Source organism: Chelonoidis abingdonii, chromosome 3, assembly GCF_003597395.2.
Source record: "Chelonoidis abingdonii isolate Lonesome George chromosome 3, CheloAbing_2.0, whole genome shotgun sequence".
NCBI lineage: Eukaryota > Metazoa > Chordata > Testudines > Testudinidae > Chelonoidis > Chelonoidis abingdonii.
Genome location: NC_133771.1, coordinates 30,612,706 through 30,684,794, shown reverse-complemented (window position 1 = coordinate 30,684,794; position 72,089 = coordinate 30,612,706).

Here is a 72,089-nt window from a genome sequence, read left to right as displayed (position 1 = left end):
TTTGCACAGCTGCTTGTTATTCCAAGGTATTTAAGGAGTTGCTGTGGTATCAGTACACAGCATTTTGTTCTAGAAGATCCAAGTCTTAATAAAAAAATAAAATAAAAATTCTGCAGTCCCTGGAAATTCTAATTAAGGTTATTTGCTAACACTACTTCTGACTGAAAATTTGAATGGTGCAAATAAACCTTTTGCAACTATAACTTTGGGGCTCCATCTGTCCTGTTGGATCTGAGCAACACTGCAACTAAAGATAAGCCAAACTGGGAGTGGTTTTAATTTTGTAAAACCTCATCTGATGGTTATTGGTTTTGTACTACTCCTGCCAGGGGTGGTTTGGAATTGGGTCACATTTTATCCCAACTTGCAAAGACTGGGGTTAGTTTTCAGAAAATTCATTCCTTATTTTGGCTCATCTTTAAAGCTCAGATGTTTGATAAATACAGTATGAAAACCTCGATAGATAGTGCATGGGAGCCAAAGATAAAGTGTTCTTAGTCAAGGAGACTTGGCTGTGGAATAAACTTCCAGACGAGATAGACTAAACCAGAATCTGACCACCTTTAGGGCTCCCTTCTTGGCTATCCTCTTTGATAAATAATTTCTGTTATACCTGGAGAATTTGAGGTGTTCAGATACTAGGATATCATATAAGCACTTAGGGACACATAAAATAAAAAAACAAATGAAAGTACTCTCCCTCCTCTCAGACTTCCTAATATCCTAGGCAGAATCTCCTCTAATCAAGAAAAGGAGAACAAAAGAAAATTACAGAAGTCCACTATGGGCTCTCTATTGAAATCTAATTTATCTGGTAAATTCTTGCACACTATGCTGGTAGGCACTATAGAAAATCCTAAATAGATATGCCCCCAAGAGTTATTCACAAAACACAAGGAATTTATTTCCTCCCTTGCTTACAAAGTTGTTAAACTGTCAGTGGGTAACACAATTAAATCACCTGTCTGCCTCTCCTTGTGCCCTGGCTAGGGTATTACCCTGATTAGACAGAGTTGCTACACCACTTTTCCAACTTGTTCTAAGACAACTGGATGCAACCTAGTTAGAGGTGCCATGCCTTCGCAGCCAGACAGGAAGTCAGGACCATCGCCTTCATGGGCTTTAGCTGTAATTACAACCAACTCTGAACAACTGAATTACCCTAACCATCACAGACTGAAAAGGCACTCTTCTGTTTGCTCCACAGACACAGAAAAGCTGGAGACACATTCTCCTTCACCTAGATTCAGACACACAACTTGGGATTTCATTTCCCTTGTCCCAGCATACAGGGCTGTTTACAGACAACTGCTTGGAAGACGAGGTAGCTTCCCATAATAGGCAAGTCAATACCCTAACAGACACACACATTCCTTCACTGTAAATTTTCACATAGGAAACAGTCAAGGAAGGACACTCCATCTCCACTATTTTGTTTCCCAAACTGCTGACTGAGACACCAGCCATAAGCTCACCAGGCTGCCTAGGGCATTCAGACTTTGCCTACCAGGCACATTGCCCACTCTCCAACAGATAAGCTGCTGCTTTTTTCACTACCCTGAGCTACTTCCAGCAAATCACAAGTTACCATTCAGGTTTTTTTCACTTTTACAAGCTGTACTAGTCAACGATTCATTACCCATTACAAATTTACCTTTTTTCTCAGTTAGGGCTTCCACCTGACATTTACTTGAATTTTCTTCTGAGAAACATCTCAGATTTTATATTTATTGGGTCGCAATTTTATGTTGTTCTTAATTAAATTTAATTTTTTTATCATTTGGATAATAATTTGCGTGCCGGATTAGCAGTATTCCCGAGGTGGGGAATCAATTTGGAAACGGTACGCTCCGGATTTTTTAACAGTGCGGCTACATTCTCTCCAAAGCTGAGAGGGATCTGCAGCACCGGGTTCTCCACAGCCTCCGGTGCACTGAGGCTGCAGGAACAATCGCTGGCTGACACCTAAAGCTCGGGTGGCACCGAAGGAGGCAACCTGTATCTGCCAGGGTTAATGGTACAGTATAGCCTTTTTGAGTTTTTCCCGAGTCAAGGGAACAGATCCATTCCATTACTGGATCAGTGAATTTTGCTAGTAAAAAGGTGAAACTGCAAATGTGTGGAACTGTTCAGTTTCATGTCTGCACGGTCGCAGCGTACCACGGGCATGGCCCAACTTCCTGCATCCTGTTCGTGACGCCATGTAGATTGCCACGTATTTGCAGGGCAAAAAAAATGCAGGCCTGTTATTTACCAGGCTGCACGTGGCAACAGACTATATAGGTAAGAGATGCAGGAGAGTATGGTCACGAGGCAGACTGCAGACACACACACAACACAAACTAATCAATCAATTTAAATTTTATTGGGGATAGTTACAAGGGGTAAGAGAGCAGCTTATGATTAGCTAATAAGAGTTAACAAACCTAAAACACACAATGCCTAAATATCTACTAACAATATTTACAAACAAAATGCAGCATTTAGTAATAACTGATACTTACAAATACAAACCAGCACATCACGACCGGGCAAACGTAGAAGCTCTATTTGAAACACGTGAGCTGAGAGAGAGGCTTCGAGGGATCAGGCTCGGTTTACGGCATACACGGGATACCAGGATACAGGGACACGTTTTCTCCTCTCTCTGCCTGCACATGGCAGGGCAACCCCTAAAATACCACTATGAATCACAGAAGTGTCATAGTGGACAGACCCAAAACCTGTGTGTGTTCGCCTCTGATTGGCACAAGCAATGTTTACACCAAATAGGGGAGCAGTGCCAAAAGGTCTGGCTTCGCCCCAAAAGGTGAGGTAATGCATATTGTTGTAGAATGGGTCGAACACTGAATGACAAAGGAAGAGGCCAGGGCAAATCCGGTATGGCAAGTGATACAGGATGCAGACAGGAACCCATTCCTAACAATGCCCCGTGCCCTGGCCGAAATAGTTTGGCCGAAAACCTAAACTTCCGAGTCCGACTCTTCATTCCCACCTACGAGGGAATGCGCTTCGGGGTGGAAGCGATGTAGGCCGAGGCAACAAACTTGTGAATGCAGGCTTTTATGAAGGCACATCCGAGACAGAGAAGAGCGAGCCCAACCAGAAGGGACACAAACAGGGATTGGAAATAGGATTTGTAGGGCGCAAGGCCAAGCCAATTGAGCCATGACCAAAACTGGAAGGTCTCTCGTGACTCTCTGACAGTAGAGCTCAACGTTTGCAGGTCTTTAACAATTGAGGACAAATTAGGAGAAATAGATGGCAAAGCATCAACATTTATCAGCAAATTCTGGATATACTTTCAGCAAATTTAAGTACACAAGTGAGGAAGGATTGCAAAGAAATATTGGGGGGAATCATTAAGTCTATGTTTGGAATACGTAGTATTGAGTGAGCAAGGGAATTTAACTGGCTGATTAACTAAGGGAAGAGGCCCCTTGCGCGTAGCATTAGCAAGCGTTCAATAGCAGGGGATTGAAACAGCACTTGATACTGTAACATCATATAACCAAAGGGTTTAAAACTAACAATAGAGGATGCGAGAGAGGAGGAGCACATGCAAGATGCAACATCACTGCACAATCAAAAAATGGCCGGTTTTAAGTTATGAACGTGGTATGCGCTTCCGCCCATATTATTGGTTGCAGAATAAAAGTAGATGTGCGATTGGATACATGCAGCCTTAAGCATGGAATCAGATGGCAGGGGCAAATGGAAATAGATAATCATATGTGTTAGGGTAGGTATAGAAAGGTTCCAAAAAGAATATATCATGATCAAAACGATAGAAACAATTAATGGGGAGGGGGGGGTAGGTAAAGATTAAAGTGGGGTTTAGTTAATGTGAGGTATAGCATAAGGAAACTTCACAGTAGACAATTATGAGAATATCACCAACCAAGTAGGAGGGCTGGGGTTAAACTATTACCATAGCAAAAACCCAACAATGAGGTGTCTGGAACTGGTATATACCCTTGAATTAAGGAAAGGCACTATGATACTGTCGGACTTGAAGCATTATAGAACTTGGAAAACACATAAGAATTAAAATTGTGAGACACAGAGATATTCCAACAAGCTAGAGAGCAGCCCACTGGCACTAGGGGGAAGAATCGAGATGACATTAGATATATTAAATGAAGAGTTATAACTATGGTACAAATTGAAAGGCTGTGAATGGATATTTAGGTGAAGAACTGAGTGGAAAACACCACAGCAAATCTTCTGGACTTAGGCGCTGACGAGGGACTGGTTTTACTGACTCGCTGGCACCCAGTAGGTGGCGAACCCAAGTTTGTATAGTCCACCTTGCTCCTAAGGGCCTCCGGGGCAAAGATGTTGTGAAGGGAGGAGCAGCATAAAACCTGTAAACCAGAATAAACGAGCCGCTGCTGAGGGCATTAGATTTTTTATTAACAATTAGAACATTGCTGAGGGGCCGTTATGATGAACATGCTTGTCACTAGGGGGCACTTGTAGCACTAGTAGGTGTTTAGGCTGGAGCACTGTGGAGTAAGTTCTCGATGGCCAGAGGCATTGGGTTAGAGCCAATACCAGTGTAGTAACCAGAAGAGATGTTATCAAGTCAATGTTCAATAACATGATTGAAATCTCTTACAGACCAAGGTAAACTTAGTATAGAAAGCAACAATAGGTGGATTGGACTGCTTGTTACAAGACAGGACTCCTGTCTGTTACATTCTTACAATTCTGGTAAAAACAGCAACACATGCACTAGTTGCAAAAAATCACCAATTAGCAATAAACAAATTCCAATTCAAGTGTCCAGTTACATCCGTTTGTCAGCCGACCCTTGGATCAACACCATGGAGTTTGGGCATTTCAGGGTTAACCTGTGGCTTCCCTTTGCAAAAGTAGTCTTTCTCTTTTCTCCTTGTTCTGCCGGACAAACCCTATTTCTCTCGCTTAAACCAAATGTCACTGGCTGACGGGGGTGGCTTCTTTGTACTCACAGCTAATTAGCAAGTCTTTCTTCTCCTGCTAGTCGGTAAATTTGCAATTAACACACGACAACTAGCAATGGAAGACGATTTCCTGTTTCAAGAGCAACATGGTTTTTCCAACGAAGCTGGCCACACACACAGCACAGCCACTTTGATTACAGGGCTGCTTAACTTTTGTAACAGCTTCTTCTCTATTTGAGACCTGTACTCAAACTCTGACGGCGCACTGGAGTTTTTCAACGGAAAGAAGTCAGTGGATCCATTAACAACAGAAAACTTTGTGGATGTTAGGAACTAAAACTTCCTTGATTAATCACTTTCGAGCACCCTTTGTAGCGCTCAAGTAAATTGCTTGCACAGATTACAAGGATGCTTTCCTTATCAGCTTTTCTAAAGCAACAATTACCCCCATCCTCAGAACTTCTGCCTTACCTTTTCACCTAGGGTTAGCTCTAGAAGGAACACTTCGGGTGAGCCAACAACAGATTCTTTCTGGTGCTACTTAGATTCAGAATTACTTGTTTTGGCCCATTAGGCAGATCTAACAATTTCTTTTCAGGCAACGTCAAATAGACTCCCTAGATATAAACGTAGAGGTAGCTTCTCCTTCCTTGGCAACATTTCCGTATGAGTCACATGCAACCTGCCAAGTTAGGGCGTCAAACAACAGACAAGTTTAGAGGAATTATTTCCTCCTGTTACAAGTTGTTAAACTGTCAGTGGGTAACACAAATTAAATCACCTGTCTGCTCTCGTTGTGCCCTGGCTAGGGTTTACCCTGATTAAGACAGAGTTGCTACACCACTTTTCCAACTTGTTCTAAAGAACAACAACTGGATGCAACCTAGTTAGCAGGTGCCATGCCTTCGCAGCAGACAGGAACTCAGGACCATGCCCTTCATGGGCTTTAGCTGTAATTACAACCAACTCTGAACAACTGAAATTACCCTAACCATCACAGACTGAAAAGGCATCTCTTCTGTTTGCTCCAACAGGACACAGAAAAGCTGGAGACACATTCTCCTTCAACCAGACCAGCACAACTTGGGATTTCATTTCCCTTGTCCCAGCATACAGGCTGTTTACAGACAACTGCTTGGAAGACCGAGGTAGACTTCCTCCATAATAGGCAAGTCAATACCCCCTAACAGACAACAGGCACATTTCTTCACGTTACAATTTTCCACATAGGAAACAGTAAGGGATAGGGACACTCTCTCCCTATTCTTGTTTCCCAAACTGCTGACGAGACACAGCCATAAGCTCACCAGGCTGCCTAGGGTCATTCAGACTTCCTACCCAGGCACATTGCCCACTTCCAAACAGATAAGCTGCTGCTTTTTCACTACCCTGAGCTACTTCCCAGCAAATCACAGTTACGCATTTCAGGTTGTCACTTTACAAGCTGTACTAGTCAACGATTCATTACCCATTACAAATTTACCCTTTTCTTCTCAGTTAGGGCTTCCACCTGACATTTACTTGAATTTTCTTCTGAGAAACATTCTCAGATTATATTATTTGGGTCGCAATTTTATGGTTTCTTAATTAAATTTAATTTTTTTATCATTTGCATAAATAATTTGCGTGCCGGATTAGCATATTACCTGCGAGGTGGGGGAATCAATTTGGAAACGTACGCTCCGGAATTTTTTAACAGTGCGGCTACATTCTCTCCAAAGCTGAGAGGGATCTGCAGCACCGAGGTTCTCCACAGCTCCGTGCACTGAGGCTGCAGGAACAATCGGCTGGCTGACACCTAAAGCTCGGTGGCACCGAAAGGAGCAACCTGTATCTGCCAGGGTTAATGGTACAGTAAGCCTTTTTGAGTTTTTCCCGAGTCAAGGAACAGATCCATTCCATTACGGATCAGTCGAATTTTGCTAGTAAAAAGGTGAAACTGCAAGAGGTTGGAACTGTTCAGTTTCATGTCTGCACGGTCGCAGCGTACCACGGGCATGGCCCAACTTCCTGCATCCTGTTCGTGACGCCATGTAGATTGCACGTATTTGCAGGGCAAAAAAAAATGCAGGCCTGTTATTTAACCAGGCTGCACGTGGCAACAGACTATATAGGTAAGAGATGCAGAGAGAGTATGGTCACGAGGCAGACTGCAGACACACACACAACACACAACTAAAATCAATCAATTTTAAATTTTATTGGGGATAGTTACAAGGGGTAAGAGAGCAGCTTATGATTAGCTAATAGAGTTAACAAACCTAAACACACAATGCCTAAAATACTACTAACAATATTTACAAACAAAATGCAGCATTTAGTAATAACTGATACTTACAAATACAAACCAGCACATCACGACGCGGCAAACGTAGAAGCTCTATTGAAACACGTGAGCTGAGAGAGAGGCTTCGAGGTGATCAGGCTCGGTTTACGGCATACACACGGGATACGCGAGAAACGCGACACGTTTTCTCCTCTCTCTGCCTGCACATGGCAGGGCAACCCCTAAAATACCCACTATGAATCACAGAAGTGTCATAGTGGACAGACCAAACCTGTGTGTGTTCGCCTCTGATTGGCACAAGCAATGTTTACACCAAATAGGGGAGCAGGTGCCAAAAGGTCTGGCTTCGCCCCCAAGGGTGAGGTAATGCATATTGTTGTAGAATGGGTCGAACACTGAATGACAAAGGAAGAGGCCAGGGCAAACCGGTATGGGCAATGATACAGGATGCAGAACAGGAACCCATTCTAACAATACCTGGAGAATTTTGAGGTGTTCAGATACTAGGATATCATATAAGCACTTAGGGACACATAAAATAAAAAAACAAATGAAAGTACTCTCCCTCCTCTCAGACTTCCTAATATCCTAGGCAGAATCTCCTCTAATTCAAGAAAAGGAGAAAAAAGAAATTACAGAAGTCCATATGGGCTCTCTATATGCAATGTCATCTAATTTATTTTTTTTTTTTACTGGTAAATCATTGTACATAGCTGGTAGGACAATAGAAAATCCTAAATAGATATGCCCCCAAGAGTTTATCACAAACACAATTACCACAGTCTTTCTTTAAGATTTAGGGTAGGAATTAGTGAAAATGTAGCATTCATACCATAGTAGGCTGATGAAGTACTTTCCAGTCCATTAGTAACCAGGGGCTGTTAGGACAATCTACAAGGGATAAATATTTTTTAACAACAGGCTGGAAACTTGTACCAAGAGTCCTAAAAGAGTTGGTTGAGATATCTGGTTCATTAATACTAATTTTAAAAATCTTGGAAGACGGGGAAACTCCAGAAGATTGAAAGAGTGCTAATGTGTGCTATATTCAAAAGGACAAGTAGAATGACCCAGATAATTATATGCTAGTTAACTGACTATCAGTCCCAGGCATATATATGGAAAGTTGAGGCAAGAGTAAATTAATAAAGAATAAAAGACTGGAATATAACTAGTGCAGTCAACATAGTTTATGGAAAATAGGTCTTATCAGACAACACCTGATTTCATTCTTTGAGAAGATTGTAAATTTGGACTGATAAGAGTAACGTGCATGGATGCAAATAATTTCGATTTTGTAAGGCATTTTACTTTGTACCACCAACATTCTAATAAAAAAATTAGCACTGTACGTTATCAATAAAGCACACGTTAAGTGGAAAGAACTGTGACAATCTCCAAAAAGTAGTTATCAATGGGAATGATCGTTGAATGGGAATGTTTCAAGAGAGGTTTCCATAGAGGAGTGGTATTAGGGGTGAGACTATTCAACATTTCATCAGTGATATGGAGCTACAATATAAAGTCACTGCTGATAAAATCTGCAGATAACATAAAGACTGGTGGAAGGAAGAAAATAATGAGGACAGGGCAGTCCACATCTGAGTGATTAAGCAGGGCTCTTTCAAACAAATATTGTTTTATTAAAGCCAAATGCAAGGTCACACATCTAGGAACAGAAGATGGAAGACATTCCTACAGAGTGGGGACTCTATCCAGGAAGCAATGAGTCTGAAAACATATACCTGGAGAATTTGAGGTGTTCAGATACTAGGATATCATATAAGCACTTAGGGACACATAAAATAAAAAAACAAATGAAAGTACTCTCCCTCCTCTCAGACTTCCTAATATCCTAGGCAGAATCTCCTCTAATCAAGAAAAGGAGAACAAAAGAAAATTACAGAAGTCCACTATGGGCTCTCTATTGAAATCTAATTTATCTGGTAAATTCTTGCACACTATGCTGGTAGGCACTATAGAAAATCCTAAATAGATATGCCCCCAAGAGTTATTCACAAAACACAATTACCACAGTCTTTCTTTAAGATTTAGGGTAGGAATTAGTGAACAGAATGATGCATTCATACCATATGAGGCTGATGAAGTACTTTCCAGTCCATTAGTAACCATGGCTGTTAGGCAACATCTACAAGGGATAAATATTTTTAAACAAACAGGCCTGGATAACTTGTACCCAAGAGTCCTAAAAGAGTTGGTTGAGATATCTGGTTCATTAATACTAATTTTTAAAAAATCTTGGAAGACAGGGGAAACTCCAGAAGATTGAAAGAGTGCTAATGTTGTGCTAATATTCAAAAAGGACAAGTAGAATGACCCAGATAATTATATGCTAGTTAACCTGACATCAGTCCCAGGCAATATAATGGAAAGGTTGATGCAAGAGTAAATTAATAAAGAATTAAAAGACTGGAATATAACTAGTGCAGTCAACATAGTTTATGGAAAATAGGTCTTATCAGACAAACCTGATTTCATTCTTTGAGAAGATTGTAAATTTGGACTGATAAAGGTAACTGCATCGATGCAATATATTTCGATTTTTGTAAGGCATTTTACTTTGTACCACCAACATTCTAATAAAAAAATTAGCACTGTACGTTATCAATAAAGCACACGTTAAGTGGATTAAGAACTGGCTGACAGATCTCAAAAAGTAGTTATCAATGGGAATGATCGTTGAATGGGAATGTTTCAAGAGAGGTTCCATAAGGAGTGGTATTAGGGTAGAAGCTATTCAACATTTTCATCAGTGATATGGAGCTACATATAAAGTCACTGCTGATAAAATCTGCAGATAACATAAAGACTGGTGGAAGGAAAAATAATGAGGACAGGGCAGTCACACTGAGTGATTAAGCAGGGCTCTTTCAAACAAAATATGTTTTATTAAAGCCAAATGCAAGGTCACACATCTAGGAACAAAGAATGGAAGACATTCCTACAGAGTGGGGGACTCTATCCAGGAAAGCAATGAGTCTGAAAAACATTTAGGAATCACAGTGGACAAACAACTCAACATGAGCTGTCAGTGTGATGCTGTGGTAAAAAAGAACAATGTAATCCTTGGATGTATAAAGAGGGGTGTAATGAGCAGGAACAGAGAGTTAATTTTACCTCTGCATAAGGCATTGCTGTGACTGATACTAGAATATTGTATAAAGTTCTGGTGAGCACATTTTTAAAAGGATGTTGAAAAACTGGAGAAGGTGCAGAAAAGAGCCCCCCAAATGATTCAAGGACTGGAGAAAATACCTTATAGTGAAAGACTTAAAGAGCTCAATCTGTTTAGCTCATAAACGAGAAGACTGAGAAATGACTTGATTATTGTGTACAAGTACCTTCAGTGGAAGAAAATACAGGGTACTAGCAACCTCTTTAATATAGCAGAGAAAGGCATAACAAGAATCAATAGCTGGAAGCTGAAGCAGACAAATTCAAATCAGAAATAAGGCATACATTTTAATAATGAGGATGATCCACTGGAGCAAACTACCGAGGGAAGTGATGGTTTCTCCATCTCTTGATGTCTTCAGATCAAGACTTGATGCCTTTATGGAAGATGTAATTCAGGCAAATACAAGTTACTGGGTTCGATGCAGGGGTAGCTGGATAAAATTTAAGGTCCTGTGATAAACAGGAGATGAGACTAGATGATCACATGTATTAAATCTACTAGAATTAGTTGAATCTAACTATAACCATTCAGTTCAGGCCTCCCCATCTGAACTGACACCTGAGATTCACCTTTATTTCTGATTTAATTAATGAAATAATTTCTTCATAAGTAAACAGACACACATACATCTGAGACAAGAGCCCCAAATCTGTATTAATATCATAGGTGACAACTCCGTGAGTGCTTTACAGCTGGAGCACCCACAGAAAAAATATAGTCGGTGCTCAGTACCCACCAGCAGCCCCGCAGATCAGTGCCTCTCCCTCCCTCCACCAAGCACCTCCCACCTGCCATGGATCAGCTGTTCAGTGGCTTGCAGGAGGCGCTGGGGAGGAGGGGAAGGAGTGAGGGTGGGAGGAAGTGGGGCATGGGGGTTTTGGGGGCAAGGTGTTGAGTGAGGGCAGAGTGGGGGTTCAGCACCCCCCAGCAACTCTTAAATATGACACTTATGATTAATATTAAGTTACAGTTCAGGTAGCCTGTGGTGTATTAATTGAAAACCCATTACATAAAGTTTTCAGTGATGAATATCTTTCCAATGAGCAGGCTAAAATATTCTTTTTGTCTTTGCAGTTACAAGCTAGCAAATGGCATAACTGTTAGTTCCTGCAGATATTGCTTGATTTCCTGATTGTTACAACCTGTCACTATACAAATTATGTATTTACTACATACAAAAAATCTACTGTAAAAGAACATTATTAAGGTTGCAAAGTCAAGTACTCAAGTTAGGAAATGCTAGAATTAAGGCTACCTGTGCAACCTTAATTCAGTCTCCTTCTGTGCAAGCATTATGATTGTCTTTAATTACATAATCAAATGTTATTTTTCCACACAATCCCTGTTCTTTTAACGCAGCTTTCTGTGTGTAATTTCCTAGGTTGTTAAAAAAGCAAACTGAAAAGAAAAAAATAATTCTACATATCGCATCATATTGACAGCCACATAAGTCATTAGCACAGTTGGAACATTTAGATCCACCTAACATTGGAATACAATATGGACCATCAGTCGAAGAACTTAGGCTCCTAGCGTTCATAATTAGGAAACTAAAACAAAAGAGACCCAGACAGTTTTCAAAGATGCTGACCAGTCCCAGCTCTCACTGCAGTCAATAGGAGCAGCAGGAGCTCTACACCTCTGAAAATCAGGCCACTTCTCTTCCACGTATGTAAATACAGATTTAGGAGCCTAACATTAGGCACTAGGGTTTGAAAGTGTTGGCTGAGGCTGGTTATAACTCTATGTGAGCTTTCATATTTTTATGCTTTTCCACATCAACCCTGAACTTCACATATTTGAAATCTGGGTCCCAGCTACACGTGTGTGTGTGTTTTCTTGGATCTGTAGAAATATGTTTCCTGAAGATCAGAAGTAACAACTTTTTACCCTCCAGTGTTTGAGGGTACCCAGTATCCCACTTTTAAGAGTTTAGCCTTCTTATAGAATCATGGGGTTAGAAGGGACCACAAAGGTCATCTAGTCTAAGCCTCTGCTAAGATGCAGGATTTGTCTAAGCCATCCAGGACAGATGGATATCCAGGCTCATTTTGAAACCTCCAGTGAAGAAGCTTCCACAACCTCCCAAGGCTTCTGTTCCATTGTCCTACTGTTCTAACAGTTAGGAAGTTTTTCCTGAGATTTAATCTAAATTTGCTATGCTGTAGTTTGAACCCATTGCCTCTTGTCCTCCCCTCTGTGGCAAAAGAGAACAACTTTTCTCCATCTCTTTTATGGCAGCCTTTCAAGTTTTTCAAGACCACAATCTTATCTCTCCTTAATCTCCTCTTTTCCAAACTAAAATTACCTAGTTTCTTCAGACTTTGCTCCTATGGCTTGCGTTCCATCCCTTTGATCTTCTTTGTCACTCACCTCTCGATCCTTCCCAGTTTCTCCACACCTTTTCTATACATTGGTGACCAACCCTGGACACAGTACTGCAGCTGAAGCCTAACCAGAACCAAGCAGAGCAGTATTATCACCTCCTATGACTTGCATGCTATACCTCTGTTAATACAACCTAAAATTGCATTTGCTTTTTTTGCAACAGTAGTGTATTGCTGACTCCTATTGAGGTTGTGATCCACCACAACCCCACAACTTCTCAGCAATGCTGCTGCCAAGCCAGTTTTCCCCCATTCTGTATTTGTGCATTTGGTTTTTCTTCCCTAAGTGTAGCACCTTACATTTTTCTTTGTTGACTTATCTATAGCCCAATTCTCCAATTTGTCAAGATCCCTCTGAATTTTAGCTCTGTCCTCCAAAATATTGGCCCCCACCTACCTTTCCGTCACCTGTAAACTGGATCAGTGTGCTCTCTATACTTACATTGAGGTCATAATAAAGATGTTACATAACACGGGACCCAGAACAGATCCCAGTGGAACCCCACTAGAGTGCTCCCTCCAATCCGACATCATTCCATTAATAATTACTCTTTGTTTGCAGTTGTTTAACACCAATTATGTATCCACTTAGTGGTAGTTCTGTCAAGCCCAGGTTTCTCCAGCTTACTTATCAGAATGTTATGTGCGACTGTGTCAAAAGACTTGATGAAGTCCAGGTATATTATGTCCACTGCATTCCCATATCCATCACCCTGTCAGCGAAGGAAATCAAGCTGGTTTGGCATGATTTGTTCTTGGTAAATCAATGTTGGCTGCTAATGAGTACCCCTTCATCCCCCAGATGGAACCTATGCTCACGTGGAACCTAATTATAGACTCAGTGCTGAAGTGACCCTCTCAGATGTGAAATATGTCATCAAGGGCAGAATAGAAGGTCATGTTGGAACTTGGGACAGGAGTCATATGAATGGCAGTCAGTCAACATCACCTCCTGATGTGTTCCAAACCCGAATGCAGTCCTAGGGTCCCTTACCTTACCAGAGCTCCACTCCCAACTTTGAGGAATTCTTTTTAGAAAGCAACAATTTTTGTCAAAATGTTTTATGTCAGATTACATCATCAAATTTCCATCATTTAGTGTCCTGGCGGAGGAACCAGGGAACTTCTGCTGCACATGGAAGCCAACAGCTGTCTAAGGTGCTGGTCTCCCCTTGCTGAGGACAAGTCTGTCTTCACAGAAGTTCCCTATACACCAGCATGCAGGGGGTAAGTGAGGGAAAGGTGGACTCCTAGGATAATCGGAGTGCAAAAAGACCCACCCCCCAATGATTCAGAGTCTAAGGCCAGAAGGAACCATTGTGATCATCTAAACTGACCTCCTGTATTACACAGGCCATAGAAATTCACCTAAATAATTCCTACAGCAGATCTTTAAGAAAAACAGCCAATCTTGATTTAAAAGTTGTCAGTGATGGAGAATCCACCACAACCCTTAATAAATTGTTCAGTGGTTAATTACTTTCACTGTTAAAAATGTATGCCTTATTTCCAGTCTGAATTTGTCTGGCTTCAGCTTGCAGCTACTGGATGCAATCCGAATTTCCTCTCATGACATATTGATTGAGAACTTTAAGAACAGCAAAACTAAGTGAAATAAAATTAGCCTGAACTCTTGAAAGCTTTGGGAAGACAAAATATACCAAATAGTTAGATATAATGTGATGTTTCAGTGTCTCTTAAAAAAAAAGTCATCTTACCGAAAATCAGTTAATAAAACTAGCTGTTTGGTTTGTGTCTACAATACTAGATTTATTCCTCAAAATACATACTGCATAGGAGCACATTTTAAAATCATCAGTTTACGGTTCATTTGAAGATGGGGGAAAACTTATTCTATACATAAATTCCTCAACTGATCTACCATATTTCAAATGTGAGGAGCTAAGGTTCCTCTTATAAACCTGGAGTAATTAGAAATTAAGCCAGATGTTAACATCCCCAAGCCAGATCACACTTAAAACCAATACATACCTATAGAGAGGATAATTGGGCCTACACATAGTCTGATGAATGTGATTAAGTAGAAAAGCACTCCTACCTCTTGCAATACTCCATTTGATCTAGTCTATCAGAGTGTCTCCACACTAGGACTTTTGCTGATCAAACCAGTGTTCAGCTTCCAAATTTCAAGAACAAGCTTTCTCATAAAATTATGGCATAATTTTGGCATCACTGGCAATGACAATGGATGTTCCCAGTCCTGAGTCAGCTCAGTTTAAAAGACCCTCATATATCACCATCTAGAGTAGACCGTTGGGATGCAAGTCACCAACAACTGAAGGACTGGGGTAATTCAGGATATCCCAGCACACAGAGAATCATAGAATCATAGGGTTAGAAGGCACTGCCAGGGTCATCTAGCTTAACTTTTCTCCATCTGTTTTATGGCAGCCTTTCAAGTATTTGAAGACCACTTTCATATCCTCCCTTGATCTCCTCTTTTCCAAACTAAACATACTCAGTCCCTTCAGCCTTTGCTCACATGGCTTGCATTCCATCCCTCTGATCATCTTTGTTGCTCACCCCTGGATCCTTTCCAGTTTCTCTACATCCTTTCTACACATTGGTGACCAAAACTGAACACAGTACTCCAGCTGAGGCCCAACCAGTGCTGAGTAAAGCGGTACTATTACCTCTTATGACTTGCATGCTATACCTCTAGAAATTCAACCTAAAAATGCATTTACTTTTTTTTTGCAACAGCATCGCATTAGTGACTCATGTTGAGGTTGTGATCCACCACAATTCACAGATCCTTCTCTACAGTGCTGTTCCCAACCAGTTTTCCCCCATTCTGTATTTGTGCATTTGATTTTTCTTCCTTATATTACTAGAGAAATTCTCCAGCCTCCATTTTGTGTTCCTGATCTCTATTGTGAACAGACAAAAGCTATTCCACTCTAAGCTACAGATCTGAAGCTTAATTAGAGTAGAGTGAAAAGCTGACTTAATTTGCAGAAAGCCCAATTTCTGAGATGATGCCCTGGCAGAAAATCCACCTCTGTGTATTCTCCTGTAAATTTCAGCCTCATATCCACAGTACCTGGTCAATGCTGCCTGACCCACACTTGTATATTCTGGGGGATGCCCTGAAGGAACTTTTGTAGTAACAGAGCTTCCAATATTTCCACACCACTTGGGTGTCTGGTCTCAAACAGTAGATAGGCCAGTCCATCAACCGCTTGGCAAATGCCCAAGGCTGCAAACTCCTGATCCACTTTGTGGATTGGAACTATTGGCAGTACTCCTCAGTGGACAGACCCCCAATCCAGCATGGCTGCCCTCACCACCTGGTAATTTCTGGCCTGCTCAGCACTCAGAACCATATAAACCACTAAGGTTTCCTCCAACAGAGAGGGAGGGAGCCAGCCTTAGGGCCTAGACCCATAGGTGCCGTTTCAAAGGACTGAACAGAGACACTGAGTTAATGGTTTATTACAACAATCTGTAATCCATTAGGCTCCTCCACCCCGCACCCTATTTTTTTAATCCTCTGACTGCAGAAGTGTTAATGGACTACTCTACCTTGAGTGGTCCCCTAGAATATGTGCTAACTACTTATGCTAAACAATCTGTTCCATCTTGCATTTAGTTCTGACACTCAGAGGACCTTTACCAGACCTAAAAATCAGCCCTGTCTGGCTCAAAAGCATGTCTCTTATACCAACAGAAGTTGGCCCAATAAAAGATATTACCTCACCCACCTTGTCTTTCTAATAATATCCTAGGACTGACACAACTATAACTATATTGCATACAAGTTTAAGCCTATCTGTTCCAATGGCCCATAAGCCAAAGGGCTGCAGAACTAGATTTATAGGAGAGACTTCTGTAAACTTTGTTTTCCAGTTTTTCATGGCAGAAATTCTAGTGCATTTTCATAATTATTTTTTATCAGTATTGAACACCACAACAATTTCCTCCAGGTTAGTCTAATATCTACAAATACTAAGGTCTTGCCTGTTAAAGCAGTTTCCACAGTTATAATTTTGTTCTACTTGCCAAGTAAAATTTAATTTGTGCAAACTTCCTTGCCGTTGGGTATGCAGAGCTTGCTTATTAAAATTTACTTTCAACTCAGGAAAATGTTGCTGGTAATGGGATATTTTACTTGATGCATTAAAAAAAAAATCAAAAGAAGAGCCTAAAAATAAGAAACTGGTTCCAAAAATAAGGGATGATGGACAGTTTAGGAAAGTCTGTTCTCATTTACCTCAGATCAGTGTGCTTGCAAAGTGCCGTGACTTGTCTCCACTGATAAAATATTTAGATTGATCTTTTTGCCTCTTCACTGTAATCTCCTGAGTTGTGGGGAGTCTTAATTAAAGCAGCCTACAGAGTCACTAAACTAGCATCCACTGCTATATGGAGATAAATAACTTAAACCACAGAACATTTTAAATAGTTCTAAACATGGAAAATTATACTTTGGGGGATGATGGGGTTTATGGGCCTTTACTGGTTCTAAGTCGGTCAGATTTGTCACCTTGATCATTATTTATCAAAATCAGGAACGTATGATGGACTCCCCTTCCCCCTCCTCCCCACATCAAATTAGTAACAAGCCTCGTTAACAGTCTATCAGTTTTACATACTGATGGTTATTATTTGTTAAATGCTGACCACATGCTCTGAACAAGTCCAACAGGGTGAGATTCACTCCCCTGTGCAGAAGATCTGTGCACAACTGATATCCCCTTACGTAAAAGAATTAGGGGACGATATCATCTCGATGGGAGAGGAAGGTATGATTTTTATGTAAGGTGCTAACTATTGCCAGCATCTTTGCAGACCTTGTGAAAGCCTGCAGGTGTGTTCACCACCCTTCTTTCAGGAACAATTAAGCCCCTTTATTTAGTGAGACTGCTGGAAACAATGGAGGCTACTGCTTAGGACGCTGGGCCGCATGGCAAGGCCTCAGAAGAGCGGAGCTGAGTGGGTTGAGGGGTTAGGAGGCTGGTTTTTGCAAGCTGTGTGTGAGAGAGAAAAGAGAAAATCAGGAAAGCTGTTGTGAGCATGACCCTGGGAGGAAGCAGAGGGAGAGAGCTTCTTGGGCACAGAACTCATTGGACAGGTAAACTCGGGGATTTCTAAATAACTAACATTGGGAGGATATCAGTGCTTACATGAGACCCAGATTTGTAAAGAGCTCAAAACACATTTAAGCAGGCTTATTAGTTCACATTCAGAAATGTCAGCAGACAACCCATATATGGCTAATCTTCCCAGACTCCCTTTTTATCAGCAGATTGCCCTATCAGCCCTAGTGGATCCCTCACTCCATCTTACCTACGTGTTAACACATCTTGCTGGCACTTTCACTTTTGACCAGCCATCACTGTGAATTGTACTCAGAGTCGGACTGGTCACAGGCTGGGATACTCTGCCACAAGCACCACGCACAGCAGACATGGAAGAGCATAATGAAAATAATGGGATTTTAAAATCGGTCGTCTAACAAACCAGCAAAACTAGAGAAGATGCTATATGTAATTTTAGCACTGGGATTACCTGTTTTTTAAATGGTGTATTGCGTGATTTTCTAGCCTGGCTGGTTCACTAGATATCATACCTGAAATGCTCATTAAATAGGCCTTGGCAGAGACAGTGGCAATTCTTCCCTTGATCCCCTCTTCCTCCAAAGGTGGGATGGAAATTAGTGTAGCTCCTAAAATATTACAATTTAATTCCCCCATCATGCCTGCTCTGCTATTCCACCAAGACTCCATCACCTCCCTTCCCAACTTACTCAGGGGTGGAGTTTCTAAAGAGCAGGGGATGAGCTCCACACCAAACCTTAATATGAGATCTGGGTAGGCACAGTCAATGTTGAGGTAGACTGGTTGGTCCTGCCCTGCTCAGTTGAGTATGTGAAAAGTACCATCTGGTCCAATGCCAGAGGAGAGCGAGCCCTATAAGAGACACTGTAGCTGGATCAGGATCTTTCTTTGCTTACAAAATTATGTAACAGCTTGTCTAAGAATTAAATTCTTGATGACCTCTGTTAGCAGCTGGTTGCAATTATCTTCCAAACTGCCTTCCCACATGGGTGGCTTTCCTCTCACATGTTTGGAGCCTAGCACTCTGTGTTTCAAGTGAGGGAGGTCACAGTTCTATTTTCTTATAGAAGTATCTGAAGATAAAAATTTTTTGACAGCAGCTGATTGAAAGATGCATCTTGCAGAATTGTTTCCCATGTGGCTCTCAGACATGACTGGAGCCTGGAATTGGGCTAAAATCAGGAGGTGAGATGGCTTATCTTTGAAGTTCCTGCCTTTCTGTTCCAATGCAACCTGATGCTTTTTAGGAATTCATTTAGGGATGTTATACATAGACAAAAACTAACTTTTTTTTTTTAAAATACACAGATTAAAGTAAACGGGGCAGATTCTTACTGGTATAAATTGGTGTAGCTCCATTCAGTAGAGTTATGATGATTAGCAGCAGCTGGGCTGCGTTTATTTGTGCTACACTCCAGCTTCTGTCAGTAATCCAGCCATCAATACATCACTTATCTCCTTCAATAAATTGGAGAAAATGCTTTAAAATAAGACACATAAGGAGTTCAAACTAGTTATCTTACTAAAAAAAAAAGGCAAGAGATTACTTGATTACAGTGTATAAGTACTTTCAAAAAGAAACAACAGTGGATCCTAAAAGGTTCTTTAAATCTCATGGAGAAAGGCATAACAAGAACCAATGGCTGAAAGCTGAACCAGACAGATTCATGTTAGAAATAAGGCACAATTTTTTAACAGTGAGGGAGCTTCTTCTTCTCCTTCTTAGTGTATGCGCAACATGCCTCAGGTGGCACGTGACCAGGATTCATTGCCGAATTTGGTCTGCTGGTTGAATCATTCCCTGGCTTGGACTAGGTGCTGATGGGAAGTGCAATGTGAACATTGATCTTAGCCATTAGAACAAACTACCAAGGAAAGTGGTGGATATCTCTTTCTTGGTGTCTTCAGATCAAGTCTGGATGCCTTTCTGGAAGCTATGCTTTAGCCAAACACAAGTTATTGGGCTCAATACAGGGGTGACCGGGTAAAATTTAATGCCCTGTAATATACAGGATGTCAGACTAGATGATCTAATGGTCCCTTCTGGCCTTAAACTCTATGAATATGACCATCCAATTTTAAATGTTCATAGATTTAACTTTAAAATTATTGGATGCATTTCCTTCCAGCCTGGCTTGTTTTGTAACTTGAAAATCAAATCCAGTTTGAAGAAGCACTGCATTGGAATGTATGGAAAGCTTCATGAGATTATAGATTGCATTAAATGACAAAAATTCATGGTGATAGATATAGAGGGCTTGTCTTCATAACGGGGGTAAGTTACACTATTCCAGCTACGTGAATAATGTAGCTGGAGTCGATATAGGTTAGGTCAACTTACCACAGTATCTTCACCATGCTGCATCAATGGGAGATGCTCTCCAGTTGACCTCCCTTACTCTTGTCAGAGAGCTGATCGATCGGAGAGCACTCTGCTGTCAACTTAGTGGGTCTTCCCTAGACCCACTAAATCGATCCCTGCTGCATCGATTGCAGCAATGTCGATTTCCCCATAGTGAAGACCAGCCCCTAGAGAACTTCAAGTCTGCCTTTTTGCTGCCTTTCACAAACATTTACACCTGCCCAGAGAGTGCAAGGTGGATCTAAAGCAATGCCATTCTAATCAGATAGAGATTTATACCCCCTTTGCTCAGGCATGAATGGATACACAAGGTGCAAGGCAGTGGAGAATAAGACCATTGTTTAAGGCATACGTACAATGGAGCAGAGTTGAACTTTTAAGCTTTTCAAGCTTTCAAGTCTTTTGTTGATCCCATAAAATTGGTGTTCTTTTTATAGATATACTTCCAATAGTTCTTAATTACTCCAATGTGTTGCTCTTCTGGGGAGATGGTTTACTGTATGGCCAGCAGCTGAAAACAGATTTACTAGCTAGTTATTCCACTTTGCTCCACCGTTCCTTTTCCTTTCCCACATAGCGAATATCCTTAGGATAGGCATGAACAGGATGTCCCAAACCAAGAAGAGACACAAAGACAAATTCACTGGAAATAGAGCAGGAAAGCAAGTACAATTATGCGTCATTTCTCTCAGCAAGCAGCACTACATGTCCTCAAGGAAATTCGAAGAACCAGGAATCTGAAGTGCAAATAGATTGTAATTCTGATCATCTTTACCAAATGAGACAGAAGGAAACAAAGTTTTCCAGAAAGGTCTCTAAGTATGCAGACCAAATTGCCTAACATCAATAAGTGGGGCAAAAACATACCCACATCTAAAGCTTTAATAAATGGAGAGCTGACAAGAGTAGCTGGGCAGGTAGGTCTGAGCATTAGCTTAGATCAAGGTTGATATATTACAGGAAGTAAGACAAGTATCTGTCATATGGTTTAACAGAGAAAGACTGCAAGCTTATTAAAATCTTTCTGATCATAGGAACATTAAATACACTATGCCAAAAATGTCAAACCTGAGCAGATGCCTAAAATTAGGCTCCTAAACAAAAGCAGCTTGATTTTCAGAGGTGCCGAGAGCATCCTCATCTCCCTCCTACGTCCAGTGGGAATTACAGGTGCTCAACCTCTGGAAATCAGGGCACTTTAATCTAGGTAGCTAAACACGGGTTTAGATGCCTACATCTAGACACTCAAATTTCAAATCTTTGGGCTAGGCTTTTAAGTATGAGTATGAAGTAGAGACAACGGAATATAATTTGAATTCTCTGAAACCCAGTGTAATATTATGACCCAACATCTACAAAATGTTATCTGGTAGACCCAGTGATGATTTCTTTTCAGTCTTCTCTCTCTAGCTTTAACTTGGATTTCATCATACACCATATAAAGTGGTAATTCTCCCAACCAGAAAAAGCCTGAGTAACATTTTCAAAGTACTACAGGTTCCCTGTTTTTGAACGGGATTCCCGCAGAGAGCAGCTGAACACCTATACATCTGGGTTTTTCCCCTGATATTTAGCAAACAGTGCCTGAACTGGTATTTCATACAGGAGAACAGCCTATTTTTATTCTTATACATATATATATACATATAGCGACTGGATAGCGTAGTGGTTAAGAGCACCGCCCTTTGATACGGGAGACCGCCCTTTGATACGAGAGACCGGGGTTCAAAATCCAATCGCCGGTTGGTACCCAACTTTCCAGTAGGGGTCTTGGGCAAAAGACCCCTAACGCTTCAGCTGCCTACCTCAAATATGAGAGTGACACGAACTAGGAGAGTCATGCCGGCTCGAGACGTCGCCCGATTAACAAGGTCCGCGCCAGATGTTGAGGAACCAGGCAATCTGACGATAAGTGGGCTACTGGAACAAAACCATTCATGGACAGACAAGAGAACCTGGAATTGATGAATGCTACTACAACAGTAGACCTAAGGAGGGGATATTTGAAACGTATGAGGGGACTGTGGATGGACAAAGACCTACATCCACACTTACTGAGAAACAGCTAGTTACCCAACGCTTCAACATAGTAAAGAGGAAGCTGCTCTCACAGCTTGAGATAGACCAATCCACATTACATCCCAGACTCAAGAGACGGTTGAAGAACAAGGGATGTGCGGCCCACACCTTGAAGCTGAAACTCACTGTCACCCCCTCCATTGCAGAGCACAGCAGCTGATATGAGGCATAAGATCATGGAAAAACTAGCTACAGTCATCCTCGAGACCGATTACAAGGCTCAGTGAGAAGTACCATCAGATAGTATGTTAGAAGATGCATAAGCCCTCATCACAATCGCCTACTACCACCATAACTCAAACCAATGAACTGGTATACGCTACAGCTCTGTAATCCTGGAGATGCTTGGCTACACGATCAAGAAGAACAACAGTATGTACCCACCCTGGGAAATTGAGGGTGAGGATAAGATCAAGCGACTCGGAGAGAAGTTAGTCATCTGGTGGAACTACAGAAGGGTGTAGAGATTAAGGATAAGACTTGGCTACTGAAAAATACAGGCCTGACTCCATCTGAAGCCCTAGAGACTGCTAAACAAAGGCTCACAGCACTGGCTACCAGGCTAAGGAGATACACTAGAGAAGCAGAGGCCAAAAAGTAAATGCCCTGTTCTCCAAGAACCAGTCCAAGGGTACTTCCCAACTGCAGTGCACAACACAATAACAGCAGAGCCCACCAGCAGCAGAAACTGAACAGTACTGGAAGAACATATGGAGAAGAGAAGACTCATAACACAGTGCAAAGTGGCTGCAGGATCTGAGAACAAGCACAGCAATCTCCCAGAACAGAACCACTCACCATCACAGTCAGAAGACATCCAGCAGCGGGTCAAAACATGAAGAGCTGGACAGCACCTGGACCAGACATGATCCACAAACCCTACTGGCTAAAGAAATTAACAGCATGCCCTGAACGCCTAGCAGCACAGATGAACCAGCTGCTAGCAGCAGGCTCCCACCCAAACTGGCAACACAAGGAAGACAGTACTGATCATGAAAGACCCTGCAAGGGACAGAACCGGCCAATACGGCCATAACCTGCCTCCCCACAACCTGGAAAGGTGCTTATCAGGCATCTAGCTGCAAAGCTACAGACCACATGGGCCAGTACATGAGCACAGCTCAGAAAGGGCATTCAATGGGAACAAACACCAGAGGCTCAAACACCAGTTGCTCATAGATAGAGCAGTCGCCAAGACTCAAGGTCTAGACAGACCAATCTGAGCACAGCCTGGATTGACTATAGGAAAGCCTATGACTCAATGCCGCACACGTGGATCTGTGAATGTCTGGCGCGTATACAAAGTCAACAGGACACTAAGGACCTTCCTCAAGAACTCAATGGGACTATGGAAGACAACACTAGAAGTCAACTCAAGGCAACTTGCACAAGTGGCCATCCAAGTGCGGCATATACCAAGGTGATGCGCTGTTCTGCATAGGCTTAAACCCCTCAGCCAGAAATCACAAGGACTGGATACGGGTACAGGTTCAGGAGTGAACTACCATCAGCCACCTCCTCTACATGGATGACATCAAGCTGTATGCTAAGAATGAACGAGACATCGACTCGCTAATCCACCTGACGCGGATCTACAGTGAGGATATCGGATGTCATTCGGACTGGGAAGTGTGGCCGATGGTAGTGAAGAGAGGAAGGTAGTCAAGACTGATGGGGTGCGAACACCAGCGGCCACATAGCAGACATACAGACCAGCTACAATACCTTGGCATCCGCAGTCACATGGAAACCACGATGAGGAAGCAAGGAAGACAGCAACACCAAGTATCACCAAAGGATAAGACAGGTCCTGAAGAGCCAGCTCAGTGGGAAGAACAAGATCCACGCCATCAACGGATACGCCTGCCGGTCATCAGATACCCTGCCGGTATAGTGAGCTGGCCAAAGAGACATGGAGGCTGCCGATGTGAAAACCCGGAAGCTCCTCACAATGCCGGAGGTTCCACCCCAAGTCCAACACCCAGAGACTGTATACCAGCCGAAAGAGGCGGGGGGCTTGGTGAGCGTCAAGGCCACTATCCTGGATGAAACCCGGAACATCAGGAGTACATCAGTAAGATGGCCCCAAAGATGAGCTGCTGAGAGAATGCCTGAGGCAGCAGCAAGACATGGAGGAAGGGGAATTTTTTTTTTTTTTTTATATTTTAAAAAGCCATTAAATACCCATTTTTCAGAAAATGGAACTTTTCAAATGTTCTGCGTAAACTATTCATTCCACTGTAAGCTGGCATTTATTATTTAGCATTCTCCTAGAGACTGCAAAAAATGCAGTGGTGAAGCAACTTAATATGATTTAAACTTTAGGCTACATGAGTTTAATTAAAATATTTAACATATCATAAAATTGAGAAAGATAAATTATGACAGTAAAAAGTGTCAAGTGGAGCATTTGATTCGCAAAAGTTTTCAGTCGTTTTAATGTGTTCTCATGTTATTCCTTCCAAGAAGACTTTTGGCAATAATTCTTATCACTGTTCATAATTATGGAGGCACAAAGTGAACCTACCTGAAATCAAGGGCCATTGTTTAGACAGAGTACAAACATAGTGAGAGACTGCCCACAAAGACAAGACAGATGGGTAGAAGAAAGGAAAAATGATTATCCCCACAAAATCATAGAATCACAGAAAATGTAGGCCTGAAAGGGACCTCAAGAGGTCATCTAGTCCAGCCCCCCAGTGATGAGACCATCCCTGAAAAATATTTATCTAACCTGTTCGTAAAAACATCCAACGATGGGAACTCCACCTCCTCTCTTGTAGCCTATTTCAGTACATAATTCTCCTTTTTAGTTAGAAAGCTTTTCCTGATATCTAACCTAAATCTTGTTTGCTGCAGATTAAGCTGACTACTTCAGTAGACATGAAGAACAATTGATTGCTGTCCTCTTTATAGCAGCCCTCAACATACTTGAGGATGGCCAGCAGGTTCCCCAGTCTTCTTTCTTATGACTAAACGGGTCCATTTTTTCTAACCTTTCCTCATAAGTCAGGTTTTCTAAACCTTTTTATCATTTTTGTTGCTCTCTGTAGTGGGGCAGCTGCCCCACTCCCTGAAAATGTGGGCTCTGGCAGCCAGTGGGCCTGTGCAGACCAACAACCAATAAGAAAAGGGCTTACGGGGGGCAATCAGATCCAAGATTGGACACAGCCAATCACGGCTCAGCTTGGCCTTATATAAAGGCCGCCCAGGAAGGAAGCAGGGAGTCTATCCCAGACCTTTGACAGGGGAAGGTCTGTCTCCAAAGCTGGGAGATTAGCAGCATGGACAGCGCAGGGCTGGCCAGTCTCAGAGAGCAGAAGGAAGCTCTGCCGGGCTGCAGGCCCTGAAGGGAAGGGCTGGGCCTAGCAGGTGCAAAGGGCCATAGGGGAAGCGGCCCGGGGAAGTGGACAGATGACGGGAGAGAAGGAGGACAGTGAGGCTGCCCCCAGAGGGTCCCTGGGTCGGGACCCAGAGTAGAGGGTGGGCCTGGGTCCCCTCCTTCCCCCCCTTCTAGTACACCCAGCCATCGGCCGTGGGGAGCGGCCATTACAGACTACGCCAGATCCCTGACAGGAGGGATTAGACTTTGGGGGTGTGGTTGGACATGGTGGCTGGGGCGCAGAGAGACTGCTGATCACACACACACCCCACCCCCTGGAAGGGGGAGTGGATGAACTAAGGGGCCCTGCTGGAGGGCAGTGATCCTGAAGAGGACGCTGTGAGCTGGTGAGCATCGCGGGCTCAGACTCCAACCAAGGACAAGGCAATGGGTGGGACACCACCAGGAGAGGGTGCTCCGCTGGACTGAACTAATTCCTGGAGACAACCAGTAGGAGGCGCTGCAGTGGTGAGTCCCAACTTTGTCACACTCTCCTTGTGACTCTCCAGTTTGTCCACATCTTTCCTAAAGTGCAGCACCTAGACCTGGACACACCACCCTCTGCTGAGACCTTCTCTGTGCCAAGTAAAGCAAGACAATTACCTCTCATATCTTACCTACAACACTCCTATTAGTATACCCCAGAACAATGATAGTCTTTTTCACAACTACAGCACATTGTTGACTTGTATTCAATTTGTGATCCACTATAACTTCCAGATCCTTTTCTGTGATACTACCACCTAGCCAGTTATCCCCATTTTGTATTTTACATGTGATTTTTCCCTTCCTAAGTGCAGTACTTTGCACTTTTCTTTATTGAATTTCATCTGGTTGATTTTTAGACCTACTCTCCAATTTATCAAGGTCTTTTAGAATTCTAATCCTGCCCTCCAAAATGCTCACAACCCCTTTGGTGCTATCTTCAGATTTTATAAGCAGACTCTCCATTCCATTATCCAAGGCATTAATGAAAATATTGAGTAATATGAGACCCACTACAGACCCTTGTGGGACCCTGCTAGGTACGTCCTCCCAGTTTGACAGTGTACCATTGATAACTACTCTTTGAGTATGGTTTTTCAACCCATTGTGCATTTGCTTTACAATAACTTCATATAGGCCACATTTCTCTAGTTTGTTTACGAAAATGTCATGAGAGACTGTGTCAATAGCTTTATTAAATGAAGATAAATCACATTTATTGCTTCTCCCATCCATTAGACAAGAAGCCCTGTCAAAGGAGGAAATTAAGTTGGTTTTTCATGATTTGTTCTTGACAAATCCATGTTGGCTATTACTTATAACACTTTTATCCTCTAGATGCTTAGAAACTGATTGGAACAAATTATTAAACAGTCATTAAAGTTAGACTAACTGGTCTTTAATTCCCCAGGTCCTCTTTGTTACCCTGTTTAAAGATAGGTACTATGTTTGCCCTTCTCCATTCCTCTGAGACTTCACCATCCTCCATTAGACCTCAAAGCTAATCATGAAGAGTTCCAAGATGGGGAACTGAGGCACAGAGAAATTAAGTGACTTGTGCAAAGTCATACAGAAAGTCTGTGTCAAAGACAGAAACTGAACCCAGATCTCCTGAGTCCTAGTTCATCACCTTAACCACAAGATCATCCTTCTTGACCACCAATGAAGCTATAAAAATAATAAATGGTGTAGACATTAAAAAAAAATCAGCATTTTCCAATAGCTGCTGAGTTAGATGTGAAAACAGTGTTTCCTCCTGTTCTTAAAATACATTGATCAGTGACGGTAGCCATTTCTGGATTCCTCTGGACTAATCAGGAGGGTTGGTTTGTATATGTTGGTGTTTGATTTCCTTTAGTGCCTGAATGTCATAGAATCATAGAATATCAGGGTTGGAAGGGACCTCAGGAGGTCATCTAGTCCAACCTCCTGTTCAAACCAGAACCAATCTCCAACCAAATCATCCCAGCCAGGGCTTTGTCAAGCCTGACTTTAAAAACTTCTAAGGAAGGAAAGTCCACCATCTCCTAGGTAACCCATTCCAGTGCTTCACCACTCTCCTAGTGAAAAAGTTTTTCCTAATATCCAACCTAAACCTTCCTACTTGTGCTGTTTCCCTGCTTGGCTGTGACTCACTATATAATGCTCCCTGATCCTTTGTCCTTCTGAATGACCAGTGCCGCCTCTCCCACCTCATGTATTTGGATGAATCTGCATTAGTACCTGTACACATGTCCGTGTGCGTGATTTAGCCAGAATCCCCCTATTACTAATCAACTTGTGTGCTTGCTTGCATTTCCTCTGCTGATAACTAGCTGCCACTTTTCCTACTCCACAGTGCATATGCTCCTGCTCAGGGTCTACTCCTATAAACTAGCTCTCATGCATAATTGTTGATGTAATTTGTGTCCCTCTACACGTCACAAGAAGATACAGGGCAAAGCTAGTGGCCTTCCCTTCTACAAAACTCCTAGAGAATGTACTAAGCATCTCTCTTAATTCAAAAGGGTTCTAACAATGACTCTAAAAACAATAGAATTTAAATGTGAATTGTATCTTTTAAACCATTTTTATACCATCCTTTGGGATGCGATAGCTGGGATATAACTCTCTACTAGGGTGACCAGACAGCAAATATGAAAAATCGGGACGGGGGTGGGGGGTAATAGGAGCCTATATAAGAAAAAGACTCAAAAATTGGGACTGTCCCTATAAAATCGGGACATCCGGTCACCCTACTGTGGAAGTAGAGAAAGAACAATGGGGATTTGTAGGGGATCTTAATGCAAGACAGTCTCTGTTAGCAAGAGTCAGACTAGCTGTAACCCTAATAACGCGAGATTTGTAGAAGCGAGGATTGTGTGAGGTGAGTGGAAAAGAACTGCATGAGAAGTTGTTTTGAACTTGTGTAGATAATGTGTAGATAATATGAAATGTAGACTAGAGTTTAAATAAGTGAGAAAAACAAGATATCAGGGTGACCTATGTATAAACAAAATGCAGCTGTTGCTTATTATTGTCTGTAACAAAAGGCATAAATGCTTGCTGTAAATGTTTACCTGTAGAGAGACCTGCCGAAGACTGGGGAAACCCTGTGTCCTCGGGCACTCCCCCCCTCTATACAATTGTAAAGAGAAAATAAAGTATCTGACTCTGCTGCACCCAACCAAAAAGTGAGAACTAAGTTTTTCTCCGACACTACTCTCTACTGATCGTATAGAGTAGCTTAAAAAAAATTCTATAGAAATGCTATTTTCTGTTAAATTCTAAAGGACTTTTCCCAAGAGGATTGTATGTTGAGGAGTCAAAAGAATCATAACTTTCAAACATCTAGGTTAAGTCCTGGCTTTTGTTGCCTGAGGTGTGCCACTGGGCAGGGAGCAGAACTGTAGCAGCCACGCAGATTTAACTGAACTACTTCACTCATGTAGCTGGGACTGTACCTAAAGCTGCATAGGAATCTAGCACTATAAAATGCAACTGGGTACGTTCACCATGCCTGCCTGCCTAGCAGACAATGAAGCCCTAGGTCAACATCCTGCCTGGCTGATGGGCAGGTGCACTGGGGTAAGGAGAAGGTGCTCCCTGTGCTCTCTCTCCTATTCACTCCAGCCCTCCTGTGCAAAGCCAACCAGATTTTAAACCTCTGACAACTCAGGATTATGCACCTTACGCTACTGTAAGTAGCTATGTTTATCTATACTACTTTTAGTTTACAATCCATGGCAAGAGCACTTCCCCCACACCACGGGTTTTCAGTACAGGTGTGCTGTTCTTTTGGGGATGGTCTCCTGTTTGCAGAGCTCCCATACTGATCAGAATGATAGGAAGCACTTCAGAGACCTCCAACCCATGAAGAAATGAGCCAGCTTTCCCCAAAGCCATGGATTTCAAACACAGCCTAGGAAAGCTGGATGGTTGGTGCCTCACATCCAATTTTCTGCGTTTGGAGCACCACACAAACGCAATACCATACAACAAGAAATAAACACTATTCTATTAGTTTCTCATTGTATATTTATAATGCAAATTGTTAATCTGGAGCAAAATTATTGCCCTGCTAGTTGTCTCAAGGGCAACAGGACAGGATGGTGCCTATAGGACTTGTCTGCAAACAGTAATATTGGGGGGTTTTTTCAAATGCTTTACCAGTTATGAAACACAGGATTTTGTTACAGGCATGGGAACAAATTCAGGCCTGGTGTAAGCTACTGAATTCTTTAAAAAAAAGAAAAAGTTAAAAAATGATCTCATTCTCTATAAAATTGTATGTTTTTAGAGAGACAAGGCAGGTGAGGTAATATTTTCTCTCTGTCACCAACAGAAGTTGGTTTCTCACCCACATTTTCTCTCTAATATCCTGGGACTGACACGGCTACGACGACACTGTATACAACATATGTTTTTAGAGCAATTTCTGTGAACCCTATTACATTTCTACAGAACCCTATTGGTTTCATTCCTTTTCTGTTCTACTTAAAAGATACTGTAGGTCTTAACTTAAAATATTTTAATTCTACTTGCATTCTAAACTTTTCCCTTAGGTTAGGCTCTTGGCCCATCCCTTCTGCCTCTCGCACTGCATATGTTTAGGAAACCCAGTGATAGCGGCAATGTGAAACACTTCATTATCCACAGCCTTATGTCAGTGAGCCTGTCACTTTCTAGTAAGAGATGCTGACATTTCCTGGCCAGGCTGTAATTTTCAGCATATTAGATAAAGGAATATATTTGGCCTGGGTTTTGTTTTGCCCTTTCATCTACAAGCAAAAGCCTAGTGATAATTATTAAGAAAGACAGCCAAGTATTTACCAGACATATGAGTGAGCACCATTTTGATCGACTACAACAGAGTAGTGCTGCCCCATAGCAAGAGGAGCACCAAGTGGAAATATGTTTTAAGGAAAGTTGTGAATGAAGAGAAAGGTGGCTGCTTCATGCAACAATTTAGGGTTGCCCGTTGTCTGGTTTTTTGACCAGAATGCCTGGTCGAAAAGGGACCCTGGCAGCTCCAGTCGGCATTGCCGACCAGGCCATTAAAAATCTAGTCGGTGGCTCAGCAAGCGCCTGGGGCTAAGACAGACTCCCTGTCTGCCCTGGCTACGCAAGGCTCCCAGAAGCAGCCGCCAGGTCCCATGGCCCTAGGCACATGGGCAGCCAGTGAAGCTCTGCACGCTGCCCCGCCCCAACTGCCGCCTCCACAGCCCCCAATGGCTGGGAACCACGACCAGGAGGATCTGTGGGGACAGCACCTGCAGGCGCAAGGGCAGCACGCGGAACCTCCTGGGGCCACAGGGACCTGGCAGCTGCTTCCTAGGAGCCACAGTAAGCACTGTGGGGACTCTCCACCCTGAACCCCCTTCCACACTCCAACCTCTTGCCTCACCTTGGAGTCCCCTCCTGCACCCCACCCAGATTCGCCCCCACAAACCATAACCCTGAGCACCCTGCCTGCACCCCAAACCTCTCATCTCTGGCCCCACCGCAGAGCCCACACCCCCAGCTGGAGCCCTCAACCCCTCTCATCTGAATCCCCTGCCCCAGCCCAGAGCCCTCTCCTGCACCCTGAACCCCTCATTTCTGGCCCAGCCCAGAGCCCATACCCCACCGCATCCCAACCATCTGCCCCAGCCTGGTGAAAGTGCGTGAGGGTGAGGGTGAGGGAGAGGAAGTGAAGGGGGTGGGGGGATGGAGCGAGCAGGGCCGAGGTCTCAGAGAAGGGGCGGGGCCTCAGGGAAAGGCCAGGGATGTTCAGTTTTGTTGATTAGAAAGCTGGCAACCCTATGAACCATGGATGGGAAGAAGCTCCAGCATGTTTTAAAATAACCACGTGAAACACTTGCTGATAATAATTTGAACTTACATAACAGCATTCACTTGCTGCTCCTACGCTGCTTTAAAACTGTGGGCCAGTGTTATCTCTACTTTACAAATGCAGAAACTCGAGTACAGAAGAAACTGGCACAAAGAGACACTGAAGGGAATATCATCTAATCCTCTTGTCTACCAGTCCCTTGCTCTAGCTGTCAGACAATGTTGACCTCTAATGTGGATCTTCCACAATATCCCAGAAGGCTCTCCCTACACCCAAGTCCTGGCTAATTGGCCTTAAGGGAGGGGTGGAATTTCCTTCCCAAGGCCTAGTAACGGCAACAATCAACATAGCTACAGGTCTACAGCAAGTATCAACTGGGACAGATTCAGACCTGAAGATCAGGCTGATATATCCCAGGCTGCCTAAAAATAATACCTTACCTCTGGCCTAATATCATGTAGACAATACAAACCCCTCAGCTCACTGGTAAGAAAGCTGCAGAAAACCAACTTCCGCTGGATGAAGAAGGGCTGCCAATCACTGATTCTCTAGCTGCCAGGCTAACACAGCCCTAATCCTTACTAGGCCACTGTTGCCTAATATCAAACACGCAAGATCTTGCTGACTACAATATACTGCCATTCTCAAGGCAAGATGTGATCCCCCAATAGATGAGAATCCACGTGTGTGATCACCTGCAAGTTCATATAACATCATGATTCAAGGGAATTCATGCTTTGTAGACTTCTGAACTATGGCTGTCGTTGTCATGATCTCATTTGCATAATCAAGCATGCACACCAAATATCCTGGATTTTAAAAGATGTGTGTGTGCTTTCCCTCAGGGAATGCTGTCTTTGAAAACACTTTCTGAGGAAAGGAGAGTGTCAGAGGCAGATCCATTGCGGAAATCAGTATATAGCTACATTATTATTCACTGATATCTTTAACAGCACCAGTAAGTGGATTTCAATTACAATTGAATTCTTTTAAGCTTCTGTGAATCTATAAAAGTGATGGTTTTCTTGTTAAAGCCTAGAAATTGCTTGTACAATTGGACTGTGTGGTATTTTGCTAGACACTTATAAGGATATCTTATTTATGAGATGGTTTCATCTTGTACTGAAGCGAGTGACTAAAACTTAGAGGAAATTTATGTTACATACAGTAATGTCCTTACACCAAACATCGCCTTTCTGCTATAAAATACAAGACTTCACCAGTTCATATGACCAAATTCAGACCTGTAAATGAGTGCAGCTGTAAATGCTTCAATGAGTTGTAAACGCTTATATCAGGTCTGAATTTGGCCTACTGTCTAATCTTTATCTTAATGAGTTTTCCAGCGAAACAACTTTTAGGGAAAAACTAGCTAGTAAACATAAGTAAATAAGTCCCTTTTGTGTCATCAGCGATACCAATCCCAATATCCCATTTAGAATCATAGAATATCAGGATTGGAAGGGACCTCAGACAGTCATCTAGTCCAACCCCCCTCACAGCAGGACCAATCCCCAATTTGTCCTCTTGTCCCATTACTGTTTCCATGCCACTCCTGGGGCATATTCTCCCCATTCTGATCAAGTCACCATCCTCACTTTATTCAACCCCCAACTTAAGAGTTACTTCTTCAACAGTGTCCACAAGACGTGACTAGCTATGGATAATATAAAATATAAAACAGTTTTTAATTGTGTAATATATGGGAATAAAATAGTGTCCCTTTAAATCTTTTGTGAAACCTCTAGTGGTGCTCATTGTGTTCTATGTTTTAGAAGTCACTAGAAAATAGTCAGAGCAGCAGTATGTGTGATGCTAGACCAGACATGTCTGTGTATATTTAGTAAACATGGTTAACTGTGCTTTTGTGGTTTCTTCATCTATAGTCTTTGTTGTGTAAAGAGCAAATGACACAACAAATGGAAACAACTGGCTGAGGCTGAGTAACCACATGATCATATTGCTTTAACTCTTGCCCCTTCTTACTCCATCTCTTCCCCATTGTTTAGGACTCCTACATGTTGTGTAATATCTACATTTGAATTATACATTCTTTAGTGCAGGGGCAGGTCCTCAGCTGATATAAACTGACTTCAATGGCAATATGACACTTCCATGGAGCTATGACTATTTACACCAGTTGTGGATCTGCCCCCAGGTCTTTCTGTACTATAAGCTGGCTTTTGGACGCTGCATAAGTAATACTCATTGAAGTCAATGGCAAAGCTCCCATTGACTTTAACAGTGCAAATCAGAGCCCAAGTGAATATCTAAAAACAAAAAAAAAGTCTTAATATTTGTAGCTAGTCAATGTCAGCATGTTACCCCTAAAAATAATAGATACACAAGACACCTTGGATGATCCACATCACACTGAAATCAGTAACAACATTCACATTGATTACAATGGAAGCAGGCTCAATATCAAAATACGCACTGGTCAAATAACTGACTAGATTTGGTGTCAGTGCAAAATGTGGAGTTTATCTAACCAGAGTGTCCACAAATATTTGAGGCTGTGTGTGTGTCTAAAAACACATATCAAATATATTCATTTCCAAAAGCACATTGGGTAACAAAGAGCCTCATATTAGTGTAGTAAGAGGAGGCCCTGAGATATAAACCTGGGTATCAGAGGCCTGGTATGAGGCCTAAGACCTGAACTAAAGTAATGGTCAAGACTTTGCTAACATAAAGCAAAGTTCAGCTGTGAGCCAGAGGCAGGCCCTGCTCACAGAAGCTGGCAAGGAAAGGGCTGATCCTGCAAAAAGAGACATACCTAAAAGGTAGAGGACACCAGATATCAGAACATTTGCATACTTGTACACTCCACACAGATAACAAGGAAAAAGCTGATCCATCCCAATGACAGGGTCAAAAGGGTAATATGATGGATAGAGTTGTTTTGTTCGAACCAACATGTACAAGGTGAGAGGCGGCACCTTGCTACATAGAGGGGTTGTACCTCAATACGTCAGGACTGATGTGTAACTTGTTTGTACCTGTGTATAAGAATGCATCCCTGAGTGGATGTCTTTGTCCAGCCTAGGGGGCAGTGGAAAGTCCCGCCATTGACAGCTGAGTCTATTGTCAGGGAGCACATATGTACTGACTAGCTGAACCTTAGCAGCACCTTGGACTTCGTTTGCCAGGGAGCTGGAGACTGTGTTTCTCTTCGACAATAAACCTGGCCGACGTGCCTTCGTACCTTACTAGAGTCTGTAGTCATTGGGGGTTCTCTCGGGGTCTGCTATGTCAGCTATCTGCGCAGAGCTGGGGCAGCACACAGAGGGAACACATGCACGCACCCGATTGATATCAACATTAAACTGAGCAGAGCACCACACCGCTAGCATCTGACAACAATTAGTAGCATCACCTCTTTTTCTTTTCTGTGTTTACATTGATTCTCCTAGGACATTTTAGTTCTATTTATTAAGCACCCCCCACCCAACACACACACTCATTTCAGGGTATCATGATTTCTTTCCTGTTTATAGCATTCAAATACTGCTGCAAATGTTAATTCCTGCAGTCTAATGAGCAGGAATTAAACTCTTAGAAAAAGCAGATTTATTTCTTAAATTTAATATTTCAAACCCAGTCCCACAATAAGCAGCACAACAAACCTTCAGTGTAATTCTACAGTGCATTTATGGGAAACAGGATTTCCAGCAGATGTCACAGGAGCTAGATGAACAAATTATGGGTGACACGATATAACACAAGTTGCCCCAGAAGGAGAACTCATTTTCTAGGCTGTTCGGGGTTTGCTGTAAAACTAAAGAAGGAAAGATTCTGCTGTCTTGACTCACACCAAGGATACCATGCCCTTTGTGTAGTATCTCATTGGTTTCAGTGGGAGTATTCATGGAGTAAGGTGCTATTCAGCATGAGCAAGGTATCAGTGCCGGGACCTGAATATAAAGTATTTACATATGCAAATAACACCCACATAGTGTGAGTAACTGAGATGCACCAGTAACACATCTGAAATAACCTGCCAATTCTTCTTAGGTCTAATTACACCAAGGAAGAATTTGACCCAACCTGTACAGTCATAAACTTAGGAGGCAATTTGTAACTAAAGATACAAACAAAAACTGATCATTAGATTTTGTCAACTAATTAATATCCATCTAATTAGACCTGACAGTGGCAAATGACTGAAAAAAAACTGAAGTAGAGCTGGTGATTTATTTTTGGATCATTCATTACTGCTGAGCTTGTTTCCTTTCCTTCATGCAAAAAGCACTAGCAGTAGGAAAAGGAAACAACATGGAATGGGAAGCTTTTTGAATGCCACAGTATAGTTTTGGGGCTCTCAGAGTTCTAGTTCATGAACCTTTTATTCCTGTTATGTAAACCCATTCTTTTTTCACAGGCAGCTCAATTTAAAATATGTCTTTCTACCTAAAGGGCAATAGTGCATGCACACTGTTAAAGACAAAAGAACAGGCCAGAAAAGGTTGGCTGCATTTGAATTTCTAACCAATTCTCAGTGGTTTTAGCCCTTGATAGAAACTCCGTTTACTAAATCTACATTGATAGTCCAGTATGGTCCGAATCCTGTGCTTTGTACTTAGCACAATGGGGCTCTATTAGAATCAACACACCCTGCGCCCGGCCTCAGACAGGCAGCATAGTCTAGAAGAAAGCAAGAGCCTGGCAGTCGGATTCCTGAGTTTATAGCCTAGTTTTGCCACTGACTCTGTGTGTAGCGTTGGACAACTCTCTTAATTGTTCTTGCTTCTGATTCCTTATCTGTAAAAGTTGGAACTGGGGCCAATAACTACCTGTCCACAGTCCCTCACAGAAGTATGGTAAGAATCTGATTAATGACTCGGCAGCACTCTCAAGATGCTAGGCACTGCCTATAAAGTACTAAAAGGCTGGGTCAAACAGCACTTCCAAGCTGTCACACTCATAGGCACCGCACCGGAATAGAGTACGCCTGAGCAGTCTGAGTTGAGCAGCACTTCCAAGCTGCCACCTTCGTATGCCCCAGCACATCCCTATCCCTATTTTCACGTTACAGTTGTTCTAGTAGTAACCCACTTGATGAGCAAACCCCACAGAATTTTTGGGCGCTGCAGGGATCTTTAGCTTAGGTATGAGGAGCATTGCTGCAGCGAGGGCAAGAGCAAGATATATATAGCAGGCCAATGCTGTATATACATCTATCTAAATAAAGAGAGAGCGAGCGCTCAGTGGTTTGAGCATTAGCCTGCTAAACCCAGGGTTGTGAGTTCAATCCTTGAGAGGGCCATTTAGGGAACTGGGGGAAAAAAATCTGTCAGGGACCGTACTTGGTCCTGCTAGTGAAGGCAGGGGACTGGACTTGATGACCTTTTAAGGTCTCTTCCAGTTCTATGAGCTAGATATATCTCCATAACAGTTCTTTGTTGACTGTTTCACTAGTTTAAACCAGCTTAACCATGAAAGTTATTTATTCCCAGGTAATAAGCATACAAAACAGTTATAATATTAAATCCAACTTCAAATTTGATTACAAAAGTCAGGTTTAGAAAACTATAACTGATCACGCCAGTCAAGGTCAGAAAGCTATACAGAGGGAGAGCTGGGTATTCACCACTCCATGAAGCTTGAATCGATCGGGGGTCCCAGGTATTGGTGGTAGCTGAGGGTCCAGAGTGCTGGAGACAGGCAGAGCCCCCAGCATGATCAGTCAGGAGAAGATGAAGTCCCAATGGAACTGATACAGATTTTGGATCCAGGCATCAGAGCACTTACTTGAGCATGGGTAGGAGTTTTTGTAGGGAAAGAACAATGGTTCAAGGAAGAACACTAGATTTGTTTCTGGGTAAACTGATGGCTCAAGGCAGTGTAGCAAAGTTCTTTTGTTCAGGCTAGACAATAGGAACTTATCATTCCTGGCTATGGCCGGTATTCCTTTGAGGAAGCTCCCAATGCAATTAGGCTGTTTCAGTATTTTGGATACCAATAAGGATTTATTACAGAATTGGTTTGATAACTGCCGAGCTGTGTGTGTGCAGCAGGGGGTTCATTAACATCTGGAGCAGAGATCCCCCATCATGCACTGCTTCCCTGCTTTTCTGGTCCCAGAGTTCAGTGCAGTTCTTGCCTTGGAATCTCTGTTCTCCATTCTGTATGCTAATGGAGATGCCTCCCTGTCCCATCTTTGATACAAATGAGGCTAAGGGAGTTTCCTTAATCCTGTCACCATTGTCTGGAGGGGTTTTGCTGTGTTTTTTACTGCCTTTCATTGCTTTTTGTAAGTCTGTCTTCTGATCGGCTTTGGTTCAAGCAGAGGCTGGGGGGGAGGGGGAGGAGGAGGCAGAGAAAAGAAGGGGTCTTTTGTGAGTCAGACAGGCTGGATTCTGGGTCCTGGTTCCCCGAGAACATAGAGCTGATAGGTAACACCACAAACTGAGAACAGCCGTTTGCATGGCACTGTTGTAGCTGGCATTGCAAGATATTTACTTGCCAGATGTGCTAAAGAATCATATGCCTCTTCATGCTTTGGCCGTTGTTCCAGAGGACATGCTTCCATGCTGACGATGCTTATTAAAAAAAAAAAAAAAAAAAAAAGCCTTCAGTTACAAATTTAATTAAGTCCTTGGGGGGAGAATTGTATATCTCCTGCTCTATTTTAGGGATGAGGTGTGGAGCATGCTTTCAGAAGTCTTTAAAGAGCATCACTCCAATGAGGAAAATACAGAACCCGAACCACCAAAAAAGATCAACCTTCTGCTGATGGCAACTGACTCAGATGATGAAAATAAACATGCATTGGTCCACACTGCTTTAGATCAGTAGTGAGCAGAACCTGGCATCAGCATGGATGCATGTCCTCTGGAATGGTGGTTGAAGCATCAAGGGACATGACTCTTTAGCTCACCCGGCATGTAAATATCTTGTGACACCAGCTACAATAATGCCATGAAAATATCTGTTCTCACTTTCAGGTGACATTGTAAACAAGAAGCAGGCAGCATTATCTTCTGCAAATGTAAACAAACTTGTTTGTTTGACCCATTGGCTGAACAAGAAGTAGGACTGAGTGGATTTGTAGGCTCTAAAGTTTTACATTGTTTTGTTTTTGAATGCAGATTTTTTGGTACATAATTCTACATTTGTAAGTTCAACTTTCATGACAAAGATTAACGCTGCACCCCATATTCTTCATAGAAATATTATATGTATTTTATGCAAAACGGGCCATGTGAGGTATCATCAGAAAGGTTATGATCTACTGAATGTATTTATCCAATTTGTATGCCATTTTTCTATCTGAGGTTAGGAATATTGACTATGGAACAATTACAGCTATGTGTATATTTGGGGGAATGCCTACCAGACAATCAGCCTCTACAATCAGACACTAATCTCCTGCCTTCCTGAGAAGCTTCCAGGGTTGTTGCTTTCACACTACTGGGTCAGGTGATCAGGTAACCTGGTACTAGACCCTCCCCCCGCCGCCATCATGGGCTTTCAGTGTTTTTCCATTGAAAGTAGGAAAGTAGGCGGGGGTCAGACCAGGAAATAAAAGATTCCCACCTTATGTAAATTCTGTTTAAGGCTGGGAAGTAAGGCAGTCTGGACTCTTCTCCTTTGCCTCCCCGTCCAAGAAGGAACACCTGAAGGAAAAGGAACTAAGCTGAGGGAAAAGCCTGGACTCAGCCCTTGCCGAGACAGGGGTACAGTCTGTAAAGAGAAATAACTGGAACTCTAAGCTACAGAAACTCTGCAACCTGCCTAACACAACATATAGGGTAAAAAATTACATTTTGTAATCTGTTTTAGTGAATTAAAATTAGGTTGCATATTTTGTTTTCTTTGCTCAGTAATCTGCTTTGTTCTGTTTGCTATCTCTTATAATCACTTAAAATTTACCTTTTGTAGTTAATAAACTTATTTCTTATATATTTCAAAACCCAGTTTGTGCAATTCATATTGGGGCAGAGGAAGCTGTACATCTCTCTCTCCACGTTGAGGGAGAGGGCAAATTTTTATGAGCTTTCACTGTGCAGATCTCTCTATACAGCACAAGACAATATTATTTTGGGTTTATACCCCAAAGGAGGTGTGCATGTGAGTGCTAGCCATTCTCCTAGCTAAGTCCTCCCATACAGAGCTGATTTCAGTCTGTGTCTGTAGATGGGTGTGGGCCTGACCTGTGTGTGTACTGGAGAAGGCTTGAGAGCCTACCATAGCAAGAACAGGGTAAGGAAAGCCAAGCTGGTGGAAAGGGCGGGCTCAGTGAGATCCCAGCACATCTGTTACCCGGGCTTCTTTAACCCAAAGCTCTTGGTGACTTTTACTCTGTGTGAAGTGGTGTCATGAAATAAATCAGGAGAGACATGGCCGTCTGACCGATAGGTGGCTGGCACAAAAAGGACAACGCAAGAGTATTTTCACTTAAAGCTAAACCTTTACTTAGTCTCAAGCACTTACACATGTCCGCAGCAGGTTAATAAAACACCCCACGACTCTTGATAATTACCAAAGCTGAGTGTGCGCACAAAGCCCAGGCGGGTGGAGACAAGATTAATTTCCTTATAAGTAAAAGGACCGTAGCACAGGGGTCAGTAGAGGATTCCCACCTATCCAACATCAACACTGGGATTCTCAGGATCTCCTTTACTGTCAACTGACTAGGCTTGCTGGCACACAGGTGATTGGGGGTTACCTGATAGTTTTGCAGTGGAAGACAATACAACATACATAAAATTACAAGTGATTTGGCTTATTAGACTCACTATGCCTGGAGCAGGCGCAAGGGGCATGAGCCCAGGGCTGGCGTTACCATGAGGCGAACTGAGGCGGCTGCCTCAGGTGCCAGACTGTGGCGGGGGTGAGGGGGGCGCCACAATGACCCAGAGTGTAGAAAATTGTGTCTATTGCTGGTGCATATGTATTCTCTCTGCTCTAGATGCACAGAGATGGTGGAGTGCTGTGCTGGAGGAAGGACGGCACAAGAGACATAACAGGCATGCAGAAGAAAAGGTGAGAGGGAATAACAGAAATCAGCAGAAGCTGCAGGGAAAAAGAGGAGGAGGAGCCTCCTAGCACCCCCAGTAGCCTGGACTGATTAACACCAGTTTCTCAGGGAGCTTCCTGTTTCTTGCTGCTTCCCTGAACCCACTAGAGCAGCACAGGCAGTTAACCGAAGTAGTAGGAGCCAGTTAGGCCCATCAGGTGCTGCTATCTTCCCTCACTCAGGCCCTGCTACCAGCCTGCTTATTTGTCCCCTTCAACAGAGTGTTGAGAGCCACTATAGGTGGCACAGAACAGCAGTCATGAGTGAATGAAGAAAATCTCCCTCTGGAGCAGCATTCAGAAAAAGAAAGCAAGCAAAGGATGCTTTTCTATCTAAGCAGGAAGGAGTTCTCCTGAGATACAGACACAAATGTTCATGGTGAGCCTTCCAGCCCCAGTGAGGATGTGAGTTGTGAGAAGATGCCTGATCTTCCAGTTAGTCAGAGTGCAGATGACCTGGCAGCTACTGCAGCATCCATATCTCCATCTCAAATGGATGTAACTATGCACATTCCTCAAGAAAATTCCTGTAGATCAGAGAAGAGTATGGTGGAGGCACAAGGAACAGCTGCTGCTGAGTTTAGTTCCTTTAGTCTAGATGATCCAGGACTGTGAACCCACTTGAGCAGTAGCCAGAGGGACTTCTTTGTACTGCATGGGCCACAGCAAGTGAAAAAACTTCATGTTCCCCAAAGACAATGAAAACAGAAGTTTCCATCCAACACATTACTGGTGTGAAATCCGAAATGGTGACAAAGTGGAGAGGCCATGGCTTATGTACTTAGAAACCCAGAATGCTGCATACTGTTTTTGTTGCAAACCCTTCCAGTCTAATGTTCCAGCCACATTGGGTTCTTGGGAACAAAGGACTGGAAAAATCTGGCTAGAAACCTGGCATGCCATGAGAAGGCAGCAAATCACCAGGGTGCATTCTATAGGTGGAAAGAGCTTGGGCTGAGACTAAGGTTAAAGGCCACCACAGATAATCAGCATCAAGAGAAGATTGCATCAGAGGCCTGGTCTACACTACGCGTTTAAATCGATTTAATGGCGTGTAATCGACTTTCTGAACGCCTGTAGCCCATCCACACACACAGCCCTTTACACTCTGATATAAAGGGCCTGTAAAGTCGATCTTCTTGTCCTCCACACCCAGCGAGAGGCGTAGCGCTAAATTCGATGATAACCAATTCGGGATCGGTTCGAGTGGGACGGAAATTCGACGTATATTGGCTCCCGGGCGGCTACCAGAGGTGCAACATGGAGCCGCTCGGACAGCAATCTGAGCTCGGATGCAGCGGGCAGCCGTAACAAGGAAAAGCCCGCAACTTTCTTGATTACATTTCCTGCTCTGCCAGCATGGCAGCTTCGACAGCAACGGGGTGTGCGATGCCAGGTCTCAATCCAAAACGAGCTCCAGCATGCACCGTACGGGAGACTACGAGATCTGATCGCTGTATGGGGAGACAAATCGTTGTATCAGAGTCCGTTACAGGAAAACGAAATCGCCCCAAAGCTGTTGAAAAAAACTCGCAGGAGACACAGCGCTGCTGTGAACAAGCGTAACGGGAAGCCAGAGACTCAAATGGGACGCTCACGGAGGGAGGGGTCGGTACTGAGGGACCAGCCATCCCACCAGTCACAGCAGTCTCTGAAAAGTATTTGGCATTCTTGGACGAGCCCCAATTCGTAGACTTCAAAACAGTGTCTGGCTTGGTGGTTCAGAGCAGAGCCCTCCAGTTCTGTCCGCCCAGCACCCGTTGAAAGAAAGGGCAAAGAATCATTCCTTGACTACTTGTCAATGTCACACCATTGTCCTGAATGCGGCTAGGTAGACATGATGGTGCCAGCAGGAAGAGCGAAATATCCACTCCTCTTCCCCTCCTGGTGGTAGACGTACATAATGGACTGATATCTGGGCGCCATCAGGCCGGGTGCTCTGGCTTGCCCTGAGGTGAGGCGTGGTGGGGGCTGGGTTAAAATGGGAAATGATCCCAGTTCTACCAGTAGAATCGGTCCAGAACGGCTAGGTAACTTCTTCATCATTCGAGCACACCTGTGGCTGAACTTATTCAGCCCCTCCCTTGTCCTGTGTAAGAGAAAGATTCTGTATGCCTGGACTGTCATAGCCTGGAGGGCTCGCCTCCAGCTCTCTTTTTTTCTGCATTCTTTATTAACTTCATTGACACAAATTAGCGCTGCGGAGGGGACACTGCACGGGTATGCCCAGAAGGTTGGGGGAGGAGGAAGACGATCAGCGGATTGATGAAGGGCACCCTGTGAATACTGACAGGGAGCAGGCTGTGCTCTTGATACACCTGGTTCTCTAATACACTTGCCTCTTTTCTAGGCAGGGACTGACTCTATTTTTAAAACTAAGGGGAGGTATGACTCAGTCCAAGTGAGTCCAATCCCAATTTTGTCTTTCAAAAATTTTCAGCCAGGGCCGTCGTTGTTGCAGCAAGACCAGTCCAGGGGGAGGAGATAAGCCGTTCATCTCTCACTTGGCCTGTTTACTCGCGGAGTAGACGGGTACAGAACAACCCGGATACCATCTCTGCTATATCATGGCAAAGCAAGTGAATGCTGCTGTGTTACGCTGCTGGTAGTACGCGCCTCTCTTCCCGCAGATCCAGTACACAGTACGTTGCCGGACAAAAAAAAGTGGAACGGTTTCCGATGGTTGCCGTGCTATGGCGTCTGCCAGGAGCAATCCAGGGAAAAAACGTGTGAAAAGGATTGTCAGCTGAGTGTTTTTCCCAGACGGAAGGGAATGACTGCACGACCTTTACCAGCCCCGCGGGGAGCAATAAGATGTAGAACCTTGAATTCCAAGTGGGCGGTGGAGCTGCTCGAGGGGCAACCTAGGGATACGCTACGGAGTGCCTACCAGAACTGCCCACACGTTCAGAAATCGACGTTAGCCTCGGAGCATTGACGCACAACGCCGAATTACTGTGCCTAGTGTGGCCGCATGAAATCGAATTTATAATATCAGTTTTATAAAACCGATTTTAGCACATTCGATTTTATCCTGTAGTGTAGACGTGGCCAGAGTCTCTTTACTGGCAAAATGTTCTGCAAAGGCTCATTGTCATTGTGAGAATGCTTGCTACCCAATCCTAGCACTGTGTGGCACTTCAGATCAGCTGTTATGTGCCAAACAATGGAAACTTCCTTCAAATTGTGGCACTGATGGCTGAGTTTGATGCTGTGCTCCAGGAGCATCTAAGAACAGTCACCACCTAAGAAATTTACACACACCACTACCTTGGAAAAACAATTCAAAATGAGATCAGACAGTTACTGGCAACAAAAGTGAACCAGAAGATCGTGACAGATCTGAAGTCTGCAAGATATTACTCTGTTATTCTGGACTGCACACTTGACATCAGCCATACGGAACAAATGACTTTACCAATGTGTTTTGTAACAAAAACATCAGAACGTAGTGAAAATGTCCCTGCAATGGTGATGGTCAGAAAGCATTTTCTAGAATTTATTGACATTGATGATACTACAGGAGCTGGCATGACAAATTTGCTTCTTAAAAAGCTGGAAGATACGGGAATTGCGATAGATGACATGAGAGGTAAGGGCTATGATAATGGTGCCAACATGAGAGGAAAGAACAGAGGAGTGCAGACGCAGATCCAAGAGTTAAATCCTCGAGCTTTTTTGGTCCAATATAGTTCATTCATTGACATGGTGGTCAGTGATGCAGCATCAGCTTCTAGTGAGGCAGCTGAATTTTTTAATTGTAATTAAACACATCTATGTATTTTTCTCTGCATCAACTCATCGATGGCAAATTTTGAAGCAACATCTGGGAACATCCTCTCTGACACTGAAACCACTGAGTGCCACATGATGGGAAAGTCGAGTGGAGGCAATAAAGCCTATCAAACACCAAATTGTGAAGACAGATGATGCCATAGTTGCCATTATTCAGGATAATGCTACGACAGGAACTGTTCATGGCAGTACAGTGGCAGAGGGAAATGGAATCACCAGAAATATAAATAACTTCAAATTTCTATGTGGCTTACTGTTGTGGCACGACACACTGTTTGAAATAAATGTTGTAAGCAAGACAGTGCAAGGTGTTGACCCTGATATCTGCTTTGTCCAGTTGTTCCATTGCTCCTAAGTCACAGCTACAGTCTTACCGGTCAAATGAGGGATTTCAACACATTCTGAAGAGTGCACAGAATTTGGCAGAGGAACTTCATACTGAAGCTATTTTTCCACTTATTCAAGAGTCACCTAAGATGACGACATTTTGATTATGAGGCACAGAATAACTCCATAAGAGACTCCAAACAACAATTAAAAGTTGAATTCTTTAACCAGGTGCCAGATTGTGCAATACAGTCAGTTGAAGAAACTTTCATGCAGCTCAAGGAACACAGCAGTATATTTGGGATGTTGTATGATATTCCAAAATTCCTCACTATACCTGAAGAAGACCTACACCAGCAATGCAGGGCACTACAGACAGTGTCAACACATGATGACATGCATGATATTGATGTGAGTGATTTAGGAGATGAACTGAAAGCCCTTTCAAGATATATTTCAGCAGGATCAACTCCAAAGGCTGTTCTGGAATATATGTGCTCAAATAGGATGACCACCCTCTTTCCAAATGCTTTGGTTGTTTTGTGCATACTTCTAACACTTCCTGTAACAGTTGCCAATGGAGAAAATGCAGCTTCTCCAAGCTGAAGTTAATAAAAACACATCTACACTCCACAATGACATAGGAGAGGCTGGTCGGCCTTGCAACCATCTCAATAAAGCATGAGCTGGCCCAGACCGCGGACCTTCAGCAGGAAGCAGTTCAAATCTTTGCAGCCAAGAAGGCATGCAAAACACCACTTTGACTAATCAAACAGATAAAAATGCCAGTGTTTACTATGCAGACAAGAAAAGTTACATTTGCTGTTCATGCATTTGAGAGTTAAGTGTTACTTGAAATTTTTGAACAAGACATTTTAAGTTTTTAGTTCTCCTTTATTGGGGTAGGTAGCAGAGCAGTACCATGAGAGGAGCAGAACAGGAAGAAGGCAGAATTAAGACCTTTCAAAGTTTAGGCCCAAGTGAGGGGTCATAGGGGTGTCATTTGAGCTCCCTGCATCAGGTGCCAAAATGTTGTGGGCCGGCCCTGCATGGCCCCCCAAGTTTTCATCTCCTCCACCATCTGCAGCTTCTGCCCCAGTCCATCCTCTGGGATTCTTTCCCCCGAGTCCCTCCTCCCCATTTCTGCCAGAGTGGAAGTCGAGCTGAGCACAGCTAGAGACATGCCTCGGAAAGGCACCACTGCTAGTGCTCCTACTGAGTGCCAACAGATGGCACCCAGAGCCAGGAATCTGGGCTGGTGGCAGAGTTCTGTGAGAGGGGGCCTGGGTTGCCTGCTGAGCCCCACCCCTTCCTCACCTACAGCCTCCAGTAAGTGTTTGGAGCCCAGGACAATCTGGGGAGAGGCAGCAGGGTGCGGGAGGCAGCCCGGGGAGGTAGAGGAAGCCAGGGGGGTTGGAGGAGCCAGTTTAAAGTGCCCCCCCAATAGTTATATTTAAATCTCTGTGCACACCCCTGCACTGTACTGAGAGGAAGTGAATGATTCACCACAGGACTCTCAGTGCCTGTGAAATTCATTCTCCATCCAAGTGGCATTGCCTGCCTCTGGCTTGAGATTTTACTCTTTACAGCACCATTTGCAAGGAATTAACATGACCATGGTAAAGGACACCACTCCTCCTACTACTGTTTCAAACCATGCAAATCATGGCTGACTTGCACTAGAGGTCTGCATCAATGCCGCTACATTGGCAAGGCCACTAATGGCTGAAATTGGAGCAAACCCCCACTGTAAATAAGGTGTGCACATGCAAAAGACAACATTTAAACACTGTTAGTCACTCCCGTAATGGGTTAAAAAACATGTGACCTTAGCATTGCTAGGATTCTAGACTCCAGTTCAGGAGGGAAAAAAAAAGAAAAAAAGTAAGCACACCTCTTCTAATGCAATTCAGGCCAAAACTCATCCCCATTCAGCAACACAATTAAACATATGCTTAACTGTAAGTCTCATTAACCTCAATGGGACTTAAATACATTGTTGACTAGAATGGACTTTAGCATGTGCCTAAAGTGCTTTGTTAAATCAGGACCTCCGTGCATTCTCAGTTATTGGAGTAATAAATATTGATAATACTTGTCACTTGCATAGCACATTCCTTCTGAGACTTTGCAAATATCACTGAACTTAACTTCTCAACACTATGTGCAGTAAATTACCATTAATATCTCCCATTTGACAAATGAGAAAGCTGAGACCCAGACACAGGGCAAAGCTGTTAAAGAAAATTTACCTAACAGACTTGATAAAGTTTGAATTCTTGTGTAATCATTATTATTAATTGGGCATTATTATTAGATAGTAATTATCATATTGTGTTGCTTTGGCACTGTTAAATAAATACAGACATTCTCTGATACTGGATGTGAAATATTCCTTATTCCAAACTCTGGTATTCTATCTAATTTGCATTTTACATTTGGATTTAAGACCAGCAGCAGTGTGACATTAAGGCTGGGGCACAGAGTTAAAATCCTATGCCCAGCCAAACAGCTGTTCTGATTACAGTATTCCAATCACATCCATGTTTATTTGCCTTGTCTCATTCTCTGCTCATAGTTAAATGTGGCCATGAAATTCCTCCTTGTGAAATGGATGACAAATATTATAATAATCACTTGTTATTAATGTTCCTCCATTAATGTTCCTCCAGTCATAAATTAGGACATTAATTACATTGCCATTTTAAAATTAGCTTGATAATATGAAATCCTAAACCATGCTCCCTTGGTAACACAGCATCAACAGCATATAATGGTTCTTTCAATTCTAGGTTGTAACACCAGCTTTTTAATAAAAATGAAGAATAATACCTTGCACCATAATAGTACTGTGGGATCAGGATTTCAATTACCTTTGTGTGATATGTGCTTCAGTGGAAGAAAAACCTTTTATAACCTTTTTCAGTTCATATAGTATATGGAAGAATAGTTCTAGTCCCTTTTTAAAAAGGGAACGTATATGTACGTGCATTATCATTTGGACTCTAATAAGCAGGCAGAGGAGAAAAGTAACAATTTACATATTGCCAACAGTTTTCAAAGAGTTATTTTTTATTTTTAGAAACAAATTCTCTCCCCCGCCCCAATTATTTTGCTGGCTGGAGGCGGCACTGAATATCTCTCACCAAAAAAGGTCAAGAGTCCCTTAGAGGAATTTTTATCGATGACAGAAAGGAAAGGAGAAAAAGCCTCCTGATGAATTTTCCCTACTGGATGGAAGCTGTATAGAATTACCAAAGAGAACAGGCTTCATCTTTTATGTGATCCTTCCACTGCTTTTCTGTAGTATCCAACAGGCTATCTTAGAGATCCACAGTAAGAGTCTGTGCTATAATTACGCTTCCAATTGCCCACATATGGGGATTTAAATAACTAAACGATTGCACTGGGCCACAGGCAAGAGAGCTGCAGGAATGTCTACTGTGAAATACCTACTGAGACTTACAGTGTGAGCAAGATGTTGAGCTGCTCAGCAGTGTCAGGACTTAGGCTGTTTTGTGTATGCCCATCAGCAGAAACTTAGTGCCATGGGGACTTTACCAGGGGCAAGTTAGAAAACTTGGGAATTTAGGCACCTCCAGGGGAAGGCAGCAGCTGAGCAGGGGTTCTGAAAAACTCGGTGGCACCTAAATGTCCGACGTAGGCATCTACAGTGGCAAGTAGGTGCCTAAATACTATTGAGGCCTGGGCCTGACTTCTTTCTTCCACAGTTTTGGACAAGTCATATAACCATTCTAAAAGGTATGTCTATGCTTTTGGGCTGGGGGTGTGATTTCCATCTTGAGGAGGCATAGCCATGCTAGCGTGGATCGAGCTAGCGCACTACAGAATATAGCTCCCATGGAACAAGCAGTGGGAGGGACCAATAGCCCCAAGTATGATCCTGTCTGTGACTCTGTGTAGATACTCAGGGCAGTTAGCCCCTCCCACCATTTGTAGTGCCACAGTGTAGCAGACTGCTCACTCACCGGTGCAGTGCCTCCTGCTGGTCATCCTGGGAATTATCTCAGCTCCAGCTTCAGAGCACCCTCTGCTGGCCAGTGTCTTGCCTGCCTCAGGCCCTGTGTCCCTCGGGGACTCCAGTGCCCTTACCTCAGGGTTCTGTCTCAGCAGTACCCCCACACTCTGGGTCTCCCCTCCTGCGGGAACCCCCCAACCCTCTAAACCCACCTTGCCTCAGTAGCTACTGCCAGCCATCATCTACCCCCATTTCACCTGGGCAGATTGCAGTCTGTAAACGCCACTCATCATTGGCAAGGGGGTAGGGCCTGCTGCCTGTCTGTTACAGCTATCCCCCTATTCCATTTTGTTTCTTACAGCTGTCCCCATACTCCATTTTGTTTTTGTTCTCCTGTGGCCTCCCCTCCCTGGCTGTTAAGTTGTTTACCAGGGCCACTGCCCTTCTCAAAGGGAGGGCCCCTTAAAGTTGTTTACCAAGAGCCATTGCCCTTCTCAAAGGGATGGCCACTTGTGCTAAGTGGGACCACTGCCCTGTTCAAAGGATGTTATTCTTTATCCACCTTGTTAAACCTGGGCTCAGTGATGGGTAGGCAATGTCCAGAGCTGCAAGACTATTGTGTTTTTAAGATCTTGTGACTGAGTACATAGGCCTCATGTGCTTTTGAGTCACCTACTGCACCGCCTCTGCCCAGACATGTCTCTTTTGCTCACCTACAGTTTCCCTGCCTCCTTCCTCCCTTGTATCAAGAGGAGCCCATCAAAAGTACTGGTGGGAAACTGCCTGAGTTTGCCTTTAAAACAGACATTTTAAAACTAAGATCGGAAAGGTTCCTGCATTGCTGCTGGTCTGATCAGCCAGGGGTTCTGGGGAGTCCTTTCTCCGCTCTCGTTTTATTTTTGATGTACCCCCGTTTTTTTGAAACCCCTCCCCCATGAAGAACGAATTGCTGCCTGAGAGATCTCCTGATTATTGAGACTGTACCTAGCCTTCTGATGTTATTGCTGCTTTTGCCTCTACTGCTTCCTTTGGGGCTGGTAAGAATTCCTCTGTGAAACTTTCTATACTTTCATTTTATTTATTTTAGCTGCTGGCTCTGTTCCCCAGCACACAGATCAAGCTAAACCTTGGTCTGTGTCTTAAACCTTTCCTAAACTCCGCAGCACTTTGCTGCTAAATAAGTTTGTCCCGCTGCTAAGCTCTGCTCCTGTGGGCTTGCCTCGGGGCTCTCTGCTTCCAGCTGTATCACTGCTGCACCACCATCCCTGGGCACATACCACTCTGCCCTCTGTAACTTCCATAGCATAAGGTGCACATAGGTTTTGTTTCTTAGTTTAATAAAAGTCAGAGTTTGTTTAAGATTATAGATGTGTAAGTTTCACCTGCCTTGTTATAGTTTGCCGCTTTGCTGCTCCGTATAGTTGCTTGATTATAGTTTGCTTAGAATTGTGATATTTGTTGTTTTGCCAGTTGGTTGGTTAAGATAGATAAGGTTTTTATGCTTCTCCCTTTGTATAACTTTTCTGTTTTTCCCCCACTTCACACGCCCCCCGCCGTGTGCTTTCTCCGTGTTCTCTGTTACAACTCCTTGCTGCACCGAACTTCCCAAACCCTTGCTGTTTCTCCCCTGTATAACTTTGTCTGTTTTTCCCCCGCTCATATCTCCCCTCTGTGTGCTTAAAACTCTCTCTTAGCCCATTGTCCTTACCTTGCAGGGCTTCAAGTGTCTCGCTGCTTCCAGCCGCACTCTTCCTTCATCAGTTGCCACTAATCATTAACACACCACCCCCTCCTGTTCCTTGACCCGCTTTTAGGTACATCATTGCTATCACGCCTCACAAATTAGTCAGTAATTTTATCTACATTGCATAATTTCACTTATCACCCAATTGCTGATATACTTTGTTACATTAATACCATTGTGTTACATTGTATATAAGCCACCAACACTTAATACATTCTATCTAAGATTGTTAACCATTTTATATAGAAGCTAGCATTTTATTATTGCAAGTTCTTTTTGGTACGTTTTGCATTTCACACATGTATCTAGAGTTTTCCTATATAAAGTTGAGTTGCTTATTGACTGTTACTGTATCCCATTGTGCTGAACCCCACTTACTGTACCCCACTGTTAGAACTCCCTACACTGTTCAATAAAACCCCCCATCATTGTCTGTTGTAAACACCCATATACACCCCATCCATCGTATTTTTATTGTTAAATTCCCATCACTTCCTTTTCCTTTAATAAAGAATTAAATTGGCACACTTGTGTGGCAATTACTCCCCAAGATCCCATATACCTGCTGGCAGGGACACTGCCTTTGTCTATTCCTGGGCTGCACCTCCCAGCCCCAGTACCTGCTTAGGCCTTTATCAATGCCTCAGCCTGGGAAGCTGCCAGGCTGAAGCTCCCCAGCTCCTCTTGCCTTCCCCAGCACTGCTCTGTCCAAGGTACCCTTTGTTCCTTCAGGCAGCTAGGTCCATCTCTCTCCAAAGCAAAAGAGAGACTCTCTCAGTTCCTAGCCCAGGGTCCTGATTGAGCAGGCCACACCTGTGGTCAGCTACTCACTCAGCTGCCCTCACTGCTTTTCCCAGTCGCAGCCCTATCCCGGGCTGCTTTTAACCCCGGCCTACTGGAGTGGGGCAGCCATCCCACTACACACAGCTCTGCTCTAGTTTTAGTGCATTAGCTTGATCTGAGCTTACACAGGTATGTCTCCTGGAGCTGGGAATTACACCTCCAGCTCTAAGTGTAGATGTACCCTGAGTATCAGTGGTTAGAATTGAGATAATGATGTTTTCTGTACCTCACAGGAGTAGTGTGAGAATTAATAGTCAATGTTTGTACAGTAAACTTGGAGATGTAAAATCCTTAGCGTTATCACACAGTGGTATTTTGCCAAGTAACATTTGCAAGAACACCTCCTTTTGCAGGCTGGTCCCTTTACAAGGGTATCAAGGTTTTCAGTTTTAAAAGTCTGTTTCCTAAGTCTAGCCTTGCTGGAGTTGACAAACTTTAACCCTAGCACAGTATTTACTGACATAACTGGACATGACAGGGGGCAAAGCTGTTAATCTCAATGATCAGCAAGCTGGTTCAGATTTAGAACAGTGCTGAAACATTTCAGAGCTGATGCCAGGGAGACACACAGTATAAAAAGTGCAGCAACAATTTCTGGCAATCATCCTAAATCCAAGTATTTAGTGTGCCCTCTCTAATTGCTTGAGAGCATCCATGCTAGCTAGGCAGCTCTCTTTTAATGATAGTAAATTAAGGGTGAGAACCAACTTTTGCTAGCTTCCTTGGGGCACAGCAAGTCATGCTTTGAATTCAACCCAGTTTTAATAAGGCTGGTATATACAATAGCTAAATGGTACTCTGGATCTTGGGGCTAGATTCAGTGAAGCCAATGGAACTAGAACTACCTGCTGAATAAGGTACTACTCAATAGGAGAGTATCAGAATCTATTTCTGATATTACCTATTTTGACTGATCATATTTAATTATTATTATTATTATAATTTTTTTGCCATCAGTGGGATGTTTATTTTAAATTTCCAGACGATGGGACAAAGTTCTGGCTGTTTTGTCTTGTCTTTGTTTAACTTAGGATATCTCAGTCCCCTTCTGAGTGCAATAGAATTATTTGCACCTGAGAGAAAGGTATTATAGAAGGTATAAACAGTGCCTCAAGACTATATCAATACATGGAACAAAATTCCCAATTACATTTCTTTTTAGTATCATAGGTCTAACCAAATACTGATTCCCTTAAAGTTTAAGATGTCAGATCTCTCATCTGGTTACAAAAATGTGTCTTTTCCTGCCACATGAACCTTAATACAAGACCTAAGTGAACTATTTGCAATGAATAACTTATACAATGCTTTTTTTTTCTCCTGTTTGTGAATAGTCCAACTGATTTTTATCAATTTGTTCATTAGTCACAATTGTTTTAGTCTTTTGAATGAACACATTTCACCCTAGGGATTGCTTATCAACTGTTCTCATAGACTCAGACTTTAAGGTCAGAAGGGACCATTATGAACATCTAGTCTGACCTCCTGCACAATGCAGGCCACAAAATCTCACCCATCCACTTTTATGACAAACCCCTAACCTATGTCTGAATTATTGAAGTCCTCAAATTGTGGTTTGAAGATCTCAAGCTGCAGAGAATCCTCCAGCAAGTGACCCGTGCCCCATGCTGCAGAGGAAGGCAAAAAACCTGCAGGGTCTCTGCCAATCTGCCCTGGAGGAAAATTCCTTCCCGACCCCAAATATGGCGATCAGTTAAACCCTGAGGCATGTGAGCAGACTACAGCAGCCCCAGGAAAGATTTCTCTGGTAGTAACTTAGGATCCAACCCATCTAACATACCATCATCACAGCCACTGCGGCATACTTACGTGCTGATAATCAAAACCATCCCTTCCATAAACTTATCAAGCTTAGTCTTAAAGCCAGATATGTCTTTTGCCCCCACTACTCCCCTTGGAAGGCTGTTCCAGAACTTCACTCCTCTAATGGTTAGAAACCTTCGTCTAATTTCAAGTCTAAACTTCCTAGTGTCCAGTTTATACCCATTTGTTCTTGTGTTCACATTGGTTCTAAGTTTAAATAATTCCTCTCCTTCCCTGATATTAATCCCTCTGTTGGCTGTATTTGATATTTGAGCTCAGTGACTGGACACCTAAATCACATGGTATTGTTTCTGTTCGTACACTGCATGCCTAACCTCCAAAAACAGGAACAGTGCCTGAATAAAACATTGATTCCCTCAGAGAGGTAACAAGCTTAGGGAATTTAAACAGGACATTTTAGTCTTTTTCCTTAAAACATATTTGCACACATTACATTGATCAATTTGACATCATATAGATACATCACCTGAAGCAAGTGAAAGCATGGTGAAAGGAGATGCTGAAGATATCTAAAAATGCAGGTGTTTTAATTTTGGGATCCAGCAATGGTATCTCTCACCTGAGAGCTGTCTATTGCCATCATTAATTGTTTGTGTTACTATGACACCAAAAGGTTCTGAGATCAAGACACCATTGTGCTGGACCCTGTACAGTCCCTGCCCTAAAGAGCTTACAAGCTAAACAGACAAGACCAGCAAACAGCGGGAGGGGAAACGGAAAAGTGATGCGACTTAGCCAAGGTTGCACAGCAGGTCATTAGCAGAGCCAGGAATTAGAACTCAGTTCTCCTGAATCCCAGTACTGTGGCCTACCTATGGAGCATGCTGCCTTTCAGGTTTTCAAAAGAAACAGATTTGCCTAACTAAATTGCATGTTTTTTTCTGTAGGGTTTTCCAAGAATGAGAGAGGGGTGACTGGTGTCATTTCCCAGACACTGAAAAAGTTGCTTTATGGCAGTACAAAAGTTCTAAGAAGGTCAAACATGCTGATATTACTGATTTACAAACCTGTGTCATTTTAAACTCCCCAGACAAAAATAACTTGAGATGGTTGGAAATCTAATGCATTCTAGCATTCAGATCATGGACTGGCTGATATCTTAAAATCACCTTGGCACTAATAGCCAGTACATTTTTTAAAAGTTAATGAGTCCTTCTAATATTGGCACAAAATTAGAAGAGGCAAAAGTTTGCCTTCCCCAAGACAGGTGGGGGTTGGCACAAAGGGACCTACCTGTCATCTGTGTGTTTCAAAGGTCATTGCTGAAGCACATTTTTCCCCTCTCAGAAGAAATGGGAAATTCCATCCCTTCTTCCATTTTGTCTTTTATTTTTCCATGTTGTACTCCTCATTTCTGGCACGTGCCACGCACCAGTCAGTGCAAGCGTGGGCCCTGTGAACAACGCAGGCCCAGCCCAGACAGCACCCTGACTGTGCAGCACAATGCTCTCCCCTAGAAAGAAAAGTAGTAGTACTCAAGCACACCTAGAAACTCCGAGGTTTTACAGTGTTGCCAAACCTGCCACCACAGGGGACTCCATAACGCCAGGGACAGGTTTGAAATGCTAGTGTGCTGTTAGCTTCTAATGCCCCAGTGCAATGGGATGTGGAGTACAAGCTGCTTTATGCTGACAGGGAGCTCAGGATTAACAGTTTCTTGTGCCCCTAGGGAATTAGGCTCTATTTCTGGAGCGGCGCTGTCTGGAGCAAACAACAGGGCTTTCCCTTCCTGTATATCAGGAATGTCCAGCCACGTCTCAGAACCTTCTCTCAACTAATGCTTTCTCCACATCCCATACAGCTGTGTTTTCCTAGAGTCAGAGAATCTTCTCTCAGACAGCCAAAGCTCTCAACCAGAGGTACATGTTCCCCTGGGGGTACACAGAAATTTTCCAAAGGGTACATCAACTCATCTAGATATTTGCCTAGTTTTACAATAGGCTTCATAAAAAGCACTAGCAAAGCCAGTACAAACTAAAATTTCATACAATGACTTGTCTATATAGAGTAGCATAAACTATACACTAAATGTAAGTACAATATTTATATTCCTGTTGATTTATTTTATAATTCTATGGTAAAAATGAGAGCATTAGCAATTTTTCAGTAACAGTGTGGCTGTGACATTTCTGTATTTTTATGTCTGATATAGTAAGCAAGTACTGTTTAAGTGAGGTGAAACTTGTGGGTATGCAAGACACAGCAGACTCCTGGAAGGGGTACAGGAGTCTGGAAGGGCTGAGCACCACAGCTGTAGACAGTTCACTAGGTTTCCTACTGAGACCTGCTGTAACCGCTGTACTTTATCTATTTCTAGCACTGGGACACTTTCCACATCTACCAAACCATTTACCTGCACACAGAGGATTCTCCTGCTAATCACAGTGTCAGAAGTTAAGCCCTTCTGCTGAGCTCCTGTAATAAAATGATACAGTCTGGTAAATCCTTCACTTAAAAAACCCATTGGTGCTAGTCTGCGAACTCATTCTGTTCTTAGCTCTCTGCAGAGTCCTTTCCTCCTTACTCCTCACAGTCTCTGTTTTTACAGTTCTGCTTTTTTTGTAAGGTTCATCTGGGAACTGTTCCCCTTCTCAGAACCCAGTGAAGCTAAATGACAATCATTTTAACACAGGCAACCACTGGATTTGAACAAACCCCATTATGATCCTATTCCAAAAGACAGAACCCGATTTCGATGTAATCAGGCTTTGGGAATGGGATTGCCCAGAGGTGCAACTCAGAGACATCTACATTTCCAGTCTCTGCAAGCAACTTGGAAGTTGAAAAATTGATGCAACCTGCTCAGACATAGCCACCAGCTGAAAGGCGTACCAGAGCCATGGGACAAGCTGCAGGGGACTGATGGGTCTCAAGGGAACCACCAAAACCTAGTTACTTAGACTCCCTCTGTGAGAACATCACAAACTTCTGAGACTACCGTATGCTCTTCAGGAGATTTTTGTAGTTAAGGTATGAGATTGGGAGCCAGGAGACATGCCAGATAGTGAGAGACTTAAAAAGCTCTATTAAGTTTATCCAAGAGAAAAGTAAGAGGTGATAATCGTGGTCTACTAGTAAAAACCTGGAGGAAGAGATTTCTCATAGTACATGGCTCTTTAATCTAACAGGAAAAAGCATAATGAGATCCAATGGCTGGAAGCTGAAGCTGCACAAATTCAGACTAGAAAGAATTTGTACATTTTTAACAGCTAAAGTAGTTAACCATTTGAAAAATTCACATCAGGCTACAGTAGATTTTCCATCACGCGAAGACTTTAAATCAACACTTGGTGTCTTTCTAAAAGATACACTGTAGCTCCAACACTATTTATGGGCTCAGGACCAGATTTTCAAAGGTACTTAAAGCTTAAAGATGCAGACAGGCACCTAGTGGGTGTTGGAATGCTCCTGTATTTCCCCTCATTGATCCAGAAAGGGCACACACTCTCAGGCTCCCTACCCATTGCCTTTCTTGGATGGAGACCAATGTCTCCCTCCCTTCGGACCAGGGTAACAAACTGAACAGTTCCCTGCCTTCACTGTGCTATTTCCAGCAAAAGACAGACTGCTTAAGCAGACCTGCTTGCTTGCTCTTCAGAGACTAACAGCATAACTAGCCTCAGTTAAGCTACCACACAGTTCTCCTAAGCAAACATATTTTATTCTTAAGGTAAAAGCACTAGAGAGAAAACACATTAAAAAACAATAACAGTGCCTATGCACATGCTAATGAGCTTACCAGAGATCACCCCTCCAACTTGGGCTCTGGCAGGAGCAGTCCTTCAACACCACCCAGGGGTTTCAAGTTCATCACCCTCTCTGCTCAGAACAAGAACTTAGTATCATGGGCCTCAGTAGGACATGTCCTTCCAAACAGTCCCTAAGAATTCAGGTCCTCTGTGGACCAGATGTCCTGTCCATTTGCTGGATCAGGAAAAAGACCCTGAGTCAGCTTAAACTCAGGCTATTTATTCAAAAGCCCTTTCTTTGGCTCGGTCTACGCTAGGAAATTAGGTTGGTATAACTACGACTCACCCTGAACAACTAACTTAAACCAATCTTATCACTGGGATAAGCAGCACTAGCTGACAGGAGAATTCTGTTGATCTAGCTACTGCCTCTCACACAGGTGGATTACCTACCCCAATGGGAGAACCCCTCCCATCAGCATAGGTAGTGTCTTCACTGAAGCACTACAGCTATGCAACTGCGCTGCTGTAGCATTTTAAGGGTAGATAAGCTCTTTGTCTGTTGGTCCCTGGAGAATCCACACAGTCTGTGAACCATCCTCCTGTAACGGATGATCAGCAGACAAAAAGATGTTCCCTCCTCGTGGTGAAGCTTTAAAGGCTGAGTCGGTAGCTGGTGGTTTGCAATCCCCTTCTCCCTAGGAGTTCCACTTCACACATATTGTCCAAAAAGATCAATTGTGTCTGCTAAACTGTTCTACATAATCTTTTGAAATTCACATTCCCTCTCAGAGATTGCATTAATCCTTCTTCCTACTAAAAAAGTTCCATACAATCCCACAATGGTACATAAATATTTGCATTTTCAAGACAATGGATTCTAGAGGTATGACATTTAATTCCATAAGATTTGCCCAGGATATTGTTATATCTGCCACAGTTAGGGTGACCAGATCTCCCTATTTTATAGGGACAGTCCCGATTTTTGGGTCTTTTTCTTATATAGACTCCTATTACCCCCCACCCCCATCCTGATTTTTCACACTTGTTATCCGGTCACCCTAGCCACAGTAGGATTTTTAAAAGTGCTGAAGCAGGTTAGGGGCCTAACTCCCAAAACTTTAATTAGGAGTTAGGTGTCTAACCTGCTTAGATGTCTTTGGAAATCCCACTGGGACTTCTATTTGCATCTTTAGGCACCTAAATATTTTTTTAACTCAGGCCTTAATACATAAATTACTGGGTGAGGTTCTACGTTATGTAGATCAGACAAGATGATAATAATGGTCCCTTCTGACTGTAACATCTGTGAATCTATGAAACCTTGGCTGTTTTTCTGCCACTGGTTCCCACTTAATCTCTGTGACTCTTCTGTAAAATGGAGACATATTGGCCAGTCTGCCAGGGCTGTTATGCGGCCACATCCAGTAATGTGTAGGAAGCACTTTGAGAGCCTCTGAGAGAAGGCACAATGGATCAATTATTATGTGAAAGCTCCTAAAGAAGCCATGAGGGTTCTTCTCTCCAAGATGGTGGAACATGCAGTATTATAGATGCATGAGGGTCTTCAGCAGTCAAGATCTCTCAGGACCCAAGAGTGTTTAAAGTGAGAGCTCCTCTTTCTGACTGTAGCAGGATTTAGAGGACTTGAGAGACAGTGGGCCACATTGTAACATTTCCTATGTTCAACAATAAGCATCATGCACGACGCAGTTGGCTTGCCTGATTCCAGAGAATCCAGGCAGGGATCCACTCTTGGTTCCTTATTGCACATCACAAACTATTTGTTGATTTAGTTCAACCAAGGAATTGCCGAATTATTTTTTACTCTAATGTAACATGTCTCTTCAGACTCTCATAAAGATAGAGACAGCCATGCTGAACCACAATATACTGTTTTGTCTAAAAGGCCAAGGAGGCAGCCGCAGTAACACCAACTGCTGGTTGCTAGCTTAATGAACCCATTTAGGCATCAACATTCAGGTCTCCAGAAGATACTTTGTGTGCATTATATGCAGTATCACAAATATCTATTATTTTAAACTGTATCTGTGGCAACATCTCTACCAATTATTCAGTCTTAGCAGGAGTTCTGATGCTTATTAACTACATGAGAGCACTTCCTGGATACAAAGAAAAATAATTGACTTGAAAGATATAAGTTCTCAAAGTCCAGTTTGAGCATAAATTATATGTCCAGCCCACAGGTTCACTAGAAATGCATGTGATCTTGAACTGTCTAGAGAAATATTATGGAAGTATTAATATTATTTTCTGTGTCTGGATAACTTAAAACTTTTTTAAAAGGCTTCACCATTCACATTTAACCTGTCTGAGTGGATTAGGTCACAAAGGACAAGACATATTATTGGAGTCACAGGAGTACTTATTCTGACTCCCTTACTGGCTGAAATAATTTCAGGAAGCTCAAATCATGTCATTTCCAGCTGGTATCTTAGAGAATGGATAGCTGCACTTCAGCTGAACTCTCTGATCCAACTGAAAGCAAAACATTTCCCTTAGTCCTAATCCTTCCTCAGTCTGACTCTGGAAAGCAATACTCTACTATTTACTGTCTGCATTACTGCTATGGGATCTGTCATAAATTTACTTTATATAAGGCCTGACAAGTACCTCCAACTTTTTCAAAAGGATGCCTGTTTCACTGATATGAATTCTCCTGTTACATTAGGCAATGGTGTTTTATTCCTGGCCAAAGTCCTACACATCACACTGTGCCCAAAATTCATAAATATCTCCTAATCTGAGTGCATTAATGCATGCTTTGGGTGCACTTTAAAAAGAGCATCATCTTGGCTAGGAACAGGGCTGGGATGGCTGTTTATCTGTAGAGTAGATACAGTAGCTCCCACCAGCTGTACAGTCTTAAAGGGGATCAGACTACCATAAGGAATTTACACAGCCTATCACAGGGAGTATAAAGTCCTTATGCTCAACCTTTTCTGAGTTGCCACTTCCCTGACACAGAGCTAAGTCCCCCCACAAAAACTGGTGAAACCTACACATTAATTGTAATGGAGCAGAAAACAAATCTAGCAACAAGTTCTATATTTAAATCATACAAATTTAGTGGCTCTTCCACAAGCAAACTTTCCTTCTAAATCATTAACCTGACAAAAAGCCAAGACCCTTATTGCTGCAGAGCTTGTGTAGCCAACAGATTTTTTCAGATGGACTGGGACATAGGTATGGAGTTAACTTTACTGTGCAAAGTCCAGAATGATTTTCTGTAATTTGCAGACAAAGTTAAGACAATACCAGCTTTAGGTTTCAAGCCAAAAAATGCAGGTACATATATCCAAAAGTGGGAGAGTTTGGAACCAACATTTGCTTTTGCTCATTTTAATGATGGGCCACTTGTAAAATTCAAATTCAGATATGTATCACAATCACCCCCCAAACTTTTGGGTGTTTGGATCTGGGGTTACAGCTCAGGCCCATCTCTGGAAAATAACTTTAAGCAAACAGCTCTCTTCAAAACATGGATTTTTATTAAGTTAGTGTGAGGGCTCAGTTTGAGAGCTCCACTATTTCACCCTCTCTGAAAATGCCAGGAAAAACATAATATCAAAAATACCTAAGAAAATGAAAAAACAAATAACTAATTGATGGCTAAGATTGAACTTTGGGAGGATTTCTTCCACTGCCCTCTCAAGACACTGCAGTAAATCAGCTAGCACATAAGAACATGATGCAGTGACTGTTTTTATATTCATGTTGAACCTTAGAAAAGAAATACGATTCAGTCCCCTCTGGGATGTGATCAGACACACTCCTGCAATTTCTCTTTAGTTTTATGTTCTTTTTCTATTCTGTGATTAGGACTGATTTGGGGAGTTAAAGGAAGAATTTTTATTTAACAGTCCCAGAGGGTGAAGTTTAGGTAGGCTGACATTTCCGCCTGTGCTCAAGTGGTTTGAAGAGGTCTTGAATTATCCAAGGCTAAATCAGGACAACGAATGGGAGAATTGCACACAGAAGCCTTATGCAGTTCCTACTGAAGTCAACAGAAAGATTCTCATTGACTTCAGTGGGAGCTGGAAGGGCCCACAAAATAGTAAAAACTCACTTCAGGGGAGAATCGTGTCCTCCATCTCTTCAGGTGCTGAAGGCTCCACATGCAGCAGAACCAAGTTTTCCAGTGCAGGGGACAAAGCAGAATTTTGGAGGGCTGCAAAAGGGAACAGAGGCAGGGGACTCCTGTGTAGGACAGTGGCCAGCTTGCTGTACACCATGGGAGGGGGAGATACTCTGGGAAAAGAGTTAATGCAGTATCATTGCAGAGTGGATCCTCTAATCCTGCTCCCTTGCCTACAGACCATTATTTAAAAGAGATTCTGTGGTTCAATCAATAGGATATTGGTTAAAGCCTGGCCTAATTCATCCATCACCCATCCAATTCCCTTACAAGACAATTTTTGAAAAAAGAAGGCAGCGCAGCTTAGAATGTGGTTAATGTGGGGCAAATGCTGAGAGCCAGCCAATACTCAAAGTAGATTGGGGACAAGGTGAGGATTGGTAGCCTCATGAGTTGTGCTATCTCCAAAATGAATTATGCTGTTTTCATAGACTGCAAGAATCTTAATATTCTAAATAAAACTGCCACCAATGCAACCAGAGAATTCATTTATTTTATTTCAATTTATTTGATCTCCTTTTGTCTAGCAGTTCCAAATTGTAATTGAGCGATCGCAGGCCTTCTAACTTTTGTCGGTCATAAACAAATCTGCTTAAAATTCAGTACCTGATAGAAATGTAACTAGATTATATATGACAGACATTTTAATTGATGTAAACTGTATCCAGTCCAACTGTGAATCAGCTTACTTAGTAGACTGTAATGAATATTAAGAATACTCCAAGATGAATAAAAAATCTGATACATTTGTTAATTTTAACTAAACTTGCATAAGTACGAAAACCTTATCACTTCTTTAATTTTCATAAAAGTACTCTGGGTTCTTCGTCTCATTAATTTATACTTATTTTCCATAATGCAATGACTGCTACTGAGTAGACGTTTTGTAAACATTTGAAGTCCCAGCATCAAGTCAGGACATGAAATCAACAATTAGCCCGTCTTTTAACCTGATATTGATATTCTGGGAAATGTAATTTACTCCTCTGAAGTTGACCGAGAGTGCTGAAGCTGGGAGAATTTCAAGTAGTCCTGCACAAATGAGTCAACACAAGATATTGGGATAACATCTGAGACTGTTAGAAAGCTGGTAGTAGAAATACAGCCACATTGCTAGTGGAAGTTCTGGCAGGAGTTTATTATGGCTCCAATGCAAAGAAGCAACATGTTAAGATGTGCAGAGGAAGAAAGTGGTTTTATGGAAGATTTCTTGTGAAGTTCTATTTTTAACAATAATAGAGTTGAAGCACATCTTTACACGGGAGGGGTGTGAGAATGATCTAAAGACAGCACCCGCCAGGCCAATGGAAATACAGTAGAACCTCTGAATTATGAACACCAGAGTTACAAACTGACCAGTCAACCACACACCTCACTGGAAACTGGGAGTACTCAGTCAGGTAGCAATAGAAACCAAAACAAAAAAACAAGCAAATACAGCACAGTATTAAATGTAAACTACTAAAACCAGAGAAAGTTTAAAAAAAGATTTGACAAGGTAAGGAATCTGTTTCTCTGCTTGTTCATTTAAATTAAGATTGTTAAAAGCAGCATTTTTCTTCTGCATAGTAAAGGGTTTCAAAGCTGTATTGAGTCAGTGGTCAGTTTATAAACTTTTGAAAAAAACCCACTAATAATGTTTTGTTCAGAGTTACAAACATTTCGGTGTTACGACAACCTCCGTTCCCGAGGTGTTCATAAATCAGATTCTAATGTATAACAGTTATCTCTAGTCCAAGGTAGAAACGGTCAGTGGGATGAGCTCTGCTCCACCAAGAAAGTGAGGCTCCTACTCTCCTGGCTATAGTAAAGGTACTGATGATTCTTATGAGATTCAAAGCATGGTAGGATTTAAGGGACTGTGGCTGGTTTTGCTAGTATGCCTGGGCATCTGCAACAACAAAAACCCTCAATACTTTGGTTTAGCATGAATAGGAGGATGTAAAACATAGCTGCAATTATAGCCATGTGATCACAAGTGCAACAATTGATTATGGGCCCAGTCCTCAATACCCTTCCCCTCACTTGAAGCCAATGGGACTACTCCCATGATACCCTGAAAAGAGTTTTCCTTTCACTCAGTATGCAATTCACTGCATGTAATGTTATAGTGTTTTTCAGTTTTAGAGCCATGAAGTCTTAGTCACTAATCAATTCCTATGATCTGTAGATAATGAGTGTATCTCAGACAATTCTCCTCAATCAGGGAAAGGCAATCCTCAGCAAGTTTGGATAAGCATCCAAACGTTCGTATCATTAGATTGTACAGTTGCCTACTTGGGGCTGTAAAACTGGGCTGGAAATCTCAAGAAACAAGGCTCCTGCAAGATTTCTAGTACTTTCTACCCTCAGCTGGGCCATAATACCAGGGATGGTCGTAACAATTTTACAATCTTCCCCGAGGGAGGGATGGGGCAGGGGCAATACTTCCCTTTGCACCCACTTGGTTGTGCAAGCGGGCAATGGCAATCTAGCCCATAGGTTAAAAAATTCCACGGGGAGATTTTTATAAAACATGCTGGACTGCACTTTAAATCTAAATTTCTTCTGGAGTCTAATTTCTTCAGCCTTTTTTGCCTGTATCCAGAAAACCAAATTCTCAGGGATCTGCCCCCTGTCCATAGCCAATTTCTTTGCAGCAAGTCACTACTGTCAACTACAAAGGCAACAATCAGCAATCACTTGGGGTTTCCTGGTACAATAATCCTATTGAATCTCAGATCAAATCAACACTAAATGCATTATGGAAATTAAGTTTTAAAACAGCCATTAAAAGCTTCCTGAAGCTGTAGGGTTATTTAACTTAGCTTGGCCAATTATTCTAATACAAAAAGTATTTCACCCTAACTGCTACATTTCATGGAGTGAAATCCCTGGTGGCTTCTCATTTCTGACTTGCAATCATATGGCTGAGTGACTCTTTTGTCTGTGTACAGAATGCTCACTTATAGTAAGACACACTGGCAATTAGATTTCATTTAACAAGTTACAGCTCCAATGACATTTGTAAAGAGCTACAAATGGGAGGGCATCAGATAATAGACCAGCACTCTCAGTGTGATAAGTATTTATACAATAAAAAATTGGTGTAAGCCAGAACCACTGTAATGCCAGAAAAAATGCCACACTTGCCTCTTCCTTTTTCTCAGTTTTCCTAATACAGATTCTGCGATCTGGCCAACCCTAAAGCCTGAACTGACTCTTCTTGAGGCAGTGCCCTTTTATTAGTATTACAGTAACAGTTATGGCATGTCTAGGCAGCAATTAAACACCCACAGTTCGCCTGGGTCGGTTGACTTGGGCTCATAGGGCTGAAAAATTGCTATGCAGACATTTGGGCTCAGGCTGGTGCCCAAGTCTGCTGACTCAGGCCAGCTGCAGCAGTTTAATTGCTGCATAGACACACCCCTAGATATCCCAACCAAGACCAGGAACCCATTATGCTAGGCACTGTACAGACAAGAGGCAGAAGAGCTTACAGTCTAAACAGACTAGACAGGGAGAAAGGAGAAGTATTGCTATCCCCGTTTACAGCTGGCTAACTGAGGAAGAGAGAGTGACTCGCACAGGAAGTCACTGGCAGAGCCAGGAACTGAACCCAGACTTCCCAAGGCCCAAACTAGGACACAACCACAAGCCCATCCTCTTGTCTATGGCTGCAGATGTGGCTTTGAGCAGAATGGACCTTAATCACCTCACTCTTCCTTTCATCTGTTCTCTGTTCCGTGCTCATTGCCTATATTTCTCCTCTCTCCTTTTCTGCCTTCATACAAGGGCATCATCCGTCCTTGAGCCAACTCCCCATTCTCCACACTCTTACCCCTTTGCTTTTTCTCTCTCCCCTAAATACTTGTCTCACACCATAGCTGCTAGTCACACTGAACTGCCCCTAAAGTTTCCAAGCAACATTTCCTGCTCCCATATCTCACCCTCTCTTCCTAATCTGCCCACATCCTTCCACCTCCTGTGATCTTGGCAAGTGCCCTTTCCTCCCATTGGGATCCTGCCTATCTCTGTCTCCTCTAGTGTTGTTCAGTAATCACTGTCCTTGCCCCATTTGTGATCCACACCACTGCTTTTCCCTTCACCAATTCTGCCTGTATTACTGGAGCTTTCCTAACACTGCCAGTCCATTCCTCTCCCTGTACATGAGGAGAGGAGAAGGTGGAGACCTGGTCTGAGAAGTGCCCTTACATGCATTAAACACAATGGGTAGTTTGAGGCCTGAGCTCTTTGGTCTGGCCATGTGCTTTCAGCAAACAAATCAGAAACTCCCCTCAAACGTAAGGGAACATGAGCATAGTTACAGAAGTGAGAGTTAGAAAGGACCTGGTAAGTGATCTTCTCCATTCTCCTGCCACAGATACTTAGATATTTTTACCCAGACATTTCAGTTCAGTTCAAGAAGAAATTCAGAGTTTCAGTGTTTTATGACTGGTTCTAACCTTTCAGCTTCCAATATGAAACAAACACAGCTAGTGGCCAGTGACAACTTAATTAGGAATGTGATTTTTCATAGGATATTTACTTCCAAAAGAGTGACTACCCTCTTTATTTCCCCTCTCGCTCTCCTCTTTGTGACACACCTTGTAGTCAATCCTACAGCCCAGGGATACAAAATTCCCACTGTAAATTCCTCACATGGAATGGAGAGTCCCAATCCATTGGCTGCAAGCCCACCATGAGCTCTGTGCAGGTAGATCCTTGCGTCTCTGGGGACTTCAGTAGGGGGTCCATTCACACAGAGCTAATTGCAGCATCAGAGCTTTAAACTGCAAGCCATCTAAGGAAGGGCGACTTCCTTAGATAAAGCAACTGACCTATGCCCTTTCATTCATTTTTAATCTGTTTTCTGGCTTCAGCTCTTTGGAGCACGTATTGTGTCTTGTTCAGCATTTTGAAGGACACTGTGCATATTTAGGGCATCATACAAATAATTTAACTTTTTTAAACTGATTACATTAAAAAATTATCACTAACATCCTCATAACAGCATACAGTTTCCAGGCATATGAACTGGGAATAAGAGACGACAGTATTTAGTCGTTTGTGCTTCAACGTACATAGATACAAAGCTTCAGGTTGCCCTCTGCTGGTACTCCCTTGAATGCAAACTGAAGAGCAGCAGAACTCCTAGCTCTGTGAATATTTTCCCAAGCAAAACAATTTCCTCCAAAAGACTCATTATTTGTGAGCAGAAAACTAATTGGTTCTCTGCCATTTTTTCATAAATGTATAGAAAGGAATATGAAAATGACTGCAGCAAGAAACAAGCATCTTCTCCTATATATTTCGTGCCATAGTCACCAACCCTTTTATCTTCCCCTTTAACTGTCATTTTCTTCACGTCACAGCATAAATATATCAACAGCTGCCAGGACAACCTCACAGGTCTCTGGGAAACAAATATTAAAAAATTGGTTAATTTTTTTCAAAACTGCATATGAATGAATTGCATGCACAAAAACACAAGCTACACACCAGGAGTTGATGCCACTCATGCACATATAAAAAAAAGTCATACAATTTTTGCACACTGTCAACTGGGTGTGCTAATGTTAGAATTTATATATGAATTTACGTACAGACCCTACTTCTTCATCCAAAAAAGTGAAAATTGAGTATGTGTGTGCACAAATGATAAGGCATGAAAATCTGCCCAGACTGTTTACTCGCAGAATGTTGAACACATTTTAGGTGGAGCAGATAGTACTGCCTATAGTTATGATTGCTTTATACTTCCCAGTATAAGCCTCTTTTTTCCAAGGGCTTAACATTTTGTCCGATGTTAGCCGTTTGGACTGAAACTTTCCATGTCAGGTGTCTGTATCAGGCTTTTTGTTTCTTTGTTTTGTTTTTTGGTGCAGGGGTGTGAATTTCAACTAAAACAATTCTGCTGTTTCCAAGAATGAGATTAGGGAAAAATACTTATTTCACCCATGTTAAAAAAAATTCTTACAACCCTTTTGTTGATAAGCTCTAAACACCCCTATGCTTTGGAGCAGGGACTTAAAATTTGGAGGGGAATTGTCTGGGTGTCAGGTATATGCCTTTTGCCATCCCTGTGAAAATTGGCCAAGTCATCAGACTCACCCCCTGCCCCACATGCTTTAATAGAGACCTGGTTTGACAGCTAAATTCTCTAGCAATTCTGCTCACAAGCATGCTCTCAGTTCCCATGTGCTAACCAGCCTGTACAAATACCATCCTGTCAGAGCACTGATGGACATGATCTAAAAGGGTAAAGCCTCAATAAACCCCTATAATGACTAAGAGCTTGAGCCTGCAGCCCTTCTACCCAGATAAATGTGAGCTCCTCATGCAGGGAATTTCCAGGAATGGTCTGAGGGTGTACTGTTAAGAACAGAATATCAAGCTCAACATCGATTATATCCAAAAGCAACAACTGCAAATGAAGCATGTTTTGCTCTTACACAGTTATCTGCTTAAAGGCTTGATCTTTACTACCAATAAAAAAAAATGAGAGCCTGCTATTGACTTCTATGGTACCTGGGTATGATCTTTTAGTCACAAAACCTGTTGGATACAGACCATCTCTTCCTAAGTACAAGAGATCTGGTTTAAATCAATTCTCAGGCTACAAAATTACAGGAGGCTCATTTATCTGGCCTATACAAGGAAAAGGCAGCAGGAACAGTCCACTTATTTATGTCCTGAATAACAGATCCTTAAAGATTTTAAACAAGAGGAACAAGAACGTGTATCAATGGCATTTATATGTATGGTTCTTTATGCGAACACATAAGTCAGAAAAATATTATACTGAGTAAATCTAGCAAAATATTCTCTTCTAGGGAAGTGTCACTATCAATGTGGAAGTCTGTCAGTAAAGAGGAGGGCTGGTCTCCAAAGAGAGATACAACATTGCACCTCCTGGTTTGACAGCTCTGTAGTAAAGTAGTTTAGATAGTATAAGCGAAGTAAAGGATCAATCCTGCAAATGCTTACTGCTGTGCAAAAAGTTGCATGGGAATGTGTAATTAAGGACTGTACCATAACACATACAAACACAGAAGCCTCCATAATTATGGCAATTCCTAACTTCTGAGTACTTGACTTTGCAACCTTAATTATGTTTTTAACTTTTTTGGTATTGTGTGTGTGAATTATATACGAATATACACGCATTATTAATTACAGCTGGTAAAATAAATTGAAATTTAAAAAAAATGTGAAAAAAGTGTGTGTGAAAAATTTCCTGCATTTTTAACCATCTCAATAGATAAGTAAAGGTTTAATATATGTAGCATGGGGTGAATAAAGTTTAGTATTTGTCTAAACAAAAATCAGTTTTAGCATTAACTAACAAGCATCAGGTTAGGAAAGAAAAACAAACAGTATACAATATTTTTATTTTAATAAAGCTTTAAAAATAATTCCATGTTTAGTTATAAATCCATAACATTTTTAAAGTTACTAATAAACACTACTATAAAATCATAAATTAAAGAAATAAAATTATACACTTTGGTCAATTTGATTTTGTGACAATGAGATATTTCAGATATCTCTAATTAGTGGGAAGATACACAGGAGTACTGGTGATACATGACACTGCTGGTTAGAAGCTAGCTTTGGATATAGCAAATATTAAAAATGGAAGTGAATTAAGAGAATATATTTTATATCTAAATAAAAGTATCATCTTAACTGCAGTTGTTGCTTCTGCCAGTAGTTCAGTGTACAATTGCACTGGCCATTGACATCATTCTGGTCTTTTGTAAATCACATTGCATTACCAAAAAAATAAACTAATAGAGAGGGCCCAATCCTGCATTCCTTGCACGCTCAGGGTGAGATCTTGGGCTGCACCTCTAATGCAGCCCAGAACTCGAAACACCAGGGTTAGGGGGACTGAGCCTGATGGGCTTGAAGCCACCTTTGCACCCTCCTGTATCCAGGCTGCTCTTGCGGTTGGAAAGGCCCCCAACATATTTCAGACAGCCCAGGAGCATGGCCAAATTACAGCAGCCTCCCTGGATTGCCCAGTGCTCCAAAGTGCTGTCTAGAATCTCTCTGTGCTGTGGCTATACATTTGACACCCCCTCCTGCCCCCGGCATGCCCCCCTTCTCCAGGATTTGTAAGGTAGCCCTTGACAGGCAATATTATTTGCCTGTGCCAGGGAATCCTCCCAAGCCAGAATCGGGGCTTTAAGAGGCCCTTTATGCCACTCCAACTCTTTTATCCAGATAAAGAGGCCGTAGCTGCAGTGAGAATCTCAACCTCCGTTTCATCGCTTAGCCTGAGTTTATCAACATTACTTTTAACATGAAAAATGTTACCACAGGGATGTTTGAGTCACCACTCTCCTTACAAAAATATTCCTGTAACTATTGAGGCAGATTCTACCCACAGTGACATCAGTATATTCGCAGAGTACTCATAGACTTCACTACTAGATTTAGGCCAATGTAACTCGCATCACAATTTGATCCAGACTGTAGCATCTCATAAAGAGGTGCTTGTTAAACCCCTGATCTCACATATTTAAATCATTGTGAGTTTTGCATTGGATTTCAGTGAGGACAGGATCAAGACCTATATAAAAAAGAATGAATTTCAGACATGTGACTTTACAGCAATAAACCCTTGCTTTGTATTCAGAAAATATCAGACTCATGAGGAAAAGTTTGCATTTTTATTTCCCCAAAGTTTGGAGGTGTTCAGATCTATGGTTCTGGTTCAATTTCTTCTCTAGTATTCATTTCACGCTGTCATAGTAGATTCTGCTAATGGTTACACTATACTTGCTGTCATGTTGCTGCATAGATTCCATCTGGCCAAAGATATATGCCTTCAATACTATGGAATTGAGGTAAACAAGGTGTATGTAGGACAGCTGTTCTAAACCAGCTCAATCAGAGCTAGGCTTAAATTAAAGGCTTCCTTAATGCAGAAGCCATTCTGTTACTCCCTGGAACTGTCCGTAATCATGTTAGTTGGCCTCTGACTGGAAAAGGTATTAAAAACCCTCATCAACTTTATACAAAGTTGAATCTGAAGCATGTTTCATTTTGAAGATCATTTTGGAGAGTTTATTCTGAGTGATTTATGGCAGGGAGATTATTTTATGGGAGGAGGGGAGAAAATCAACTCTCTCTTCCTTTGTTCCGCAAGAGGCAGAAGATAAGTATACAGAATGTTATCTACTCTTCCAAAATAAGGTAACCCACATCGAAGAGAAATTGAAGTTTTAGGTTTTGCCAAAACTTCAGCAGGAAGATGGAAATATCCCACGAGCCTGAACTACTTGTACAACCATGACTCTGAATATTCAGACTTCAAACAGAGAAACAAGTTTTGTTTCACACTTGCACAGACTGTCAGAAATAACTTCCAAGCAATAGAATCACGTAAGGGCATGAATATGGCCTTGCAAAGGGACTTTATAAAATAAGGCTCCACCAATTCTTTTAAAGTTATATCTTGAACTGTCCTCAGTGGGAAGAACAATTGAAATATTAAGAAAAACTAATTACAAGTTAGCTGGAGACTGCAGGAAGGAGTTATCACTTCTTTTCCTCACCTTGTTCCAAAAAATTCTTCACACAAAAATAAGCTTGAGAAAAGTTTCCTTTTTCAGTGGCTTCACGAAAGAGTGGAACAAAAACAAAACAAAAAATCCCACTGTTGTTCCTGGTTGCACTTTGTGATTTTCATTTTCACTTCTAGTGAAACATACTTTTTGCAAGGGGTTGCTGGATGTTTGAATTGCTTTTAAGTGATTAACCTGAATAAACTTCAATTGCCTTCTGTCTTGAAATTCCCATTAAAGGTTCTCAGACTAGATATGGACATACCATGATTTTCAGAGCCCTGCATAGAACTGGTCCTAATTATCTGAGAGACCTATTCCTACAAGGACAGCCTCCTACAACAGCTACACTCCACTGGAAGAATAGAACAGTCAGCCAGCCAATAAGGGGAGAATGGAAGATGGAACCTTCATGAGTCAGACAACACTAGGGAATCTAGGAGCTCACTGGTAGCTTAAAAAGCGCACTACATGCAATGAAATAACAATAAGCACTAGCCAGCTAAATGCAAACCTGCATCTTCACCCAAGTTTTCCGCACAACAGTAACCTTACTCACATCAGCCTTCCCATGCTTCTTTATTCAATAATAACCAAAACCAAACCTAAGTCTGTTGGAAAGAGAATGAGGGATCAGTGTTGTTATAACTCTTTGGAGGTTCTCAGATACTATGGTGATGGGCACCAAAGGAAGAACTTTGATAGATGGCACAGGGAGAACTTGCAGGCTTTCCAGTCAGGCAGAGCTCTTTCTTCATTTGGGAGAACAACAAAGTTTAGAATATGTCAAGCACTTTGAGACACGTCTGGGTGAGAGATATTAGCTACTACTCTTCCTCAAACTGTTTTTTTACACCAGTGCAGCTCCATTTAATTCAAAAGAAATTAATTCTGATTTGCATGGTGGGAGATCAGAATCGAGTACAAAAATATGTGGAATATGTGACACCCCCTTACGGGTTAATTAATAAAAGCCCACTGTTCTCTGATTTGCTAAATTCCAAGTGTCTCTGACCCTTGGTTAAATCAAACTATGAGAACTTTTGTTGATGATGCAAGGCTTGTATCCCACAAGATGTGTATTACTGGTCATCAAGGAGGCACTTAATCATAACTCCCTAACATTAAAATTGGAAAGGGATAATTTTCCCAAACCTTACAGCCTCTCTCCTCATTTCTACCTCCATAAACAGGGCTTTTAAAAAAAATTAAATGTACCCAAATACTATATTTAAGGTGTTCCATTTTATACTCAGCATAAATTAATGTTTCCTATAGTCTGAGGTCTACAGTGCCTTGTGGACATACCAGCTGATATGGATAGTATTCTGCATGATACCACTAGATATGAGTTCAATGAAGAACAAATATTATAACTTATTCTACAAGTATCATAAATTATAAGTTAATGGAGCAAGTAATTAAAGAAATCATCTGCAAACACTTGGAAGGTGGTAAGGTAATAGGGAATAGCCAGCATGTCAAACTAATCTGATAGTTTTCTTTGATAGGATAACGAGTCTTGTGGATAAGGGAGAAGCAGTCGCATGATATGCCTAAGAACTAGCAATACAACTAGATGGGCACATAAGATAGGTGCATACGGGCTGATAACCGTACCC